Consider the following 72,089-nt stretch of genomic DNA (forward strand, 5'->3'; position numbering starts at 1 on the left):
GTGAGCCCTGGCCCCACACACACCACAGGGGGGCAGAGCCATCATTGTGGAAGGCAGGCACAGTACTATTCAGGTGCAGGTACTCCTTCTACCACTCCAAATGCAGACCAGGCCTATTCAGCCTAGCGCTGACTCATCCAGATTCTCTGCAGCCACTGCACCTCCCCAGCTCCTGTCACTCCAAGGCCAGACAGTCAATACACGACTGGCAGGCACAAGGACACAAAGCACACAGAAATGCCTACTTCTAATAGTGGCATTTCTAAAATAGTGCTAATAAATCCGCGAACACCAATACGCATCATTTATCACCACTATTCCAAACACACCAAACTTGATCACGCTACCCCTATCATATCGAGAATTACCACTGAAGCACATATCAGGGAATCCCCAATGCATCCCTATGAGAGGGCAGCCTCACAGCAGTGAGAAACCAAATTGGCTGTTTGTCACTACCAGGACATGCAACACAATTAAGGTACATGTCCTACCTTTTACCTACACAACACCCTGCCCATAGGACTAGCTAAGGCCTACTTTAGGGCCAACTGATATGTAGTAAAAGGGTAGTTCACCAGTAGCATTTAATTTACTTGCCCTGAGTATACGAGATATCACTGTACAAGGGACCGATAGGTAAATTAAATATGCCAAACAGGTGTAGACCAATCTCACGAAGTTTTTCCATTGAGAGCACATGCACTTTCACACTGAACAGCAGTGATAAAGTGCCCAGAGTCAGAAAATTACCAACAACAGGTCAGAAAAAATACAGGAGGAAGGCAAAAAGTTCGGGGATGACCCTGCAAAAAGGGCCACGACCAACAGACTTGTTGAAAACTTCTCAGATTGAAGTCTGATGATTCTCATGTTGGTATTATCCTTGGTATTGTCCAAAGTTTTGTTTCTTTGAGTCCACTTATACCTCATAATGGGAAGCAGCTTTTACAGTGTGGCATTTACCACACATTTCCTTTACCATGCATTGCCTATACCATATATATTTATCTAGTCTGGCACACTATGTGCTGCCTACAACCAACGCAGACACCCTTTTTTTATCCTGCTAGGGTGCCTGAGTTATAGGCAGGGTATTTTTTATGTCAGAAGGGATACTTTCTAGCACTAAAACAATCCTTAGAGGTTTGTTTTTCTTTCTATCCTAATGAGGAGAAATAAAGATATTTCTCCTTGTTACTCCTTTCTGTTGCAAGTGCAGGATTTTGATGCAATCCCAGGTTTACCGCCTTTAGAAAATGTGGGATTGCACCAAATTCCATGCGTGGATGCACAGGAATGCCTACAAAAAAGAAATGCAAGCAACCCAGTGCAAGTCACTGCGTTGTGTTACATTTCTTTACAAAGCCACTCACGGCCAAGCAAATTGGCCATAGTGTGGCCTTGTAAATTTGGACTAGCATTTTTCGTCATGGCTGCGCCAAAGAGTTGGTCAACCACGAAGCAAAATGCTTGTAAGTCTTAGTCTACATGTGCAGGGCAGCAGATAATTTAATGTAGCCTTACGTGATTAGTTTAAAGAGGAGTTTGGAAAAACGGAGTGTGCATTTACAGACTCGTTAGAATCAATAGTAATGCATTATAATGGAAAAAATAATGAAACGATATACAGTTTCATTATTATATAATTATTTTAGCATTGAGGCCAATCTCTGGTGCCATGGTAAAATGTAAAACTACAATAAAAGAAAGCCATCCTTGGTATTTTATAGATAGTTTCTTAAGTCTGGAGCTGGAAGAATGTTCGTAGCCATTTAGCCAAATCTGTCTTCCTAATGCTACCACTTCTGAGGTCCAAGAAGCAGCTGCCTCTGTAGTTTCCTGGTGTTGGTGCCAATGTTCACGCTCTGTCAATAAGACAAGGGCCTCCATCTGGATCTTCAGGCTCCAAGATGAGGACCCTCCACGGCAATAACGCATACAAGGCAAATATAATGGTAGCTTTGGAGAAAATGCCCATTCAGCTTACCAGAACCGTGGACAGCAATTTTAGATATATGTGGGTTTATAATTTAAAACTTAAAACCAGTGTTTATATAATACAGAAGTATTTAGCATCCGCTGTACGAAAAACAACACTTGAATACCTATAAAGCATTTACTTGGTCTCAGCCCTCTGCAATAAAAAATCATAAATGCTGCTCTGCTGTATGCAGTACTTTAAACAATTAAGGCGCAATTATTATAATATCAAGAATGCTTAAAAATCAAATGCCTTGAAATAATAAGACTAAATCTCAGTGTATGAGATTCGCTTTTGTGGGAACATCTGGCAAGTTAAGAACTCGTAAGAAAAACTGCAATCTTAGAAAGCATTTATGAATAAATATGGTAATGCACCTGTTTGTTCAAACTAAACATGCTGTGTATGCCATCCTGTTTCCCTGAGAGTTTCACTATGCACAAAGTGAACTGAACCCAATAATTCTCATAAGAAGGACAATCATTGGACTGTGTGTATTAATATTTTGATGGTATGTTTATGCAAGAGATAATTTAAGCAAAAACGTGAAAGGCAATGAGTATAACTGAACAATGTGTCTACTACGAAACGCGTCTTTAAATAGTAAAATAAAAGTGTGTCCCAAACATAAAGCATAAACAAATGAAACTATACATAGTTATCCAATGCTAGCTCCACGCTGAGATGGAAGTGGAGTGCTCCAGTAAACGGATACTAAGTTCAAAAAGCATAAACCTTTGCAGACTCCAGCTAATCACATACATTCTTATTAAAAGAATCCCCCACAAACTGAAAGATGTGAGAAGATATTATACAATATTTTCTCCTACTTGTAGCAGTGCTTAATTTGTAAAAAAATATAAGTGCCAGGGCCCTCATCAGGAGGTCCTGAAGCCTGCACAACCCATTGCCCATGCCAGCGCTGCTAACGACAGTAACAATCAATCAATCCGCCAATCAGTACTTGGAGAGTGCAGATTATCACCCGGGAGGATATCCAGGTGTTGGGTAGCTGGGCTTTGTTGAAAAGCCAGGCTTTGAGTCTCTTTCTGAAGTCCGTCAGCAAGGGTGAAGTTCGAAAGTGGCGAGGGAGGGCGTTCCAGTACTTGTCAATGAGGTGGGAGATAGAAATGTACTTCGCTGTGGCTACGACGAATGTACGCATCTGTGCTGGCGCGAGGGAGGCAGAGCAAAGGTTTGTGGATGGTTGCTGGAATTCAGGTGGTGGTTCAGGTGTGCTGGTCCTTTGTCATGGAGGGTTTTGTAGGATTGAGTCAGTAGTTTGAATTGGCATTTTTTCTGGAGGTGAGCCAGTGGCGGTTCCTCAGGTTTTGGGTGATGTAGTTTCATTTGGGCAGGTAGAGGATCAATCTGGCTGCTGAATTCTGCATTGTCTAGAGTCTTCTCATGAGTTATGTTTTGGTTATTGTGTAGAGTGTGTTGCCATAGTCCAGGCGGCTGGAAATTAGGGCTAGTGTGACTGTTATTCTCAAGCTTTTGGGGAGCCATTTGAAGATTCTTCGGAGCATGCAGAGAGTGTGGAAGCAGGCAGAGGAGACTGTGTTGATCTGTATTTCATGATTAGCTTGCTGTCCAGGATGATGTTGAGGTTGCAGGTGTGGTCTTTTGGTGTAGAAGGTTGGTCCTAGTTCATCGGGCCACCCAGTGTTGTGTCAGATAGAGCTCAGTTGCTAAAGATCAGCACTTCAGTCTTGTCCATGTTTAGCTTCAGGGAGTTATCTTTCATCCATGCTGTGTTGTTCTTCATGCGGTTGTGTAAGTTGGTCTTGGGTGGTGGTGGGGTCTGCTGAGAGCAAGAAGATGAGCTGGGTGTCCTCATCATAGGATATTTGCTATCGTGGGTTCTGATGATGTCAGTTAGAGGAGTTATGTGGATGTTGAAGAAGGTGGGACTGAGGGATGAGCCTTGAGGGATGCCACAGATGGTGCTCGTGGGTTTCGAGATAAGGAGGGGGGGAAGATTCTCTGCGTGCTTCCTGTGAGGAATAATGCAATGCATCTGAGTGTGTCCCCCTTGATTCTGATCTGGTGTAGTCTCTTGCTGAATGTGTGGTGGGAAACGGTGTCAAAGGCTGCGGAGAGGTCGAGAAGGATCAGGGCAGCCAATTCTTCTCTGTCGAGTAGGGTGCAGATGCCATCCATGGCAGCAATCAGGGTCACATTGATGCTGTGGTTGGCTCGAAACTGGATTGGGAGGCATCTAGCAGCCAGGTTGTTTCTCTGGTGTTCAGTGAGCTGGAAGTTGATGGCAATCTCCAGGGGCCGTATTACGCATGACTGCGCCGGCGCTAGTTGTTGATGTGTGCCGGAGTATGTTTGTGTTTATGTGCATTTGAGTCTGTGCGATAATACAATATGCGCACAGATGCAAACGCACATAAACACAGAGCTCAAAGTCTGCGCAGCATCACGGCGCAAAACATACCGATCCTCTGTAATGTGATCGGGTGCATACTCTAGCGCAAACCGATAACTAGCGCCAGCACAGTCATGCATAACACGGCCCCAGGACTTCAGTGGTAAACAGGAGCAGAAAGATGGGTTTGTAGTTCTGGAGTTTGCTGGGGTCTGTGGAGGGTTTCTTGAGTAAAGGTGTGACCTCTGCTTGTTTCCATGCATTGGGAAAGGTGACTGTGGTGATGGATGCATTGAGGAAGGGGGTGAGTTGATGGCTGCTCTCATTGCTACCTAGGTTGCTGAGGCGGTGGTGGCAGGGGTTGGTGGGTGCTCCTGAGTAGATGGAGTTCATGATGGCTGTTGTGTCCGGTATGGTTGCTGTTCCCAATGTTGGTTGGGGAAGGCTTCCATTGGAGTGAGGAGGCTGAGGATGTCAGTGGTTTGGGGGCTCAAAGTTCCTGCAGATGGTGGATATCTTCTTGTGGAAGTGATTCGCGAAGGCATCACAGAGATCTTGTGAGGGAGGGATTGTGTTCTCGGTGGCTGTTGGGCATAACAACTCTCTGAAGATGGTGAAGACTTTCTTGGTGTTGTTGGTGCTAGCCTCAATGCGCTGTGCAAGGGTGCCCTTTTTTGCGTCTTTGAGTCTCAGGTGGTAGTTGTTGAGGGCTGACTTGAAGGTGGCTCTGTCTGTATCATCTCTACTGGTGCACCATCTTTTCTCCAATTGTTTGCAGCTGGGTTTGATTGTGCTGAGTTCTGGTGTATACCAGCTTGCTTGTTAAGCGGATCTGGGGGTTTTGGCTGGTTTGATGAGGGCAGCTCTGTCAGTGGTGTTGGTGATCAAGGTGTTGAAGTTCTCGACAGCCTGATCCAGGTTGGTTGAGACATCGTGTGGGTGGGGTTGAGGGCTGTCCCGGACTATGTCAGGAACACAGTAAGGAACTTGAGCAAGGACTGGGGACCGGGTAGAAAACGTACCATGCACAGAAAGAGTAGTACAGCGCTGCCCAGGATCACACAGGGAGTCAGAGGAGGAAAAGGGATCCAAAATGGAAGCCTGTTCAGTGAACAATTTGGCTAAGTCTCAGAGAGGAAGGGCAATAACAAGGCAATTTAGAATTCGGACTAACTACACCCAGGACGGACGTGCAAGACATTTATTTAATACAACATTACACGGTAAGACTGAAGCTCAGTAAGTTCCTCACCCACAATTGCTGTTACTGATACTGACTGAAAATACCCACATATAGGTTATGTATCCAAAGACAGGGTATGTGGAACTTATACCTATGGTGATGTTATAACTGTAACTCAAAGACAATTCTGACAGTGAACAAGAAACACCACCTAGGTAGTCAGCTGTGACCACAGATCCTGGTGATCAAACAGGAACACGCAAGGCAGTAACAGCAAAGGGGTAGAACTAAACACAAGCACAATAGACAAGGAGCTAGCAAGGAGGAGTGCTTAACAGGAAAGGATGGAAATCACAGGGCACACTTGGCAAAAAGCAGGTAACAAACATACAAGCTAATAGAAGCAAGATAGCAGAATAGAAAGACAGCAAACTAGAACGGGAACCAAGGAAATGGGAGGAAAGGCAGGGACTGGAAAGGGATATACAGAAGGGGAGGCTGCAAGGGTATACTAGAATGGTGCAGGTTAAGGAATCAAGAAAACAAAGTGGCATAAAAGGCAGTGCTAGGGCAGGAACAATAATTGAGCTAAGGCTCAGGGGTCAAGGTAGCACTGCAGGCAGTGCTGGTTCAGGAATAGGGAAATACTAAAGCTTCAGGAGTCAAGGTAGCACTGCAGGCAGTGCTAGTTCAGGAACAGGGAAATTACTAAAGCTTCAGGTGTCAGGGTAGCACTGCAGGCAGTACTGGTCAAGGAAACAGAAAATAGCTACAGCTCAGGAAACGAGACAAGAGAGCACTGCAAGCGGTGCAAATCAGGAACAAGAAATAGCTGAAGCCAAGGAACAGAAACAATGAATAACTATAGCTCAGGATCTCAGGAAACAAGGCAGCACTGCAGGCAGTGCTAATTCAGGCATAAGGATTTTCTATAGCTCAGGAACTCAGGAAACAAGGTAGCACTGGAGGCAGTGCTAATTCAGGCACAAGGAATAGCCACAGCTCAGGAATCAAGGAACAAGGATTAACTATAGCTCAGGAATCAAGGAATATCAAGAGCGCAGAAAATAAGGATCGGTCTTACCGGAAAACAGCTACAATGACCAACCTTGGCATGAAGGGAGCTGGGGCTTAAAAGAGCTCACAGTAATTACATGCATCAGGTGTGAGCAGGCTGGCAGAAGCCAGACACAGGTGAGCTGAATTCCTCCACCCATCCTTGTCCTGCAGGGGTGGAGACGAAGCAATGAGCAGAGAATTCTAGGTAATGCAGTTTACTGCATTAGCAAGCTGGCTTCTACAAAACCCGTCATGGATTGGGAATGGATGGCCATTTCCAAGTAGAGTACAAATGGCTGGAAGCCAGTATGGACATGGAAGGGAGGGTCTGGAAGCTTATTAGAACACTGGAAAATCATGCTATGCACCCCTCTGGTGGTGGGCGCGAGTGTGCAGGGAGTGAATCGTGACAAGGGCATCCATCTATTGGGTCTATGTCACTTTGCTCTAGCTATGAAGGTGGGTGCTCCTGAGGTTTGAGGGTGGTGCGAGGTGATTCTGTGATGGTGAAGTGGATGATGGAGTTGTTGGTCAAGGGGAGTTCAGTGGTATGGCTGTATTTGACTCTGTTGCTGGATGTGAAGATAGGGTCAAATGTGTGTCCTGCTATGTGCATGGGGTCTGTAACAAACTGGGTGAGGTTGATGTTTAACCCATTTGTTTCAGGTATCTGGCAGAGTTTGTGTCTGTGGGGTCATCCAGGTGGAAAATTAGGTCTTTGAGGAAGATGCAGTGCCTGGATTCTACTGCGGGTTGGGTGATCGTGTCGCAAAGGCCAGTGCATGGTCCTGGGAGTCTGTAGTGAGGGTGCCTTTGATGGTTATTTTTTCATTGGTGTGGAGTTGGAAACTCAGGTGCCCCATGATCGGTGAGGTGTCTTCTTTGGTGGTGGTGCAGCAAATTGATTCTTTGTGGATGATGGTGATGCAAACTCCATCTTTGTTGGTGTTTTTCCGGTGAGTCAACTTGTGACTGTGGGGTGTTGTAGTGGTGATGCAGAGGACAGAGGAGGGGTAGAGCCAGGTCTCTGTAATGAAGGCTACATTGGGGTTGATGTTGTAGATGGTGTTCCAGACTTCGGTTACACATTTGGAGAGTGATCAGGCTTTGATCAGGAGGTGTCAGAATAGATCTGGGGTGGTGTCGGTTGGTGAGGTTGGAGTGGCACAAGTTTCTGGGAGAGCGGGTGGTCCTATGTTGCAGGTGAATAGACCACAGTGGCTGGTGGACGGTCCTGATGGGGAGCAAGGAGGTGCACTGCAGCAGTTGTTGTGAACTCCATGGTCCTGGTCTCAGGGATTTGCGACGGAGTACCTGTGGGTGCGTGGAGGACTGGGGCTCCTGGAATAGGGCACCACCCAGGCAGGAATGGGTACAGATGGGCTTGCCCTAATTAAGAAGGTCTAGGGAGGGGCGGTGGGGAGGCAAGCGGCAGGAAGTGGGTGACGTGAGTCAGTAGACACCGAGCAGGTTGAAGAATGGTGGCATATAAACTTAAAAAGCCATCAGAATTAAAATAAAACTAGGGACTGGCTACCAAGGCTGGTTGACAGGGACTAACCTTCATAGGGCAGGAGCAGCTCTTGCAGAAGTATGGCAGGAGGGGTACACGGAAGAAGGAGGCACTGACAAGCAGCAAGGGAGCTGGTGAGGACCTGCTCACTGTGATCATGCTGCGGCCTCCATTAAGTAAGTCCTGGGAGGGGAGGGGCACTGGAGAAGCCACTAGGGAGGCAGGTGGGGGAAGTAGATGGAGGGAAGCAAGTGGCGGGAAGCAAGAAATGCTGAGCTGGCTGAAGAATAATGGAAAATAAACTTCATAAGCCAGCAGAACTAAAAATAAAATTAGGGACTGGCTACCAAGGTTGGCTAACCAGGACTAGCCAGCACAGTGTAGGATTAACCCTAGCAGAAGTACAGTGGAAGAGAAACAAAGAGGAAGGAGGCAATGACAAGCAGCATGGGAGCTGGTGAGAACCAACTCAACTACAAGCCATCAGTTTCCTACAAGTGTGACAATGAAGACTATTCTAGGCACTGAACACTCTGGTTTGGGTAGCAATTATTAGTACTTTTTAATATGTATATTGAATTAATAAACAACTGTTATTGTGCTCATTTATAAACTAGACAGACAGTGCCACCTTGTTGCAGACTGTCATAAGTACCGCTGTTGACAATTAGGTACCAGCATCCAGCACTGGAGGCCACTGTCTCAAATTAAGCAATTCCTTGTATATTCTATAACTAAAGCTTTGAGGAGTCAGGAAAGCAGCAGCATTGCATCAATATGGACTGAAGGTCCACACCCCCAATTTTTTCCCAGCAATGAAAATGTCTGTCAGTCTAATCATAGGTCAGTCTGAAAGACAATCTTTTTCTTCAGGTCCAGCAGCCTGAGCTGAACTTTGCCAGCTAAATGAGCATGCTCCTGGCTGCCTGAGCTGTACTTTTCCAGGCTGAGGATTTCACAGCACTGTTGGCTCGACCTCTTCAGCCTGGCAAAAGTCCCTCGAGTTTCTCCCCCTCATGATAAGGGGAGCGTCACTGATTGCCTAAGTCGTGAGTGCTTCAGTTTCAAACCCTGAGGTGCCCAGATCCTATTTTCAGTCAGAGACTCTTACTCAGAGAGGGAGGTGAAGTCTGCAGTCTCTCTGACCGCATCCCACTCTGAGATGAGTGAGGGACTGCTGCCTTCACTCATTGGATGTGGAACCTTAAAGACTTCCCTCTTTATAGTGAAGGTAAGTTTTCTATTTTTTTAATGTTTAGTGCATTTAAGTATGTGTGAATGTATGTGTATTTGATAGTGAGTGTCATGAATGTGTGTGTGTGTGTGTGTGTGTGAATGCATGGGTGTTAGTGAGTGTGTATGTGGGCATGTGTTCACTCAGTAAAATTGCTAGCCATCACTGCTAGAAATTACAAAGTGGTGTGATGAGGAGAATCTCTTGTGTGTCAAGCGAAAAAAAAAAGAAAGTTGTGGAAAAATATGAGATTTCAAAACTCAGTTACCTACAAACAGCCTGGAACAATTTGTCCTGTTGAGATTGTTTGGCATAAATTACATTTCTGGAGGAAATTAGGCTTTTCCTAGATTTAGTGCTGATAATATCTACATTTTTGACAAAGATAATTAGGCGAGTTGAATATGTGAATCAGCTGTTTTAAGTACTTCCAGCAGCCACAATAGTTAGAATGTAGATACGTTCTATCAGGACTACACTATCAGGACTACATTAACAGAATTTTAAATAATATCTGTTCTAAATTTCTCACACTTAAAGGTAAGCAAAAATTGTCATGTCAGCCTCCCCGCAGACATTTTTATATTAATGAATAAATACATAACAAATAAAAAGATTATTAACCAAACAAATAAAAAAATTAAATGATCCACAGGTATGATCTCAGTGTTCAAAATTCAAAGCTGCCCTGAAAATCCCAATGAGGACTCATTTTCAGGTTCGAGCCTAACCGGAACTGTAGCAAATCAGAGGTATTAGCTCAAATTACACCTTCATTAAACCAGATTACATGAATTACAAGAAAGGTTAGAGGTCTTCATCCAGATTAGAAGGAGCGGGTATGCGCAAACTGTTTTTTATCATATTTTTCTCTCTGGATGATGCATGTATCTCAGTCACCTCGTACCAGGAGGTCAGATGCCTCTGGCCAGAAACACTGCTCTGTCATCCAGGGTGCCAAAACACATGAATGCCTAATCTCTTTCACATTTCCGATAGTTATTCTTAGGTTAGAAAGAGACTGCTGCATGACCTAGATGATTGTTTAAGTCAAGATAGCTTTACAAGATTGAATTAGGGCTACATGGGACTGCCATCCACCAACCCGAGGAATGTGTGCATACCATTGATGGAGAATCGCAGGCCCATGGAAGAGAAACCAGCTCCTGCTGGGTTGAAAAGCACTGACAAGTTCGCATCAGAGATGTATCAAACCCCGGGCCTGGCCCCTGGACTATGGACTCTATGCATCAACAGTTGGTGTCCCAAGCTACCCATGATACACATCTTTTAGTCAGGGGAGGTTTCTCCTAATCAGCACCAGCATGGAAACTCTGATCAGGTCCTCCATCCGAGATCGGTAAGTCCCAGGATGTGAGTGACTGGACTGAGCTCCATTTGCAGGTCAGTGACCTCACCACGTGCAAAGGACAGGTTTCTGCAGGTCGGAGTGGGCTGTCCGTCTTTGTTGTGGGGGAGAGCCCTGATTGGGAGACTATTCAGAATTCCAGCAGGCTAGGGGGTACAGGCTCCCAGACCAAGGCTCAATTTGCTCACCCACTGTGCCACAAAACACCAAGAGCGGGGCTTCATAAACTAGGGAAGTCTTTTCATGCTGAGGATGAGCGTAAGGCAGGGACTAGGTTTACGGGAACAGGCATATGAGCAGGGTTAGCCCCACATTTTTCCCCCATTTGGAATATCAGCTGCAGTTTTTTTTTTACTCTGAGAGCGCACTGAGGCCTGATAACCAGACCGCAGTGGCAGTGTTCTGACCCGTTACAAAAGGTACATCACATGTCCTCAATTGACAAGTGCTGACTTACTTATAAGTCCCTAGTATATGGTACCCAGGGTACTAGAGGCATGTCAGGCAGTGTGTCCTCCCAGGGCTGCAGCACTGTTTATGCCCCCTAAGTGTGACAAAGGAAACAATGGCTCCCAACCTGCCACGGCAGACTGGATTGGCAGTGGTTACACTGTGAATTCGAATTTGTCATTTGAACTAATGGCAAACCACCACTCCCTTAATAATATATGTAAATCTCGCCTAAGGAAGGTGTAAAGAGCCCTATGACAGGGAGCTGTATAAAATTAAGCAAAACATATAGTTTTATATATGTCTTAGCAGCAAAACTCTCAAAGTTGTAAGTTTGCTGAGGAAACGCTAGTAGCCCATTGGCTAATACAAGGCTACTGGCTGGTATCCCAGCATGGCTAGCTTCTGAATAGGACAGCCTAACTGGGTGTTGTAAGGTATCAAACTAATTTTTGCATTAAATCTGATTTGCCACCCAAGTCAAAATTAATGTCACTCTTAAAAGTTAAGCAAAGTTACCATTCTGTGCCCCAACTAGTCCAGTGGCCTCACACAGGCTCTACCACACAGACAGCTTTCTGCCTACCTGGGGTGATGTGTGAATGTCTCCCAGGTTTAGGAATAAATTCAGTTGCCACAGGGTGAGGTGTGACCTCCTCTGCAAGGGAGGCCGCTCAAGGTGTTAGCCCAAAAGATGAACTTCAAAGGGGAAGCCACCTTTGAAGGGCTCCTGGAGATAACGCTCCCAAGCCGGATGCCTTTTGTTCATGCAAACAAGTTAGAGACAGGGACAGAGAGGGGAAACTTGTCCCCAAACAGGCTTTCCTGTGGGCATCTACCCCTTAGGTAGACACAACTCTCGGGTGGGCTACCAAGCTCCTCACAGTTGAAGGAAGGTCCCGACATCTTTAGAATGGCAAGAATATTGCAATCTGGGTTTGCCAGATGCAACACATCACCAAAACTTTGTTACCAAAGAGGAGGGGACCTACAAGCCCATTGGCTAGTTACCACGGGGCACTTTCCTGGGATATAATGGGCAACCCTGGCATTGGATTTGGTGAGAGGACTGAAGAAGGACTGCCCTGCTGCCTTTGTAACTGCACAACGGGAGGCTTCACCTTCAAAAGGACTGCACCAGCTGTACTTTGGCTAGTAAAGGTTTGACTGTGCAGGTGAATCCTGGCTCAGGGAAAAGTTGATTCTTGGCCCCAGATCGAAACAGTGACTCCAAGAATCAGTCTGCTGTGCCCTTTGAACCAGCTCCTAGGACAAAAAAGCTGAAAAAGCTCTAACCAGCAAATTGGTAGTCACCACAGACGTTTTCTTGCTACCTGTCCCTGGACGGCCAAAGTGACCAATCCACTATGGCAAATGTTGCACCAAAGTCTGCTGGACCCAGGTGTGCCATCAGAGACTTGATTCATTAACCAAGAGGAAAACTAGCCCCCACTAAGGATGAGACCGCTGTGTTGAGAGATCGGTAGACCACCCGCAACTGGCCTTTTACTGTTGCAAAGAGGACATCGTGGGAACCAAAGTTCCATGTCCACAGTCAACCTTCATCACCCATGGTCTAAATTGCAACTCATCAAGGAAAGAACAAACGGCAGACCAAGGCCAAGCACATCCAGTCCATATGTACTACCAATTAGTGGGTTTGTGCAGTCTCTTCCCACACCCGCCGTCCAGGGGTGTTCAATAAAAGCCAAGTTCAAAAAGAAGGATGGAAGGCGCACTCGTCATGAAGTCAGTACAGGCAGCTTAAAGAATTATTCCAAAATTATTTCTTTTTATTCAATAGGTCTTTTAACCCCTTCAGCGCGGCGTGGATTACCGCGCCGTGCTGAAGGATCCGTGCGCGGGCGGGGCCGTGATTGAGCGGTTCCGTCATGCGCACAGCACAACCGACGCGCATGACGGAACCGCTCCGTCACTCGCATCGAAGGGGTTAAAACTGGCACACAGCCAACGCGTTTCGTTCCCGATTTTTATAACGATAATAAGTTCTATCCTCCTACATCATACGAGTGGTTTCGCATGTACCTATCGTTTGGTTAAAGTACTATTGTACAACATAGATGTGTCCCTGATGGTATTGTTTTAGATATTGGAATGTTTTGTTACTATGCAAACTGTTAGATATAGCAATTTGTTTGGTAATATATATATATTATTAATGTTGTAGTATACACATGTTTTTGTATACTTCTTAAATGTTGAGTATATGTTGTCTATATGTCTCCTTTGAGAAATATGTAGCATGTTCTCCGTGAGAAATATGCAATATTTACGTGAAGGATTGTTATGTGAACTTTTTGCATCTTCTTATATTTATTTATTATTATTTATGTGTAAAGTTTTGTTATGTGAATGATTTGGGTCGTTTAACACTATTTATGTCGTTATATATATATATTTTTTGTCAATGTTGGGTTATGTCATATAAATTGCAACTCACCCCAGTTGACCGCATAGTATCAGGAGCATCATTTAGCATCCTTTTGTCCTGCATCCCCAGCCTCAGGACCACTACATTTCTGTCTATGGGTCCATTTCCTTAAGGGTTGTCACTCGACTGGAAGGCTCTGGTGGCCAGGTAACTGTCCAAAGTAGCTTTTCTGACTGGCCTCATAGAAATCCTCCCTGTCAGATTTGGTTGCCCAACCCAGGCCAGAGCTGCCGAATAGACTCTTTCAAACTTTTAAAAAGTTTACAAACATTTGTTGACCAGTGCTTGTTTGTGGTTGGATTAAAAGTTATTAAATGTTTTAAAAATCTGTATTTCTGAAACCCTCCAGTCGATGTTGATGATCAAGGACTCTGAAAATTTATAAAATATGCTCTATTTTTATACATTGTTTTTGTTGTTTCTTGTTGTGCGGATTTCTTTTTACATTGTTTGGTGCTAAATAGGGTTGAGCAAAGGTGACACAAACGAGCATGACAGGACCCAAGATAGTTTTTGCGTATTTACTTCATGATAAAGCCTCACAGCCATATCATCTATTAAACCCAAATCCTCACACTATGTCCCTTTATTCATCGCTCAGGCAGACCTAGGTTGCAGGCCACTCTAGACTCCTCTTTGGTTCCAGCTGGTGGCCGGGCCCCAAATGCCATGCCGTTACCAGTTCCCTAACACAAAGCGCATTTCCACAGAAGTTGCGAGTGACTGCTCCCTGGGGTGTTCTTGCAGTCCACATCAGTGGTGAGGCTGGACACTGTGTCTCACTCGGGATGCACCTCCGCCTGTCTCTCCCTTCTGCTCTTGTAGAGAAGGTATGGCCACCAGTGCTCATGTGATTACCTGGTCCACCCACACACTACAGGCAATAGAGGCAAAGGCTTTTCCAGGATGGACATTCAGCTCACGTCATCCTTCCAGGAGAATCTGCTTGTCTTAAAGATTAAGGGGCACATTACGACCGCCCGCCATCGCTGTGGAGTTGGGACCGCCCGCCGGTAAGGCAGCGGTCCCGCTGAGTGTATTAGTGTACCGCACCGCTAAGACCTTTCACTATTTTGCTGCAGATACAGAAAGACAGCAAGACACCAGGACTATTGCAATTAGCGCACGATCAGTGTGAACACTGCAAAAAAACAGAACCTCTTGTGGGTTGGAAATATCACCACAATATAAGTAGGTGTTTATTATTACTCGCACATAATCAGATATAGACATTGGAGACTGTGTGGGAAACAGTCACTTATTACAGATTTTTGTTTTGTTTGTTACTATTTTACAGAGAAAAACGTAGGAAGAAACATAGGTATTTACATTATTCATCTGGTGTTTCGCTCTGGTTTACGTGGGTCACTACACCCTTCTCTCTTTTTATTGATCACCACCAATTCACGCCAACACCAAGGAGATAATCAAATGCTAGTTTACACCCTATGGTTACCATGCCCATATTAACCACAAGCACACTATAATCAAAGGAAAATTGTTTCTCTTACACCCCACGTGTGACTCACCTTTTCTCTCCATATATGCTTCGGCATGTGGAATATTGATTTTATATCCTTTCCAATCGGGTAATACTTACATGGTCTCGCACCTTGTGCTCATTCGAGTTTAGGCACTGAATTTTCTTTTCCACAAAATAACTGAAATCAAAGATGCATTTGTACATGTGTGAATGTATCTTAGATACATCACCTGTTTATTTGTTTATGTGCAGCCTTGATAAAGTCGCGGGCCGATTTCCCATGTTAAGCGACGAAACACATGTCGGCTGTTGTGAAAGGATGATCTGAGGACTGAAGAATTAAAAAGGAGAATTAGAACAACTGCGTACTCTATGTGTTCAGATTTTGTGCTGACATGATGCATGTTTAGATAATTCCATTCACGACATATTGTGTGCTGGGGTGTTTTCTTTAATGTTTGGTGGTAGCTTTTGCCACCGGTTTTGGGGAGTGTGGTGGTTCTCCTCTCCCTGCAGCACCAAGAATAAGATTTAATTTTCCACATTAATATCTGTGTCACTCTCCTGTGTAGCTCCATCTGCCTAACATAATACCACTGCCCTTCAACATATCTCATTCCGAACATCAATTGTTCTTTTTAGATTTGTCATCCCGAGTGGGACGGGCATGCCCAGATGGTTGTTCCACGCTTCCCATCCCATTGGATTCAAACTCTCCTGGCTGATGAAGGCTGATGAATGGAGTACCCTGGTCTTAGGATGCTTGTTTTACGGTCCAGGAAGGACCTGGCCTGGCAGTTCAGGCTGGACTGTTCCCATGGGGTGCAGGGTCAAGACTAGTTTGCATATGGCTGCGTCCAAACTGTGGTGGCGTGGTGAGCACAAAAAATATTAATTTATGCCAAAATCTCTTTACTGGGGTGAATGTAGGACATTGTTCAGCATTCTGTCCATCAATTGTTCTTATTGCATTGATTTGACTCAGTTTGTAGAATGATTTGCCTAGATAAATAGAAACAAGGCTTCTCCCTGCTAACTAGTTATGCTACCGCCAATGCTCAGCATTCAATTTTTTAGGGCAGGAGAAGAGCAGCCATTCAGGAATTCAAAAATGCGAGTTCTGTGATACCCTTCTGTCCAATGATGCATGCAAACTACACTCTATATAACAGCATGTGTCTGCCCTTTGCAGACAGGTATGTGTAACTGGTTAAACCCGTTTATGATAGCGAGTTGGAATTGCACTTATTACCCATGAATGAAGATTTCTAGCAAGTTAGGGTAATACGTTCATGTTGATTAAATCCCTACCCTTAGTATTCACTGCTCACCACTACTAACAAATGGATGGTTTAGTGCGGTCCCCAAAAGGGCCCTTCTGGGGTCGGCTTGAGCCATGACAGAACATCGAGAAGGTGAATAAACCTGAATATCTAGAGGAAGTAAAAGTTGTAACAGAGTTTCCATAAATGAACCTGCAAAAGCGTTGTCAATGGCAAAGTGGGACCAATCCGACTCGCTTCACTTTGACAATGGTGGGCTTCCGGCTCTGACTCCCCAAACTGCAGATGAAATTGCTTGATTAGTGTCACTCCTTCCCAAAGTTATGCTTGTCACGTCAAGTGGGACTGCACATTAAGAGCTTTTCCCTCTCGTTGCCGCCTTTTGGTTTTTGTATCAAGGTTATTATGTGTTATTAACTTATTGACCTGCATAGTTTGGGTGGCCAGCCTTTGCTATGTAGTATGCACAGATTGCGGGACATTCAGGTTTAAATACATGTTTACCCTCAGCCCTTAATGCTACTTGACCACAAAGTTGTTTATGCATTAAAATTTGATATATATATATATAAAAAATAAAAAAATAAACACTTACATATAAAAATCTTTTTAACCTTATTGAAAACATTTGATAAAATACTATATATATTTCCCTCAAAGAGTACCATATATTATCCAAGTATCAATACTTCATATTAGTATATCCTTGAAGAAGCAATTTGTTGCTTTAAAGTGCTAATGGATGAAACAGAACTCACAATACTTGTCACAATATGTTGACTCATATTTAAAAGTGTTATTGTGGCAGGCTGGAAAACGTGCAAGTGCCTCATTCGTTTTACATTCAATTTAAATAATTTGCTACTTGTTTGTACGATTGCTCAGACCTCAATTTATGTGCAAATAAATATATGACAACCACATCTAATTTACTTAAAACCCCTTAAAAATCTGTGTAAAATATATGTGAAAATAATTAGAAGTCAGCGACTGCTTAAATTTCTTTTAGTTGGAATCACAATGATTAATGAGTTTGACTTGATTAGATTCAGAAAATATACAATTCTAAGTGGCTCCTAGGTTCAGGTGTCAGCTTGTGCTGTAATTGCTTTACTCTGTTTAGCTATACCCTTTCAGAGGCAGGTGTAGAGTTCCTCAGTTACATTACATTATATATATATATATATATATGTATATGTATACACACACATATACGACCGATACGCGTCAGGAAAACTGAGGAAATAAATAAATTGTATCTACAGTCACTGTTGAGAGTGCGGCTCATTTCCCTTCGAGGAGGGAGTTTGGATGACATTTAAACGGCGTGGTTCAGCAGTGGAGCAATGCACCGCCAGCGAGAGTGCCCCAACTGCCCGAAAACTAACCCTCGTTGATGTACGTGAAAACGCCAAGGGACGGTTTGTGTACCACCGAAGACTGACTTCGGCATGGTCTCCTTGTACTCTTGAAAATGGAGATGCTATGGAGTGAACAGTAAGTGCAAATATACTTTATTTTTTGAAAAAACGAGTGAAATTATGGCATCACCTACCGGAGTGCTGAATCATGAACAACATGTCCCAAGATTCACTGCCAGGACCTATCAGAGGTTGTCCACCAGGGGGCTAACACTTTAATAAATTAAGGACGCAAATGACTTTGTGTTGTTCAGATGCCAAAACGTATCTTTTGACAAAGGTTGAAGACGACTGAAACACGTCAGGAAAACTGAAGAAATAAATACATTGTATGTACAGTCACTGTTGAGGGTGCGGCTCATTTCCCTTCGAGGAGGGAGTTTGGATGATTTATGTATTACCTACTGGCGGTCGCCAGTAGGTAGTTATAGTTAGGACCTATTATCCATAGGAAAATCGTAACAGTCTTTTCCCAATAACTTTGGTGTCGGTTGACGAATCTTCACAACATTTTCAAAACTCGTGGGGCGCTCCGGTCAGCTCCTATCTTAAAAGTTTCGGGGTGATTTGGCAAGCGGGGACCGAGAAAAAAGGGGGTCCCAAAATGTGGTTTCTCCATGTTAATTCCCATAAGAAACTTTAGACACGGCTACAGCTCGAACTGCTGAACGGAATTACACCAAATTTGGCGAAAAGGTAGCCCTTGGTTCAGAAAGATCCCTTTATGTTAAATGGTGTAAATCCGTTCAGTAGTTCATGAGAGATTAGAAAAAGAAAAAGTTTAAATATCTGGGCAGAGCCTAACAACACATCTCATCGTGAGATCTGATTGGCTGTCAGCACTTCATCCTGCAATTGCTGGCCGCCATCTTGGGACCAATATACATGATAGTACCCCATTGAAATGCATTGTAGTGGATCGAAGATTTTGAGGGTTACCAAAAGGAGAACTATAAAGGGTGATAACAGACTTTAGTTACATTAGAATTCATTTGTTGATGGCACCATATTAATTTCAGGAATTGTGGTGTGTTCTAAGGTGATTTTACCCTGTGAAAAACCTTCTGCTGGGATATCATGTTTGAGAAAAAACTGAAGTAAAATGAGAGCATATTTTCTGTAAATTCACATTATCTTTCTCAGCCATTTGAGAATGAAGTATGTCATACTCCGTAAATCATGTACATCCAACAAGGGCAGAGACTGTCAGTTGATTCCTTTGTGTTCTTCTGCAGCTTCCAAGAGTGTTCTAAAGAACAACACGAGCACTAACAGCCTTACTTATGACAAACGTATGGCACACCTGAAGCCATCTTGATTGGAATAAACTGGTAACACTTAAAACATTTAATTTAAAAAGGAACAAAATGATGGGGTTCATTTTGCCATAGAAATTATCGTAAGTGCTGTAGAAAGAAAAATTAGGACATGTTTCAAGTGTGATCTCAAATATCTTCCTGTTATATTTCAACAGGAGCAGCCTGTCAGTTGATGCCTTTGTGTTCTACTGCAGCTTCCCAGAGTGTTCTTAAGAACAACTAGAGCGCTAATAGTCTTACTTATGACAAAATTGTGGCACACCTGAAGCCATCTTGATTGGAATAGACTGGTAACACTTAAAACATTTAATTTAAAAAGGAACAAAATGAGGGGATTCATTTTGCCATAGAAATTATGGTTAGTGCTGCAGAAAGAAAATGTAGGGCATGTTTTAAGTGAGATCTCAAATCCTCTTCTATTTCATTAGAGAATTCTGACATGCAGACTGAAACAATCACTTTCAATACCAGCAGTAGACTTCCAGTTAACTCCCTGGTGAGCAGTAGCTTTACTACAGTGATCTAATGAACAACTAGAGTGCTAACATTCTGAATTTATGGCAAATGTGTGACACATCTGAATGCCTTCTTGATGGAATCAAAGTAAAAAACTGAAAGCATTTCCTACTGAGGAGACTGCAGTAAATGAGCAAATGAGGAAACTTTATAACAAATAAGTCTCCCAAGATGGTCACCAGAGAAAAAAGAGCCCAAATGTAGCACAAATATCACCCAGATGTAGCCCACATATAGCCCAATGACAGAAGTGTGCAAAACACTTTTTATTTTTATTTTTCTGCAGTTTTATATAGTGCAGACTGGTCAGGTATTGGAGCGTCACATCTTACTTGTGCCCCTTATTGCGTATTTTGCACGAAGTACATGAGATTAATCTTGCGAAACATTGAACTTTACGATGTTAACCTAAAGTTGCTCTGAACCTGGCTTTGTAGCACCCGTTTTTACCTACTGGTTTTAATTAATTCTCACTGTATTGTATTAGGAAAGAGGATTTACTGTTTTTATGTACACTTTTATGATCTATGTTTCTAAATCAGATCGAGTAAAGTTTAATGAATTCTATGGCAGGACGGAGGCGAGGATTATGCATATCTTTCCTCACTTTATTTGCATAGCAGTTCAAAGAAAACGTAACACAACAATCATTAAACAAAAGACTACACAACCCATGAACCATTAGAGGGGTAGTCTCCAAGGCAACTATAGTCCAATCATAACACAGTCCATCGTATATAATATCGTGACGTCCCTTCCGCTTCCTATTTCTTCACTGCTCATCAGTTAAGTGCATTCCTTACATTCTTGGCTCAATCTGACGTTGTTGTTTGTATAGCGGTTTCTTGTGCACGGTAATAGTATTATTGCCTTGGTATTGTTTCATATTCCCTGCGCAGCAGACTCTTGCCCGAGAGCGTTCTCCCCCTTGCAGTTTCTCCCCTGTGCGCTCTGCTCATGGTGAGATCCTGTCAGGTGCGTCAGGTCCGAGCGAGGCAGCTCTGTCGAGTGCTCCCGCTGGTCTTTACGAGCGTTTGGGAATCCGGTCACTCCTTTAGTGTCCGCTTGATTCCCGACCAACCCTCTCCTAATTTTGACACCGCTACACGGTGATTTCCCCACACGGCCACGTCAGTGACCAGCACCACCTGGTGGTGGTAATTGGTATTGCGCCTCAGTCTATTCTTATAACAGCTTCGGGGGAAGCCCAGCTGTTGGAGCACCAGCGAGGTGGCTGCCTTAAAGATTTTAAGGGCATTTGTTCTGTGCTCACACCCTCTGCCATCATGTCTTCTCCAGAAGACCATTTTTACTCCTCCTACCAGGAAGTGGAGGAGGAATGGCCCCCCAAATTCTCCCTCCAGCAGTGGACCAAGCTATTTCTAGTGCGCTGGCTCCTCTTAGGGATCAGGTTGATAAGCTGGCGAAAAGCATCCCTGGGATGTTTAGTGACCCAGATCTGGTGGTGGCGGATCCCAGTAGCTCCCATATGGGGAATAAAAGGGCTGTTAAGCATAACACAGGGCCCTTGGAAGGATTTGATAAACTTACGGAGACCTTCCTCAAGAATGTGCGAACGCTAAAACATGAACCCTGCCGGGAGGAGGAGGAGTCCGGAGAAAATTGCGACACTATCACCACTATTGTAGACCCCGACGGCGGATTTCCCTTAGAGGGAGAGGGTGTATCGGAGGACGATTTCTCCTCCAATGAGGATAAGGACTCAGGCATCCCTGGCATCCAGAGTCCCACTCCTCTCAGTCCCGGGTTGGGGACGGGGTCCACTCGGACATGTTCGAGCCTACCCAAATTTACCATCTTAGGTCGGCGGAGTGAACCCCTGACACCAAAGTGGCAGAGTATGTGGTGGGGAAAATCCATCAACCCCTTGAAAGGTAGGGCAGGAATAGAATGAGGGGAGAATACCCCAGGCCCTCACTGAAGGGGAAGGTGTCACACATGCCTGAAATTGATGAGAAACGATGTACCTTTTCCTCCAAGTATATGAGGGATCCCAAGAAAGGAATTGATAGGTCTTGGACGTGGTAGGGCCCTTGACCCAAATTATTCAATTGGCGGAGCGTTCAAAAGAGTCAGGATCCCGTTTGACCACGGATATTGTGACTGGTTGGGCCCGCAACCCTAAACCCTAAAACACTACCCCCTCCACTAAACAAACACCACTGCACTACCCTAAACCCTAAAACACCACCCCCAGCACGACACCCTACACAACCCAAACATAACTGCACTACCCTAAACCCTAAAACACTACCCCCAGCACAACCCCCTTAACTACCCAAACACCACTGCATGACCCTAAACCCTAAAACACAACCACCTATACTACAGAAAGACCACTGCACTACCCTAAACCCTAAAACACTACCCCCAGCACGACATCCTACACTACCCAAACAGAACTGCACTACCCTAAACCCTAAAACACTACCACCATCACGACTCTCTACACTACCCAAACACCACTGCACTACCCTAATCCCTAAATCTACCCCAGCACAACCCCCTACACTACACAAACACCACTGCACTACCCTAAACCCTAAAACACTACCCCCAGCATGAACCCCTTCCCTACACAAACACCACTGCACTACTCTAAACACCAAATCTACCCCCAGCATGACCCCCTACACTACACAAACACCACTGCCCTACCCTAAACCCTAAAACACTACCCCCAGCACGACCCCCTTCACTACTTAAACACAACTGCACTACCCTAAACCCTAAAACACTACCCCCAGCATGACCCCCTTCACTACCCAAACACCACTGCACGACCCTAAACCCTAAAACACAACGACCTACATTACACAAACACCACTGCACATCCCTAAACCCTAAAACACTAGAACCCAACACAACCCCCTACAGTACACAAACACCAGTGCACTAACCTAAACCCTAAAACACTACCCCCTACACTACACAAACACCACTGCACTACCCTAAATCCTAAAACACAACATCCGGCGCTACCCCCTACACTACACAAATACCACTGCACTACCCTAAATCCTAAAACACAACACCCAGCACTACCCCTACACTACACAAATACCACTGCACTACCCGAAACCCTAAAACACTATCCCAGCACTACCCCTATACTACCCAAACACCACTGCACTACCATAAACCCTAAAACACTACCCGCAGCACAACCCCCTACACAAACACCACTGCACTACCCTAAACCCTAAAACACCACCCCAGCATGACTCCCTATACTACCCAAACACCACTGCACTACCCTAAACCCTAAATCTACCCCCAGCACGACCCCCTACACTACCCAAGCACCACTGCACTGCCCTAAACCATAAAACACTACCCCAGCACAGCCCCTACACTACACAAACACCACTGCAATACCCTAAACCCTAAAACACTACCACCAGCATGACCCCCTACACTACTCAAACACCACTGCACTACCCTAAACCCTAAAACACTACCCCGACATGACCCCCTACACTACTCAAACACCACTGCACTACCCTAAACCCTAAAACACTACCCCAGCACGACCCCCTACACTACCCATACACCACTGCACTACCCTAAACCCTAAAACACTACACCCAGCACGACCCCCTACATAACTGCACTACCCTAAACACTAAAACACTACCAAAGCACGACACCCTACACTACCCAAACACCACTGCACTACCCTAAACCCTAAAACAAAACACTACCCCCCAGCATGACCCCCTGAACTACCCAAACACCACTGCACTACCCTAAACCCTAGAGAAAAAAAACAACCCATTCCCAATCCCCCTTACCTCTCACTCCTCATGGTTCCTCTCTCCTCGTGGTTCCTGCTTCATGTTGACTCTGAGGGGCGGTGCACGTCATTGTGAGGAAACAGAACAGCCTCTGTTTCCTTACAACAATGTGGATTGTCTACATTTTTTTAGAACTCATGGTCATATACTATACATACCTTTACAACAAAATTTGTTCTAAAGGCATGCGTGGTAAATGACGATGTATTCTAAAAAAATGCGTAGTCATGACTTCACGATGTACAATGCATGCACTGTAATGCATGCATTGTAATGGTATAGCGAAGTAAAAAGGTCATTGTAACGGCTGTTCACTGATCAAAGCTGGCCCCTGTTCTTCAGTGAGACGTTTATTTGATTATTTAGGAGGAAGGAATGTGTGTTTTTTTTACCGAAAAGTGAATTCCCAGCTGTTGTACTGTGAAAGTGTCCGCGTGGCCTGGTTTCACTTCCGGTGAGAAAGTGGAAGAGTCTGTTTGGATCTAAAGGGGTTCTGCTGTTGGACGGGGCCGGCGCGACACATCATCAGAAAACACAGCTAATGGAAAGCGTTATCCCCGAAGTGTGGAGCAGTGCCATGAGAGGACAACCAGTGTGCATCCCACCGCAGTATGACAGCCCCGCGTGGCCCATGTGCCACCTCCAGTGTACGGAAGGCAGGAGCGGCATCCATCGCAAGGTCCTCTTGAAGACCGTTGTAGCACTAATTCTACATTTTGGAGCTAGGGCATTTTAACCTTGTTGTTCCTGCCAGAGACAAAGAGAAGATCCTGTGTTATTCAGTGCCCTCGTTTCCTTTTCTGTGGGTAGTGGTGCTTGTCTGTTCGCTGCCCCGCCGGTGCACACGACTGGGCTCCCCACCTCGCGTGCCATCTGCAGGGTCTCTGCCCTCAGATCACTGGTTTCAGTTTCTGAAGTGGCAACATAAACAGTTGCTCCAAAAGGACTAGCCTGAACACTTAGGTGAATATCCCCTGCACCAGCATTTGTGGAAATTCTTTCCTAGCTCTCCCACGTCGAAAACGATGTCATAATAGCACGGCTCTGCTCGCGACACCATATGACGTCATAGGAGCCATAAGAGGACCTCGTCGGTGTGCTGACATCAGTTCCACCTATTTTTTCTGTGCAACCGAGGTAAACAGGTGGACCAACACATTTTCACATGTATGCATAGTACACTAAATATATATATATATATTCACTGAAAAAACCATAGGTTTCACACGTTATAGTTAGCTGGAGATCTCACTCGTACAAAACCATTGAAATTCCCCGGTTATAGTTAGTTCAGCTAACTATAACTCGCGCGCCCGCAATGCACTGCTGATGACGTCACATATTACATCACTCATGACATGGTCAGTGGCATCACTCATGACATCACTGATGACATCATCCTTGTGATAGAGTGGCGGTCGCGCGAGTTATAGTTATCTGAACTAACTATAACGGGGGAATTTCATTGGTTTTTTACGAGTGAAATATCTACCTAACTATAACATGTGTGAAACCTATGGTTTTTTTAAGTGAATTTGTACGTTTTTTTAAATGCTAATTTATTTATGTATTATTATTTTTTTATATATTTATTTTACAATAAACTACGTATTAAAAATGTTTTTTTTTTTTTACTTTCACCGTGCGTGCACCCCCGCGATTTAAAAAAAAAAAGAATTTTTTTCTGCCTTTGGGGTCCTTCAGGGACCCCCTGACAAAGGCTAGGGGGTCAGGAACTCTCTACCCTGCCCCCTTTTCACGTTCACCACCTTCCTTTTTCACTCTCGCACTGAAAACAAACAAAATGGCGGCCGACACTTCCTGATTTCGACCGATTCGAACGTTGACTAACATGTAACCACCAATCAGAATTACGCTCATAGGTTTCAGGGGCGTTATAGTTAGCTGGACATTTCCTTCGTAAAAAAACCTTAGAAATTCCCCTGTTATAGTTAGTTCAGCTAACTATAACTTGCGCCCCCGCAATGCACTGCTGATGGCGTCACATATTACATCACTCATGACATGGTCAGTGACATCACTGATGACATCTCAAATGACATCACTGATGACATCACTGATGATGTCATATATGTGATAAATTAGTACACCTTCGAATTTGCAAGGTTTTTTAAATGCCAATTCCTAACTATAACGCCCCTGAAACCTTTGGTTTTTTCAGTGAATTTCAAAGGTTTTTTAAATGCTAATTCCTATCTATAACTTATCTCTAAAGATATCATGTTTAATGATTTTGATTGGATTTCTATATTTTTCAAATTCAGTGTGTCATTTTCATTATTTTTTTTTTAAATACTTTTTTATCACCATTTTTTAAATATATTTCTTCAATTAATTCTTTTAAAAATTAAAAAATATTATTTGAACGTAATGGGTTTTTCAAACATATTTTTTTACATTTCTCTAAATATTTTTTTAACTATAAGTGCAAAACTTTATTTTAGATATATATTTTTTTCAATGTTATTGGATCTGCACACCCTAAGCGCACCGTTCACGATCCGTACGCGATAGCATCTGCGCATGGTATGCGTTGGGTACGTGTTTAGTGCGCGATCGCTATGTGACCGGTACGCGACTCCCAGCCTATACGCGATACGTTCGATGTACGTAACGCGACGTGTACGCGCTTCTGCGATGCATCATATGCGTCCGTGACGCGGTAGGTCCGCGGATCCCGCAAAGTATTTAACATTTAAAAAAACATATTTATGTATTGCATGTGAATATTAATTGAAGACAAACTCTAAACTAGTCTTAAATCTAATATATTTTGACATCTAATCCTATATTTCTTTTTTATTCAATTTCGCGGATGCACGCTAGGTGCGTGCTGCGTAAGCGCACGGTGCGCGGATCTCATGTGATCTGCAAAAAAAGATATTTGATTGGTTCATTACACTTCCTCTTCTAACTATTGAAAGACCCCACCCAGTTCAATCATTCTTCTTAGAGCTTCTTCGGAGAACCATCTCTTTGGAGAGAAGAAGATTTTTAAGTATACACTTAGTTCTATCTTTTTGCAACCAAAAATGGCTTCAGGGCAGCAGGCATCACCTGCATCACCTCAAACCTCAGAGGATGAGTTTTTGCCAGAGGAACCACAGAAAAAACGTTTAGCTTCAGTGGTGTGGAAATTTTTTACTTTTCCCGAAGGACAGTATAAGACCAATGCCACCTTGGTCACATGTAAGATTTGCAAAAGAGTCTTATCGAGAGGGGATCCTACCAAGAAATACTCTTGCAGCACGGCAAGTATGATGAAGCACATGAGGAGCCTTCATCCAAACAATCTTGCACGTGAAGAGTGCCGAGGGATGAGAGACACTCCTGCTCCTGCGCCATCCACCTCATCGCAGCCGAGCACGTCAAGAGTGCATCCCTCAGACCAAACCTTGGACATCTGTCCTCAATTTCAATCTTTAAAAGTGCTCTGCACTAAGTGCAATAAGACTTTGTGCTATGGCGAGCAGTCAATCGACCTCATCTGCCGCCGGCAGGAAACTCATATTTGCTAGTTTTTTTTTACTGTTCCCTGAAGTTCATTGTTTGGTTTCTCCTGTTTTTTTTTTTTTCAGAAAAACCAAAAAAATCACAAAATTGTTCAGAAACCCCCCAAAAAAACATAAAAGAAGAAAGAAGAAAAAAAAAAGTTCTTGTAAGAACTAACTTTCCTGGTTTAAAAAAAGAGCTAAATTTCTTTGTTAGTGTGTGAAAGTTTAGATAAATGTATGTGTAGTACATAATTCACTGAATGAATGCATTAGAAGCGTATGGTGAATGTATAAGCGCTGAACTATAAGGAAGTGCTGCAGCATCACACAGTAACCTCTTTAACTGCAGTGTGCTGTAGTACTTCCGAAGCACAGGGATGCAAACATATGTACATAAATATGTTGCAAATCTATGCTTCTCTCTGCACGGCTGCTTAAACTGCTGCCATGTGGTGACACAGGCACCCTTGCACAATAGTGCAAGGATATCCGTGTCATGTGCTGTTTGTTTTTCTACAGGAAAACACACCCTCCCGTACAAAAACAATGAGAAAATGCATTTTTCTCCTTCAATGTATGCTGAACATTTCAGCATGCACTGAAGATATAAAAATGTGGAGAAATTAAAACAACTCTCTTTGTTGTGCTTTCCTACACCAATTGTAGAATGGTGCACCATTCACACACATATCGAGATTTACGATTTCTAATAAATCTAGACATGTGTCTTGTTCTATGAGTATTAAGTGCAATCAAGCACAACAACACTTATAGAACACCCTTTCAACCGAAAGTGGTCTGCATGATGAGGTTATATTTTCATGGAGTATAAAAAGTGCACAAAGTGCCTTTTCCTCTCTTTGAAAATATGAAAGAGTATCTTACACAATAACTATGTTACAAAAAGTGACATATTTCCGTTTTTAAATTTCCTTGCGAATGATAGAAGGTAAGCACAGAATTTTGACTGCAAAGATGTTGAAAGAAGAATGATTGAAATGATTGCGGTCCTTCAACAGCTAAAAAGAAGAAATATTATGAACCCCTCAAATCTCTGTTTTTTGCAGGTCACTTGATATCTGAATATGGTCAGATTTCAAAACTACATAAACAAAGTGTTTTAAGAAACGTGTTTCAACTTTGTAGATTCTTGCAGGCCTCTTCATTCTGCATATTGAGACTTAGTTAAACTTACCTTCACAGTAATAGGAATAAAAAATGTTATTCATTTTTGCCTATATTTCATTAAAAAATAAAATCTTAAAAATTGCTCATTTTAAAATTTGGATCTGTGAAAGAAAATAAAATAAAAATTATAACATATAATAATACATTTTGTACAACACAACATAATTTCCATAAAGTAATTTTTTTGCCTTTTTTGCTGTTCTCAGAATATATTGAATTTCACTCGAAATAGTGATTTTAATGGTACTCATCACTTAACAGCGGGCAAAAAAAAAAACAATCAGAAAGATAGTTTAAAAAAAAACAACATACTATTCTCAGTAAAATACCAGAAAATACAAATCATACATATATGAAATGCTTACAGATTACAACATTTTATAACTTTAACTTATAAAAACTGTAAATGTTGCCACATTAAAATTATCACCGAATAAATGACCACCAAAAAGTCCATAATTCAAAAATATACCTTTCCTTGAGGCCAAATGGTATTTTTGCACTTCTTCTTTATGTAAACTGTCCAATGGTAGTTCTGTTAAATTATAATAATAAATTCCTCAGAGAGTGAATTAGCTTCCTAAAACTTTGGCTTCAAAAATATTAGGTAGGAATTCTGTAATTCACTAGGCAAACGTTGTTTGAAAACCAACTGGGCATCATTAGAAAGTGTCCAGCCTTTGTCACATTTTAGATGTGATGTCCAGATGTGGTGGAAGGACCATCATGGAAAATTATTGCAATTGCTACAAATGTCCTTCCTGATATTGATATTTGTGCTGCTACAAATTGTTTTATTAAAGTATCCAATTTTCTTCCATCAGCTGTACAACGTTGCATCATTAAAATTATGTATTTTCCATATTTTGTTAAAAATAATGTTGATAACATTTCTGATTTACATTGGCTACACTCCATGTTTTGAATTGCACCTTTCACTAATTTATTGAAAGCCACTGATGTACAGTCTGGTAATGTTAAATACAGAAATCTCTCAGTGTCTACATTGGTGCTACACGTATACGTACAATTTTCACAATGATGTTCCCATTTGTAAGAAAGGCCAAAAATATTTTCTATTTCTACACCTTCATTTTCAAAAGTGGTAAGCATTTACATTAAAAATTCCTGAGCATCTTGTTGGATATTTTGTGTAAATTGTGTAGAACCAGAACACACATCCAAAAGACTACGAACATCTGAAACAGATTGTATTTTAATTCTATCTGTTGTCAATTTTTCATAAACAGAGTGCAACAGAGAACAAAATCTTTTTTGCCAATTCTCCATAATTTGCTCTTGCAAATCTTCAAGATAAAAAACAACATTGACCTCTACATTAGCATAGCAGTTGACACCAGAACTATTTTCAAACTGATAACCAACAATCTCTTCAACAGTGTCCAATTTCTTTTTACCTGCAATCACAACATTATCTTGTTCTTTTCTTTTCTTGATACCTTCAGAACAGATACAGGATATTGACCTAAATTTGGAGCATACACCCTTTTTAACCTATTATTCTCTTTTACACAGTTTGCATCTGCAGTAACCTTTGTCTCATCAAAATCAATCAAAAACAAACCAGATAATGTTCTGACTCGCGACAAAGCAACATATGCCATACCCTCTTTAAATACAGTAGATCCAATGTTCACCAATGCACTGTCTACACTTAATCCTTGAGATTTATGAATAGTCACTGCATATGCCAGAGAAACTGGAAATTGTTTCCTACGGACATATAAATCTTTAACAAGCAAAAAACGAACTGAACAACGACCAATTTCTTTAACTTCATCAATCTGATCAAATTTAATTTTTAAAAATTCAATTTCTTCTTTTTTCTGATAATTCACAAAATCCACCACTTTGCCCATTGCACCATTAACTAAACCTTTCTCTACATCCAAATTACGCCTTAAAATTACCCGACAGTTTACACACACATACAGTGTCTTTTCCAAACCAGCAGTTTTAGATATTTCTTTTCTAAACAATCTAGTTTTGATCTCAACTTACCCGTTAAAATAATAGTGATTCCTTCATGTAGTATTTTATTGATGGCTCCATTTTGACAATTTCTTCATTTTCCAATTTTAATTATTCTTCGTTGAATATTGAACACTCGCGCAGTGTTGGCATTAAGCAAATCACTGACTTATTTTTAGCAATTTCCAAGTACACTTTTGCAGCAACTGCATTTAATTTTGGAAAGACATTGCAAAGTAATCGACTCTCCAAAGCTTCTTTCCCTTTTTTTGAAAGAATTCCAATTCTTATCTCTTGAAGAATACTTCCATATTCAGCATCATTTGCCTGTCGCATATTTGTTGTCAGTTCTTGGTATTCAAAATTACTGTCAAGAGACTTTCTAGTATCTTCATGGGCAAGTGTTTTAAATACCGGTTGTCCTTTTACCGGTGTCAGTTGCAGTAGATCTCCAAAAACTATGACGTGTTTTCCTCCAAATAACACTTCATACTCTGTTTTAAGAATTTGCTGCATTCTTAAATGCACAAAGGCAAGCATCAAGTTTGAAACCATCCTCACCTCATCAATAATGGGAAGTTTCATTTTCTTCAGCACTCTTGAAACTTCACAACAAGCTTCTCCAGATAGCTTGTGGTATTCCAATTTGTTCTCATGCTCTACTGGCAGCATTAGTAAATGATGTAAAGTAATTCCTTTAATGTTATGTTCTGCCAACCCAGTTGGAGCAGTGACAACACAAGACAAATGCGACTCAGTATTTGTCTGCAGTTAACTTGTAATTTTCTTTAATTATGAAACTCTTTCCTGTTCCAGCTTGACCACTCACATACATTCGGATAGGTTGAAATGATGTACATGAGCAGTCTTTCTTTTCATGAAGTAATCCATGGTCAATCTGCTCTTTCACTTGCTGATATATTTGTTTCTGTTCAACATTTAGTTGCTCTTCCAAGTTTCCTAACTTTATTGCATCTTCTTGTGCTTGATACATTGCTGTTTCCATCTCATTAATGGCAATCGCTGCTTCATTTTGAACAATTGGTTGTCCAAGTGGATCTTGACTCAGTGCAGCAGAACTTTGACTGTCTTGAGAACTGTCGCTAGCAATCTCAGCTACAATTGTAGCTTCTTGATCAATTTCATCATTCAACATTTTCACATAATTTGCGAAAGCACTGCATTGTATGCTATCTTTACAAGCATTAAATGAATCTTCATAGCTGGGAAAATCTCCAAGTAATTCCAGTTCAGAACGCCATGGTTTGAACATTTGCAAAAGGGCTAAATAGTAAAATTCCCTTTTGTCAGCAGTGTCGCAACTCAGTTTTCTGTGATTAATTAAATTTCCTTTCCTTTGTTTCACCAGACATCTTTCAGAATCAATCACTCCAAATTTTCCATCGTTGATGTTCTCTGTAATATTCCGTTTAAAAGTGTAGTTTTGCAACACTTCATAGAGACACATGTTCTCAAACTGATGACTTCTCTTTGGATAGTATGTGTCCAACATATTGGTTTTCAAAATATCTGTACTTTCAGGGTCATTTTCTGCTAAGTATTCAATTTCTTGAACAGATTTCAGTACCCGATTTCGCATTCCTGCAAGACCTAGACTCACCCAAATGATTCTTCTACTTTTGGAATATAGACTTGCAGATGATAACCGATCTGAACATTCATATGCTCCAATATCACGATGCAATAACATTTTCAAACTGAAACGTTATAATTTCTTACTTAGACTCTTCTCGTGAGAAATCTCTTCCCACATTTCTTTCAATTCCATCTTTTCTGATTTAGTAATGTAAGACGTTACATATCGAGCAACAGCAAGAGAATTGTCCGCAACATACTGAATATCCATATTAGCGTTCCACATGGATAAAATAACTGGGTTGTAGTCATTTATGTATTTTGATTCTTCACTTCTTCTTAAGTTGTAGGTGTTTTTCGGAGACTTTCTTGTGATGGTATGTCGTACAGCTGACATGAATCTGTTCACTCTTCCTTTGGCTAATACAGGACGTGGAAATCCAAAACGAGATTTGGTATACAACTTATCCTTTGACTTGTACTTTCGTCGACAGTATTTTCCACACCTCTGGCTTTGAAATCGTAAGACTTGTTCTTTTAAGTTTTTGTCTTCTCTGCTATTTGGTACAGCACATGTAGCATAATCTTCAATGAAAGACAAAACACTTTCATCTGAATCTGTTCCAAATTTTGGGGCATCCTTGACTCATAACAACATATGTATCTGAGGAGCACCTCTTGCTTGATACTCCTTTCTCCAAAAGAAATCCACAACTTCTCCAAGAGGAGGATTCTTTTTATTGCAGATGAAAGACATCATAGCTTCAAATCTATGATTGAAATATCTGCATACATTGACAGAATCCAAAGAGCACAATTCTCCAGGTGTCTTGTATTCAATATTATTTATATTGGAATTTGCCTCTCGAAGAAATTCAAGTAAATCATCCCAAGCATACTCAGCACAGCTTAGTGTAACAAACCATGTAGGAGTTCCCAAGTTCCGGAGCATGCATTTCAGTTCTCCATGTCGACGGTACCAATTTTCATTAGTCCCACGCTGAAATGCCTTAAGATTAATCAACTGAGATTCTAAATGATCATCTCTCTGATGCACTTTATCTATAAAATCCTTTGCAGTTACATTTTGCAGATGCATTCCAGTTTTTAAAATGTGATTTACTGCATATGAAAGTCCAGACAAGTCACTTTCAAACAGAAGATGAAACATATACGGGATACATTGTCGAAATCTTGGATCTTCTGCATATAATCTTGTTGTCCGATATTCAGATGCAGGAATCTGCACATGACTTTCATCATATCGTCCACCTTTTCCTGTTGGAAACAACTGCGGGAAACAACGAGCTTCCAAACTCTCTTCCCATACATTCATGGGACTTCCTGTTGCTTTTTTCATTTGAAACAACTCAATTGTATTCCCCATCACCTCTTTGGAATGAAGTGGATGTACACTGTAATGTTCATAGATCTCTTCACATCTGGACATGTCCACTTTTTCAATCTGTCCACTTAATGTTTCACTATCTTCTTCTAAATCTATTTCTTGTTCTCCAACAAACACATTTCTATAGTACTCATTATTTTTTATCAGATACAATGATGCCTTTTGCACTTTTCCAACATCCACTAGCTCTTGCCAGATTTTCTTATTCTTAGTAGGAACACCATTAACTAGAATGACTAGTGGCTCATTTTCTGCATGATCTACACCAATAGTTTTAACATTTTTCCTTAAATCTAATGGTAAATACACAACTCTTCCGTTCAATCCTCTTTGCAACTCTGATGGAGGTAATTTACTTGTTTTGGGCTCCATACAAACAATAGCCTGAAATGGGTGAAAACATTGTATCAGAATAGACTCTAACGTATTTAAATCTATCAGCTCTGGAGGAATAGCAACCAACTCTAGATTATTATGAACAGCTCTAGCAGGCATTTTATTCTCATCTAATTTATTATAACAATATTTGCAAATACGCTGCTCACATCCCAAATCAAAACAATCCTCTACCAACAAATAAGTTGCAAATTCCATCCACTTATCATTATCTTCTATTTCACTTTTTCAATACAGATTGACACCCCTAGTCTGATTTTTATAGTGACTTCGCCGACAACAAATACAAGAAACATTTGGTCTTTCTCCTGAAATTACGTTAAACTTTGTCATTTCATCCTCAACTTTTTCTGTAATTACAGGTTCTACATTGTCTTCAACATTTTGTTCTACTAATGTGTCAGTTTCTTCACTCTCTTGCTGAGGCCCAAAGTAGCAAAACTCAATATCCTCACAGACCTGCTTCACATCTGAAACTGACCCACGCAAAAGAGCACTGTTCAACTCACTTAACTTTAGTGCTGGACTTTTTGCATAATACAGCCTTCTCACTAACTTCCGCATTTGAGTATGATGTACTGCCAGCATTCTGAAATGGTGAAAAACACTTTCACAAACTTTCCTAGAAAGACAAGCCAGAGAATGACCTTGCAAACCAGTATGTTTTCTCACTCTGCAAGGGTCTAGTCCTTGCAACAGCCTAATCTTTTGTTTTACACTTTTTTCAGTATAGACTCGTAAAAAACTACATAATTTTTCAATAGATTCCTGTCGTACACTACAAACACTACTGCAATCCCAAGTGTACACACGGTTTTTAGCACGTCTCCCTAAAACTTCATCAGCTATCACTTCTTCTGCATTTCTTTCAACCATTTTCTCTCTCTCCATTGGACAACCATCACTAACCTCATAACCTCTACCACTGGTGTCAACTGCATACAATAATTTTTCACTTAGTGAATAACTCTCTTCATTAAAAAAGGCTCTGAACTAGAACTGTGTTTCCATTCTCCCAAAAAAACATCACAACATTTTTTTTTTATTAATAACTCTTTTCCTCCTTCTTTTGGCCTTCATTACATATATTGATTTATCTAGTGATCAAATTCTGTTTAACACTAAAATAAACAGTTTCCTTTTTATTTCAAAAGCCTTTCCCACAATGCTGTCAATATTCTTCTTTTTTTTATAAAATAAAGCTCTCTTTTTATATTTCTTTACATCTTTCAGCAAATTATGCATTACTCTCTTGTAAAATATTTTTTTGCGTAATTCCTTATACTGATTTTGTCTTATTTTACCATACTTTATCTCCTTTGACTGAACATTTGCTTTTTTACTTTTCCTCTAATTTTGATTTTTTTTCTTACTTAAAAAAATATTTGAAGTTGCAGCATTCTCTACATTCTGTTTGCTCCTACAAACATTTTTAATAAATTGCTTCGTGAACTTACCAGAAGATTTTTTCCTTTTAGCCACATTATCTTTTTCATTCAATACTTGTGGTTGATGTTCCTTCAAATAATCCTCCTGTTTCTGTTCTTTTCTTTTTCTTTTTTTTTTTGGCATACCTCCTCGATTTTAACGTTGAAAAACAGTATCTGCAAAAAAGAGTCACAAATAAATGTATATTAATAACTTTCAAATTTACAATATTCCATTACTGTACAAACACATTTTATATAAAAACAGACAAAAAAACTATAGCCCTGAACCACAAGTGTGACGATGATTAAAACACTACATACATAATGCATACTACTTTGAAGCAGTTCATGCCCTAAATCCTACCTCACTAAAAGACTTCATGCTAACTAACTGAATGATTACAGTACTAAAAAGAGACACACTGGGTGAGTAACAGTGTGCTTGCCAGAAGTGTATGAATACTAACTGGGGAATTGAAGCTGCGAAAGACAACTGTGTAGCTCATTAGAGAACTGAATGCATACTGCATACGCATTTAAAGCAGTCCATGTGCTAAGGCCCGGCTCCCTGCATGAGTACTTGGGTACTGACTAAGTGATTAGACTACAGCAAGGAGACTGCCTGGATGAATTTATAACTGGTAGACTTTTCGCACAGGGAATTAATTAGTACTTGGTACTAAAAAGGTCAATAAAAGACTGCAAAGGGAGTAACACGATGTTTGCTGGACTATATGGATATTGACTAGGGAATTGAAAGTATAAAACACAAATCTCTCGGTGGTTAAAAGACTGCATGCATAGTGCATAGGGGTTTGAAGCAGTACATGTGCTAAGTCCTGGCTCAGTGAATGAATACTTAGACAGTAACTGAATCATTAGAGTACTGGAAAGAGAGTGTCTTGGTGAATTTATAAATGTTTGGGTTTTGGCACAGTGAATTAATCACTACATGGTGCTGAATGGGTCACTAGAAGACTACAAAGATAGTGATAGGGTGTTTCCTGGAAGTGTATGGAAACTGTCTAGAGAATTGAAGGTGTGAAAAACAACTGTGTAGGTGGTTAGAGAACTACATGCATACTGCATGGACATTTGAAGCAGTCTATTTGGTAATGAATGGTTCACAACATAAGTACTTAGAAACTGACTAAATCATCAGACTACTTCTAGGACAGTGCCTGGGTAAAAATATTAAATTTTCAGTTCTGGGGCAGTAAAGACAATACGACATGGTACTGTACTTTAGTGTCAAAGCATGACTCATTTTATTAACGCATAAGCAAAGACTGGCTTCTAATGCTACTAAAACTTGACAACATGACAGGTTTCAAAACAGTTTTCTGTCAGCAAATGCACAATGTTACCAAACGCTTCTCTGACAGTGGTTCCCAAATGCACACAGACTCACAGTGTGATTCTAGACAAGCACCACTATCCCTGGGAGTTTAACAAAACTCATTCACTACAGTGGAAGTGATAAGGGAACTGCACACAATCTACATATTTCACAACTACAATTTAGTGTCAATGCCTGACTCATTTAATCAACACATAAGCAAAGACTGGCTTCTAATGCTAATAAAACTTGACAACATGACAGGTTTCAAAACAGTTTTCTGTCAGCAAATGCACGATGATACCAAACGTTTCTCTGACAGTGGTTCCCAAATGCACACAGACTCACAGTGTGATTCTAGACAAGCACCACTATCCCTAGGAGTTTACCTAAACTCATTCACTACTGTGGAAGTGGTAAGGGAACTGCACACAATCTACATATTTCAGGACTGCACTTTAGTATCAATGCCTGACTAATTTAATCAACGCATAAGCAAAGACTGGCTTCTAATGCTACTAAAACTTGACAACATGACACGTTTTAACCCCTTCGACGCTCATGACGGAACGGTTCCGTCATGAGCGTCGGTTGAGCTGTGCTCATGACGGAACCGTTCCGTCATGACCACGCCCGCGCAAGCAGCAGTCAGCACCGCGGGGGAATCAGCCCCGCATGGAAGGGGTTAAAACAGTTATCTGTCAGTAAATAAACAATGTTACCAAATGCTTCTTTCACAATCCTTACCCAAATGCAAACAGACTCACAGTGTGATTTTAGACAATCAACACTATCCTAGGACTTTACCAAAACTCATTCACTACTGTGGAAGGGGTAAGGGGATTGCACACAATCTACATATTTAAGTACAGCACATCAGTGTCAAGGCATGACTCATTTAATCAACATATAAGCAAAGACTGGCTTCTAATGCTACTAAAACTTCACAACATGACAGATTTCAAAACAGTTTTCTGTCAGCAAAAGCACGATGTTACCAAACGCTTCTCTGACAGTGGTTCCCAAATGCGCACAGACTCACAGTGTGATTCTAGACAAGCACCACTATCCCTAGGAGTTTACCAAAACTCATTCACTACACTGGAACTGGTAAAGGAACTGCACACAATCTACATATTTCAAGACTACACTTTAGTGTCAATGCCTGACTCATTTAATCAACACATAAGCAAAGACTGGCTTCTAATGCTACTAAGACTTGACAACATGACAAGTTTTAAAACAGTTTTCTGTCAGCAAATACACAATGTTACCAAACGCTTCTTTCACAGTGGTTCCCAAATGCACAAAGACTCACAGTGTGATTCTAGACAAGCACCACTATCCCTAGGAGTTTACCAAAACTCATTCACTACAATGGAAGAGGTAAGGGAACTGCACACAATCTACATATTTCACGACTACACTTTAATGTCAACTCCTGACTAATTTAATCAACACATAAGCAAACACTGGATTCTAATGGTACTAAAACTTGACAACATGACAGATTTTAAAACAGTTTTCTCTCAGCAAATACACGATGTTACCAAACGCTTCTCTCACAGTGGTTCCCAAATGCACACAGACTCACAGTGTGATTCTAGACAAGCACCAGTATTCCTAGGAGTTTACCAAAACTCATTCGCTACACTGGAAGTGATAAGGGAACTGCACACAATCTACATATTTCACGACTGCACTTTAGTGTCAATGCCTGACTCATTTAATCAACACATAAGCAATGACTGGCTTCTAATGCTACTAAAACTTGACAATATGACATGTTTTAAAACAGTTATCTGCCAGCAAATGCACGATGTTACCAAACGCTTCTCTCACAGTGGTTCCCATATGTACACAGACTCACAGTGTGATACTAGACAAGCACCAGTATTCCTAGGAGTTTACCAAAACTCATTCAGTACACTAGAAGTGATAAGGGAACTGCACACAATCTACATATTTTACGACTGCTCTTTAGTGTCAATGCCTGACTCATTTAATCAACACATAAGCAAAGACTGGCTTCTAGTGCTACTAAAACTTGACAACATGACAGGTTTTAAAACAGTTTTCTGTCAGCAAATGCACAATGTTACCAAACGCTTCTCTGACAGTGGTTCCCAAATGCACACAGACTCACATTGTGATTCAAGACAAGCACCACTATCCCTAGGAGTTTACCAAAACTCATTCACTACAGTGGAAGAGGTAAGGGAACTGCACACAACCTACATATTTCACGACTACACTTTAATGTCAACGCCTGACTAATTTAATCAACACATAAGCAAACACTGGATTCTAATGGTACTAAAACTTGACAACATGACAGATTTTAAAACAGTTTTCTCTCAGCAAATACACGATGTTACCAAACGCTTCTCTCACAGTGGTTCCCAAATGCACACAGACTCACAGTGTGATTCTAGACAAGCACCAGTATTCCTAGGAGTTTACCAAAACTCATTCACTACACTGGAAGTGATAAGGGAACTGCACACAATCTACATATTTCACGACTGCACTTTAGTGTCAATGCCTGACTCATTTAATCAACACATAAGCAAAGACTGGCTTCTAATGCTACTAAAACTTGACAATATGACATGTTTTAAAACAGTTATCTGCCAGCAAATGCACGATGTTACCAAACGCTTCTCTCACAGTGGTATCCATATGTACACAGACTCACAGTGTGATACTAGACAAGCACCAGTATTCCTAGGAGTTTACCAAAACTCATTCACTACACTGGAAGTGATAAGGGAACTGCACACAATCTACATATTTTACGACTGCTCTTTAGTGTCAATGCTGACTCATTTAATCAACACATAAGCAAAGACTGGGTTCTAGTGCTACTAAAACTTGACAACATGACAGGTTTTAAAACAGTTTTCTGTCAGCAAATGCACAATGTTACCAAACACTTCTCTGACAGTGGTTCCCAAATGCACACAGACTCACATTGTGATTCAAGACAAGCACCACTATCCCTAGGAGTTTACCAAAACTCATTCACTACAGTGGAAGAGGTAAGGGAACTGCACACAATCTACATATTTCACGACTGCACTTTAGTGTCAATGCCTTACTCATTTAATCAACACTTCAGCAAAGACTGGCTTCTAATGCTACTAGGACCTGACAACATGACAAGTTTTAAAACAGTTTTCTGCCAGCAAATACACAATGTTACCAAACGCTTCTTTCACAGTGGTTCCCAAATGCACAAAGACTCACAGTTTGATTCTAGACAAGCACCAGTATCCCTAGGAGTTTACCAAAACTCATTCACTACACTGGAAGTGGTAAGGGAACTGCACACAATCTACATATTTCACGACTACACTTTACTGTCAATACCTAACTCATTTAATGAAAGCATAAGCCATAACGGTCTTCTAATGCTACTAAAATTTGACAACATGACAGGTTTCAAAACAGTTATCTGTCAGCAAATGCACGCTGTTACCAAACGCTTCTCCACAGTGGTTGCCAAATGCACACAGGCTCTCTGTGTGATTCTAGACAAATAACACTATCCATTGCACTATACCAAAACACATTTCTTCATCTACAAGGAGTACTACATTTTACTGCAGAAACATAACTCATTTCACAAATTCATAAACAAAAGTGGTTTCTAAATCTACCAAAATATAATATACTGCATAGTTATCTGTCTACAAACACATGAAAAAACACAAATCCTTATCACAAAATGGTTTCCACATGCACACACACTGTCAATAAGATTATAGAGAAAAAAAAATACTCCCTACACTTTAGCAGAAAAAATACATTAGTCTGATTAAAATAAAAATAGCCTACATACATCCCCTCACAATTAAATAACTCACCTTTCATGATGTTTTGGAGATTAAGAAGTATATCAGTCACACACCAGATATCAGTCACACACCAGATTTTCTTATACAGAATCTCTGCACTGTGCACCTATCAGCAGAACCAAAGAATGGCAAAGTTTCCCTCTCATTTTCCACAAATATACATGTAAAAATCAAATCACATTCCTTCCCACATAAACTCAAAAGCAAACACACATTTCTATTGGTTAAACATTTCAACCCTTTCCAAATGACATAAACTTCAACCCATCCCCCAATCTGCCTTCTGCCCGTTACCATAGAAACAGGTCGTGGAACACTGTACTGAGCACACAGGTCACAAGTTCAGCACACACAATCTTGCTAATCAAAACAGCACGTGTGCTTGACTTCTCAATATATCAGCTTATCATATATAATGTTCCTTTCACGCCCTTTTTGTTAACCAATAAGAATCATGCGTTTAAAAAACATAAATATGCACCCTACCTTTCAGTGTAGAAGGTTGTCAAACAACCAATGATTTCTTGTTTTTTTTCAAAATTGCATCTTAGCCACCATTTTAGAAACATCTTACTTTCCAAACTGCCATTTCATTTACAGAGACCATCTGAGTGCATCCAGACCTCCTTACAAGATGCTTACAGTGTGGATTGTGGGACACAGCTACATTTTCTGGAGCCAAAGGTATGCAGAAAACAAAGGCATTCACAAAGACCTAGGTTTGCCAAATGTAGACATTAAATGGATTGGACAGAGAGGGTTAAAGTGGCACCAATTGATGCCATCGGTGAAATCCTTCATGCAAATCCAACACCCTGACCTCATAATAGTGCACTGTGGTGGCAATGACCTAGGCACTTTGATTGGGGTAGGTCTGGAAATGCTTATGAAGGACAACTTTGCACAACTGATTTCACTTTTCCCTAAAACTGCCTTTGTGTATTCTAACATATGCCAAAGGCAGAAATGGAACTGGTCCGATCATTTTTGTCCACAGATTGAGAAAGCTAGGACATGTGAATAAATCTATTTCTGCTTTTCTCCGAGACTACAGAATGGGGTCCATTTACAATAACAATCTGCGCTTTCATATGCAAGAGATGTATAGGAGAGATGGAGTACACTTTACTGATGAAGGGAACAGAGTCTTCCTCAACAACTTTAGACTCTGTATAGGTACTTACTTATAAGTACCAAAAACTCTCAATGAACACAACGGCAATTTCATTTTTTTTTCCCTTGGATCCGCGAACCCACCGCGAGAGAATCCGTGCATCCAATGCGATAGAATGTGCGCATCGTGCACGCATTTCACTGCTTTTATAAAAAAAAATGGGGGGCCACATGGGGTCCTTCTGGGACCCCCTAAGCAGATCTAGAGGGTCAGAGTATTTCCACTCTGCCCCCTTTATATCTTTTACACACTTATTCCCTTTCCATATTCAGCCTCGCTTCTACCGAGGCAGAAAATGGCCACCAACAGTTCCTGGTTTCGAATGTAGAGAGACGCTCGACAGCCAATTAGCATTCAGCGCGCGATCGGGAGGGTGCGCGCTCCTAATGGGGAGGGTGCACTTACGGAGCGGGTAGGGTCCGCGGATCCTCCGCGGCGATAGATATCACTAACTTTTTTACCCTAATTTTCTCAGGAACTACTGAACAGATTCACACCAAATATGCAAAAGGCACGAGTCCGACCTGAGGACTACCTCTTTGCCAAATTTGGTGTCATTCCGTTCAGCGGTTCGGGCTGTAGCTGCGACAACAGATCCTATGAGAAATTGCATGGGGAAAACGCGTCTTGGGACCCCCCTTTTTTCTCAGCCCCCGCTTCACGGATCACCGGAAAACTTTCAGGGTAGGAGCTGGCCAAAAGTTTGGAAAATTTCACGAAGATTCGTCAATCGTTGCCAAAGATATTCCCAATAGAATGTTGCGGATTTCCTATGGAAAATAGGTCCTAACTATAACTATCTACTGGCGACCGAAGGTAGATAATATATATATATCACATACTTTAACTTTTTAGAAACACTCAGTCACTGGATGATGTCATCAGTGATGTCATTCGAGATGCCTTCAGTGATGTCATCAGTGATCTCACTGACCATGTCAAGAGTGATGTAATATGTGACATCATCAACAGTGCAATACGGGGCGTGAATTATAGTTAGTTCTACTAACTATAATGAACACATTTGTCTGATTTATTATGAGTGAAATGTCCAACTAACTATAACATCTCTGAAACCTGTGAATTTTTCAGTGAATTTCTAAGGTTTTTTAAATGCTAATCCCTAACTATAGTTTCCCCGAAACCTGTGTTTTTTTCAGTGAATGTCTAAGGTTTTTTAAATGTAAATGTCTAACTATGCCTACATAGGTAGGACATGTGCAGAAAGAGGAAGAAAGGCACAGAAAGAAGCAAGAGAAGTGCAGAAAGAGAAAGAGGTGCAGAAAGAGGTAGAAAAGTGCAGAAAGAAGCAAGAGAAATGCAGAAAGAGGCAACAGAAGTTCAGAAAGAGGAAGAAAGGTGCAAAAAGAGGCCAACTTTGACTGTACCTTACAACAGACTCATACAAAGTGCCCTAATCACTAATCCTTCTCTGAAGATGTCTTAAACCTCACTTTTCTCTTGAAGGTTCACCAAGGTCGACTGCTCAGAACGTTAGGCCTACCAAATATAAAACAGCAACCCTAAGCATATCACGGTTGTAAGTCTGACCAAATTTGTGAAGATATGCATGTGTGTCTATGCTTTTACCTAGTGACATGTTAAATGGAAATAAACCTACAAACACTTGAATACCTGTGTTTCAAACAGCATACTCTGTAAATTTGTGTACAAAAAAGTGTTTGCATTTCTTTCACCTCACAATACAGGGCATATGGGTATTCAATAGTATATTTGAGGGGCTCTATAACACATACATACATAAGACATGTCTGCCTGTGCTACCGAATTACAGAGCAGATTTGAGAAAATTTGACCACCTATAGGAGAAGTTACCTGCCTTTTAAGCTACCATCTTCAGATGCATAAAACATGTAAAAATACATATGCAAGTAGAGATATACCTAAGTCACAAGAGCATGCAGACTTTTAAACTTGACAGCTTGCACTTCTCATTACAGAGTACAGAAAGAGGCGAGAGAAGTTCAGAAAAAGAAAGAGAGTTGCAGAAACAGGGAACAGGGGTGCAGACAGAGGCAAGAGAGGTACAGAAAGAGGGAAGAGGGGTGCAGAACATTTCAAGAGAGGTGTAGAAAGAAGCAAGAGCAGTACAGAAAGAAGCAACAGAGGTGCAAAAGGAGATAAGAGGGGTACAGAAGGAGGTAAGAGGAGGGCAGAAAGAGGGAAGAGGGGTGCAGAAAGAGGCAAGAGGGATGTAGAAAAAAGCAAGTGATGTGCAGAAAGAGACAAGTGAGGTATAGAAAGAGGCAAGAGAAGAGCAGAAAGAGGCAAGGGAATCACTGAAAGAAGCAACAGAGGTGTAGAAAGAAGCAAGAGAAGTACAGAAAGAGGTAGGTGAGGTACAGAAAGAGGCAAGAGAGGTACAGAAAGAGGGAAGACGAGTGCAGTAAGAGACAACAGGGGTGCAGAAAGAAGCAAGCCAGGTGCAGAAACAAGCATAAGAAATACAGAATGAAGCAACAGGGGTGCAGAAAGAGGTAAGAGAAGTGCAGAAAGAAGCAACAGAGGTGCAGAAGGAGGCAAGAGAACTGCAGAAACAGGCAGGAGATTTGCAGAAACAGGCAAAAGAGGTACATAACAGGGAACAGAGGTGCAGAAAGAGGCAAGAGGTGTGCATAAATTTGCAAGTGAGGTGCAGAAAGAAGCAAGAGGAGTGCAACAGAACGAGGCACGTGAGGTGCAGAAGGAGGCAAGAGAGGTACATAAAGAGGCAAGAGAGTTACAGAAACAGGCAAAAGGGGTGCAGAAAGAGGGAACAGGTGGGCATACTGAGGCAAGAGTGGTACAGAAAGAGCAAAGAGGGGTGCAGAAGTTCAGAATAGAGGTTCAGAAAGAAGCAAGAGCAGTGCAGAAAGAACCAACAGACGAGCAGAAAGAGGCAAGAAGGGTACAGAAAGAAGCAGGCTAATGCAGAATGAAGCAAAAGAGGTGCAGAAAAAGGCAAGAGGGATGCAGAAAGAAGCAAGAGACGTGCCTAAAGAATCAATAGATGTGCTGAAAGTGACAAGAGGGGTGCAGAAAGAGGCAAGAGAAGTGCAGAAAGAAGCAACAGAGGTGCAGAAAGAGGCAAGACAAGTGCAGAAGCAGGCAAGAAAGGAGCAGAAAGAGGGAACAGGGGTACAGAAAGAGGCAAGAGGGATACACAAATAATTTGCAAGAGAGATGTAGAAAGAAGCAAGAGCAGTGCACAAAGAAATGAGAAGTGTATAAAGAAGCAAAAGAGGTGGACAAAGAGGGAAGAGGGGTGCAGAAATAGGCAAGTGGGATGCAGACATTTGCAAAAGAGGTGCAGAAAGAACCAAGGGCAGTGCAGAAATAGCCAACAGAGGTGCAAAAAGAGGCAAGAGGGGTGCAGAAAGGGGTAGGAGAGGTGCACAAATAGGCAAGAGGGATACAGAAAGAGGCAAGAGGGGTACACAAAGAAGGAAGAGAACTGAAGAAAGGAGCAATAGATGTGCTGAAAGAGGCACGGAGGGTGCAGAAAGTGGCAAGAGAAGTGCAGAAAGAAGAAACAGAGGTACAGAAAGAGGCAAGAGTGGAGCAGAAAGAGGGAAAAGGGGTGTAGAAAGAGGCAAGAGAGTTGCACAAAGAGGGAAAAGGGGTTCAGAAAGAGGCAAGAGGGGTGCAGAAAAAATCAAGATAGGTGCAGAAAGTGGCAAGAGAGGTACAGAAACAGGCAAGAGAAGTGTAGAAAGAGGCAAGAGAGGCACAGAAGTAGAGAAGAGAACTGCAGATAGAAAGAGGCAAGAGAGTGAAGAAAAAGGCAACAGAAGTGTAGAAAGAGGCAGGAGAGGTACAGAAAGAGGGCACAGGGGTGCAGAAAGAGGCAAGAGATGTGCAGAAAGAGTGAAGCAGGGTGCAGAAAGAGGCAGAAGGGGAACAGGGAGAAGCAAGTGAGGTGCAGAAAGAGGCAGCAGAGGTGCAGAAACAGGTAAGAGATGTGCAGAAAGTAGAAGAGATGAGCAGAAAGATTCAAAAGAAGTGCAGAAAAAAGAAAGATGCAGAAAGAAGCAACAGAAATGCAGAAGGACGCAAGAGAGGTGCAGAAAGAAGCAAGAGTGGTTTGCACACCATTAGTACCAATTTAATGCCCGCAATAAGTAACAGGTGACCATTCTAGGTTTGCAAAGGGTCTTCCACCATGCCGTAACACTTGTCGCTGCATTTTTGGTAGGGTTTGAGCAGTATGAGCTAGAAACAAGGTGTTTTTGTTCAAATCTTCAGATCATGCAGCAGATGATGGATTATGTAGCAAATGCAGAAAGTGTTTAATTGTGCGAAACTCGGTGCCACCCAAACAGTCGCATAAATCCCATGGCCCTGCTCATACCTCTGACTAGGTCCAGAAGTGCTCCTCAGTGGTTCCTTCTTTCTTTGTCTCATTGAGTTTATAGCTTAGCTTCTATGGGAACCAGGAAGGCTAAGCCTGAGGTTACCACTCCACAACACATACTACCATACCACATAATTACTCTCCATAACGCATAATCCCATACTTCCTATGCACTGTGGACCTCATTTATGAAAATGACGCATCGCTGCGAGAAAACAGCGATGCATCACTTTTCAATGCACCCTCCTTGCAACACCAATGATGCATCATATTTACAGTATGACGCATCATGTCGCAAGGAGTTACAGATACGTCAGTATTTCTGACGTAACTGTAAGTGCAAAAATGACGCAACAAGGCTAATTTTTTACGCCGCTGGTGCGTCACAAAAAGTGGCGCACCGGTGGCGCAATAATGACGCAAGGGCTCATAAATAAGCCCCTAAATACCACATAACTTCTATCCACATCAAAGTCAAAGTCTATCTACATAATTCCACTACACACCGCCTACATCCACTCCACTCCAAGAAACATTAGTAAAACACTTTTACATTCACAACGCCTATAGCGCTAACTCTTGAAAATGTGAAACCAATTATTTTGCGAATGCTTCTTTAACTAGTAGTCACATTTGCAGAGAGGTAGAGAAAGGGGGCTGGGCCTCCGACCAATGCTTAGGAATCCTGCTGCATAGGACTTACAGGAGGTACCTGGAGGGATTCTTGGCCCCCAAAATCCCTCAGGAGTAAGGTGGACTTCAACCAGTACTGTGGCAGGAGGCATGTTTGCAGAGTGTTGGAGAAAGATGAGCATGGCTTCCAAAGACCTCCTATCAATCCCACTGTGTGGGACTTAGTGGAGGTAACAGGAGGGGTAGTTGGCCCCCAATGACAACCTTGGAGGCCAACTACCCCTCCCATTACCTCCAGTGAGTCCTACTCAGCAGGATTGCTAAATTCTCATAGCAGGCCACGCCCCTTTCCCCACCACTCTGCAAACGTGCTCCCTGGCACAATCTTGGCTTGGGATTAAAGCCCACTTCACTGCTGGGGGTCCTTAGAGGCCAACTAGCCTACCTGATACCTCCAGTATGCCCCAGATAGTGGAACTGCTGACAGGTGGACACAGGCCATGCCCCCTTTGTCTACCACTCTGCAAATGCACATCCTGGCATGCTCTTGGTTGGGGAATGAAGACCACTTGCCTCTCGAGGGTCCCTGGGGCCAACTAGCCCACCAGGTACCTCCAGTTAGATTCAACACAAAAAGTACTGGCACACTGTAGAAAACATTTATTTTTGTTCTGGAATGGGTGGAGGGAGTGTGCTTTATCACAAACCACCAACGCTCATTATATTAGATGGAGTCACCCCATCCAGAATGCTACAAAATTAAAAATTGTGTAAGTCAGAAAAGTCAGAATGAAAGAAATGTGAAGTCAGTCCACAGATAGATAAACTCCACACAAACCCTCGATGATGAAGAGGTGAAAAAATGTGTAAAGAGAGAGAGAGTACCTCACGTGCGCACCACCAGAGGAGCTACTGGTTGGTTCTCACCAGCTTGCCCACGTCTATTTCATCATTGGTAACTCTCTCTCAAGAAAAAAGTGTGCAGTGTCCAGTGAAAAAAACACATAACACAAGACGGTGTAGTGTGAAAACAAAGAGACACACAAACTGTGCGAACAAAGACAATAAAAAATGGGGAGGGGTTTTAGACTCTCAAATAATTGTTTATTCTGGTTAGGAGTCTATCCCACTGTTTAAAAACACAGCATGTTGCATACCTTAGTAATGACGGCCAACATGTTTCATTGCCAGTTGATTTGTGGCAAATTCATCAGGGCAAGAAGGGGTCAAGGATCACCTTCTCTGGACACACACCTTTAAAACTGACTAGTTGGGGCTATGGGCCCACATACCAGCCACCAACCAGTCGCAGGGGCGTTCTAACCTCTTTACTTTCGCCTTCCTGCTCTGCAAAGCACGACCGTAGTTAGTGCCTGCACCCTGTAACTTTACACCCAGGCGGTAACTCAGCACTGGAACCGTTAGATACATACAGCTGGATTGCTGAGAATGGTCTGAGGCCACGCCCCCTTTTTACACCACTCTGCAAACAAGCCTCCTGGCACACTGCTGCTCGGATATGAAGTCCACTTCAGTCCTGAGGTCCTCAGGACACCAGAGGACCTCATCACCACACCAGCAGTGTGCCAAGAGGTGCATTTTCAGAGTTGTGTATAAAGGGGCGTGACCTCAGACCACCTCTCAGCAATCCCACTATGTGGGGCTTACTGGAGGTACCTGGTGGGCTAGTTGGCTTCTAAGGACCCTTAAGATTCTAGGAGACAATCCCCCAACCCAGAACGTGAAAGGAGGTGCGTTGGCAGAATGGTGCAGGGAGGGTGAGAGGGCTCCGGCGAGATGACGGCTTCTCGTTTATTATGTTTTTTTAAAGGGGTCTGTGTGGCTCCTCTTCTCTTAGTAATTGTGGGCCCCAGGGACCCCATCTCCCAGGGCATGGCCTCGTTTTTTTTTTTTATTTTATTAACTATACAGGAGGGGTGCTGCGTGACCCCCTTTCCGTGGGCCACTGGGTCCTTGCCTCATTTTAATTTTTTTGTAATTATGTATACGGGGGGCCATGTGGTCCCCCTTGGACTCCATCCCCCGGCGCCTGGCCAGACTTTATGTTTTTAATTTTATTTTGGAAGGGGGCCATGAGGCCTCACCTCCTGAGGCCAATTTTGGTCCCGGGGACCCCATCCCTCGGGGCTTTGCCTCTGTTTTCCTGTTTTTAGTTAATAGTGTAGGGTTGTGTGCTTCCCAGGGCCACTTTTGGCCCCGGGGACCCCATCCCCTGAGGCCTGGCCTCAATGTTGGGGACTGCAGGAGAGCCCCAATGCCCCCGCGGTCCCTGCCAGCTCCCTGCCTCCTGCAGGAGCCAGCATTGCTTTTGGACAAGGGGAGCTGCTGACATGCAGCTCCCCTTGTCTGAAAGCAATTCTGCTTCGCTTCATGGAAGCGAGAGCAGGTTTCCTGCTCTCGCTTCCATGAAGCGAAGCAGTGTTTGCAATGACAGGGTGGTGACCATGCTTCCACCCTGTCATTGCAAACAGTAATGTCCCTGGAGTGGGCACCCCAGGACATTGCTGGAGCTGACCCTGGGTGGTGGCAGTTCCCAGGGCCATCTAGGGCTCCACGAGGGGAGGCACGTGGCCCCCCTCCAACAAGTTTAAAGCCCTGGGGAGGTGGTGGTCCCCGTACTTCAATAATTAGTGCACCGTGCAGGTGGTGGTCCCCGGGTCAGTGTAAAGAGGCTCGAGCCACTCTCGCACAGGTTTGTATAGTAGCCCCAGGGATGTGGCGGTCCCCCGGGCTTGGGGGGTCCGCGAGGCCCCCACCCATTAATGAAGAAATCTGCAGGGAGGTGGTGCTCCCTAGGGCTTGGGGGCCCGCGAAGCCCCCGCCCATAATTAATGAAAGCCTCTAGGAGGTGGCAGTCCCTGGGACTTGGGGGGGCCTGGGAGGCCCCTCACCCACTATTGACGAAAGCCCCAGGGAGGTGGGTTCCCAGGGCTTGGGGGGGCCTGTGAGGTCTCATGCCTCCCGCACATAATAAATAAAGCCCCTGGGGGGAGGTGGTCCTCTTAGCTGCATTGCACATATGGCATATTGCCCCTGGGAAATATTTAAAAAATGCTTTTTTTGGCCCTGGAAGTCCTTGTGGGATGCCCCGAGCAGGCCTAGGGGGTCAGGGTGTTTCTACACTGCCCCCTTTTCTTGTTTTTTTATCCTTTTTTCAACTTTTTTTATTCTGACTCAGTAACGACTCCCAAGATGGCTGTCAACTGTTATCGATATTTTTTTTATTTTTACATTTCTCAGGAACTTCTGAATGGATTTACACCATTTAAAAAAAATAAGACCTACCTTTTTGCCGAATTTGGTGTACTTCCGTTCAGCAGTTCTGCCCGTAGCTTTGTCTAAAGTTTCTCATGGAAATTGACATGGAAAAAACATGTTTAGGGACCCCCCTTTTTCTCAGCCCCCATTTGACAAATCACCCAGAAACTAATTAGGCAACTACATAGTGGAGCCATGGGCAGATGTTTGGTCCCCAGTGATGCCAATTTAGTGATGGGCTGGTGGGTGGAGGCTGCATCCAAGGACACTGAAATGGAGAGATTCATAAAATGTGCTATTGTTTTATTGCACGATATAGATGACCTCTTCCTCATCTAGGATGTAATGGAGAAGAATCCACACTGCATCTGAATAGGAATGAGTTGAACTTGACCTTTACCATTTCCTAGAGTAAGAATAGGATTAACTTTTTAGACATTCTTGCTGAGGCCTCACTGGTCAGAAAGGAGATGGCAGGAAATACAGGCTTGATTGCTTTAAACAGTCATGTTATGTGGGGACCTTGTAAGAATAAATAGGAATTCCAGCACAGAGGCTAAGTTCCTAGAAGCGCAGAATGAACTGATTGAACGATGCAGAGCCATAGGGTTCTAAAAACAGCAATCACAAATGTTGAATCTAAGGATAGAGGGTGCCTGCTATATGAAGCCACTAGAATGCAGGAAGAGTCCCTGGGCACTATCCAAAAGACAGTGAGGGTCATTTTGACCTATAATCAAGATACTAGGAGAATCAGTGACATTCTCACTAAAGATTGGGATATCTTGACAATTAACCTACAATCAGGTATGTGGGGCAATCACCTAAGGTTACATTCAGAAGGAGTAAGAATCTGAGGGATATGCTAGTGCATAGCTATTACCAAACATTGAGTGCAGTGACTTGGTTGGGTCCAGTGCCCATTCTTTTTTTTCCAGTCAATAGCCTGTAAGGCATACACATAAAGCCCACAAAAACACCTATGAGGTGCCCTTTCAGGAGCTTCACTTCATAAACTACAAAACTGAGTACGTAGTGTACTGTATTAAATGTCCTGGTTCCTTAAGGTACATAGGGAGCACAATCTTTTCCATTAATAATCGTGTATTAGAACACGCTAGGGCGATCTAATCAAGATAAAAAATATTCTGTGGCATGACATTTTCAAACTGCCCACAGTAGTGACTGGTCTCAGATGAAATATGTAGGCAGTTAGAGTTAAGATACATTTTTCCCATAAACACAGCTAGGTCATCAGTAGGTAATTATAGTTAGAACTTAGTGCCCATAAGAAAAGCGTTTTTTGACATGCTACTTGATGAATCTTCATGAAATTTCCAAAAGTGTCAAGTTCGGTCTAATTGTGCATGGACAATTTCAGGGTGATCCACCAAGCGGGGCTGAGAAAAATGGGGGGGGGGGTTAAAAAAACTACGTTTCTCATGATAATTCCCTTAGAGATTTTAGACACGACTACAGACGGAATGTTTTATTATTTGGTGTAAATCCATTCAGTAGTTTTGGATATATTAAAGAAACTTCAAATTTGTATATCTAGGTGCACAATTAATTTCCAAATATTGCAGATCTCATGCAGAAATCTGATCAGCTGCAAACACTTCAATCAGAAAGTTTTGACAGCCATCTTGGGACTCGACCTCAGTAGAATCCCAAAGAAACAGCAAAATAAAGAAAAGCGGGTAGGGTAGGAATACCCTGACCCTAGCCCTGGTGCTGGGGTCCCTCAAAATATATATTTTTTAAATGTTTGGACAATCTCCCATGCTTCTTTAATGCTTAGCCCCCTGGATGGACCAGGTCCTGGGAGCTTCTTGATATATATAGAAAAAGGGGCTTTATAAAAAAATTTGGAGGGGATCTGCACAGAAATCCCTTCTTGTCCCCGAAAGAGCCCCAGGGACCACCATCACCACATGACTTTCAAAACATTTTAGAAGGAGGGGGGACACACAACGCACGTTCTGGGCTGTTCTCGGCCCTGGGGACTACCCCTCCCCGGGGCAGCCAATTGAAAATGAAAAGAGGGGGCCCATTTATGGCCCTTGGATAAGTCACCCCCCAGGACCGGCTCCCTATGTCTCAGGTGCCCAACCCAGGACACAGCTGTTTGCTCTCACTTGGTGGAATTTCAGAAGCTCCCGCCAAGCAAGAGCAAACAGTAAGTCTACTTCCAGGAAAACTGCCCCACCCACTGGGAACAGACTTTTCATCTGTTTTTGCTGCTCCCTGGGTGCAGGGAGCAATACCAGCTCCCGCTGGAGGCAAGGAGCTGAAAGGGACTACAGGGCATTGGCGCTACCCCGTGATCAGAAAAACCAGTTTAAGAAAGGGTCTGAGGGATCACACAACCAACCTGGACAAGTCCCCCTACTGACAATGTCTCAACACGAAAGTCCAGAGGTAGAAAACTACACAAACACAAAACAAAACCAAATGGGCTCGGAGTGCCTGAATGTGACTAAACTAAAGCCAAGCTAACAAAGTCCATACAAAGAGGACATAATCCCATCACCCACCGTGGTGGCATGCTTCATCATATGGGATCTCCTCTCAACCAAACCTGGTTTGGCTGAGGAGCTACTACTCCCAGTGTAAAACTACGGGAGGAGCTCGCGGATGTTTTAATCTACGCTGATGGAATGTGATCTCCTAAAGATCAATGAAGCTGTCCTAAGTGAGGTGAATATAAGCAGTGCAGTGTAAAGAAAGTGAGTTAAAATTGACTACAGGAACACAAATAACTTTAATAAGGAGTATCCCTGTGCCAACGTTAAAAGCAAGGTAATAGCGCGGACTAGCCCAATGACCAAACGCACTAACAATATATAGGCTACATGTTTCAGCCTATACCGATCAAAAATTTTGGATCTAGGCTTTCATCAGGACCATTATAACAAAAACTACTGCACTTACACCGAAGTGCAAGAAGCAACAACTTGTACTACTGTTTAAATGGAAACAGGCCGATACACCAACCTTGTACCGCAGGATCAAATTCAATAGTTTAAAGTATCCTGTCAGTCACAGAGGTAAGTACCCGTAGTTAAATCGGGACTACGCCTGCCGCTCCTGGTAACAACTCAGGGCGTGAGACAACGCTCTTTCCGGCGCTGCCCCGGGCCTCCTTCCTGAATGCTAGTGACAAATGCAATGGGTGTTATATGGGAACACCCACCTCAACGCCCATGGCATGCCTCCCCATTGCAGTTTGAGGCAAAGCAGTGACTTGTACTGCATTGCCTCACACCACATCTACAAGGCCAAGAAAAGCCATGCAGGGTGGCTTTACGTGGCCTTCTAGATATAGCAATGCACTGTGTGCCACTGGAACATCAATAAAAGTGATTTTCCGGCGGTGCACATGGGCTTGTGAATGAGGTCCTAGAGGTAACACTTAGTAATTAACCAGTAGAAAGTACTCCACTTGGGTGGATATTTTCTGCAAAACTCTGGACTCTTGTTGGATAAAGGCACAGGTACAGATCCATTGTGGCCCAGTCACTCACTCAGCTACTGACACACCTACACAGACACTTAGACACCCACTCACACACACAGGCACTAGTACACCTACTGACAGACCCACTCAGCCACTAATATTACCACTCACAGACCAACTCACACACCAACTCACAGACCTACTCAGACACTCTCACATGCACACATAGACCCACTCATACACCCACTCACACATGCACTCAGTCACCCTCACGCCAACTCACAAACCCACTCAGGCACTCATGCACCCACCCACAAAACAACTCATACTCTCTCAAACCCACTCACTGACCTACTCAGAGAATCACACACAGACTCACAGACCCACAAAGAGTGTTGCAGGGATTCTGCTCATATACAGAACTATGCGCAGGAAACCAGGACCTCGGTGTATTATGGTGTGCCAAAAAACCCACCGCAGTACCTAGAACCCCAATCCGAATAGCAATAGTGTCTCATTCGTTCTCCGCACTACTACCAATGATTAGACAACCTAGAACATGTGACTTAGTTCCTCTCAGAAATAGTGGGAAACAAGAACATTCTTTAGCTCATATAATGATACTTGTCCACAATGTGAGTAAACAGAGACACGGTATAGTTTAAAATGTTTATTTTAACTAACGTGCTCTATAATGCAGTACACAAGCCAAGACTAGCATCAAAATGCATAGGAACAATATAATCAGCCTTGTTACAATTCTATAAAGCACAAAAGGGGAAAGCATATTATAATGACAGTGGAAACAGGACTATAACGCCTTTACCACCCTCCCCGTGCTATGAGCTAGTTTAACATAATTATAGAAGACCTCTGGGCTTTGTCAGGGGGACCCCATACCTCCAAGATTAGATGCAATGAATTACATCTCAGGACAAGCACAGCTCTTCTTCATTGGAAAGGTTTTCTCCAAGTGCCTTCTCATGCATGTAATGTCATATTAAAAAGCACCCACGTTTCAGTTGTGTAGCTGTGTTTCATGTTATGTCTATGGGCGTGGGACTGACCAAAGTGAATCAACAGCCTACATTGTTTTTCGACCTTGAACACACTGTACAGACGAAGAGCACGGTGTACAGCTATATATGTGAAAGGCAAAAAGTTCTAATGTGAAGAAGCAAAAGCAGAATATCTACAAGAACAGAGCCATGTAGTGTGCAAAAAGCGGCAGAATGGCGGCCAAGCATATACTAACTTATGCTAACTTTACCAATGTCCACAGTTAATCCCATGTCTTCACTACAAGAGACTCCCACAACCACTCCCAGACCCACTCAGAAACTCACGGACCCACTCCCAGACCCACTAAGACACTCACACACCCATTGGAAGACACACACACTCACTCACCCTCTCACTGGGACACTCATACACTCACTCACACACTCACACTCAAAGGTTACCTACAGGTTACTCCTGTGAGCAGTTCACATTTCACCACAATGGCACCATGCAGCTGTCAGTAAAATACCAGAGACATGAAAGAACGTCCATAAGAAAATCTCATTTTAAATAAAATGTTTTATAACAAAACTCAAAATAATACATATTAATTGTATTTACCCTAACCAATATAAAGATTCATATTTTTGAGCAGATAAAAATAAACAATGTTTATATCTTTTTTTTAATATATTTATTTTAGTAAGCCATAACCATTCAATTAACATTTACAGAAGCTTTGTTTACACACAAAAAAAACAATTCAGGAGGGATCACGATATGCATATCATTACAGTGCATTACACAATACAAAAGAGAGAAGAAGAAAAAAAACAAGAAGGTCATTGCATATTCAATCTGCCTCACAGCAAATCCAGCTTGGTCAAAGGAAGAAGCCATTATAATACACATATCTGGTCACAAAACCTTAGAGCCAACCAAATCTTGAACCCAATACATACAAAGCGCAGGAATATATCATGATTATTTTAGATATTCTGTAAGCGTCCCCCATATCGTTATGCCTAACCTGCGCTTATGAAGCCCTTTTAAGGCATACAAGCTATATTCTAAATTATATATTGCATAAAATGTGTCCCTCTACATTTCAAAGGATGGTGGCTCTTTCTCCCTCCATAATGATGCAATACATAATCTGGCTACTGCTACAGAGATAAAAATAAGATATCTATATTGATATACCCCCTGTTCCACCAATGAATCATCCAATAGCCCCAACATCATCACCTTTGGGGTAATCACAATCTGTTCCACTGTTACCTCTGCCAAGAAGGCTTCCATTTTATGTATCAATTGCTTAAGCTCTGGACATTCACAAAACATGTGAATGCTATCAGATTGCGCTGTTCTACATCGCATGCATCTGCTCTCATTTAACCCCCCCACCGAGCTATTTTGGCGGGCGTATAATACAAATTAAATATGGTTTGCAGTATTGTGATTTATGGCTGAAGGATATCAGAAGTTTATCAGCCACCCCAATTGATTCCTGCAGGGTATCCCCTTCCTGCTCCAGTTTTGTCATTGCATTTAGAATTCTGTACTTTGAGGTCATCCCTTTGTAATTCAATAAGGCTTTGATATTAATTGCCGATCCTACCGTGCTTTCTCAATATCTCCACTCGGGGTGACAAATGCAAAAACAACAATTGATGGACAGAATGTAGAACAATGTCATACATTCACCCCAGTACAGAGATCTGGGCCTAAATCCATCGTTTTTTTGCTCACCATGCCGTTCCAGTTTGAACCCAGCCATATGCAAATCAGTCTTGACCCTGTGCCTCATGGGAACAGTCCAGACCGAACTGCCAAGCCAGGTCCTCCCTGGACTGGAAACAAGCATCCTAGGACCGGTTTCGGGCATTTCAGCCGTCTTCAGCCAGGCTTGCTTGATTTTCAGTGGCATGGAGAGCAAGGGACCCGCGTCTGGGCATACCCTTTCCACTCGGGGTGACAAATGCAAAAACAACAATTGATGGACAGAATGTAGAACAATGTCATACATTCACCCCAGTACAGAGATCTGGGCCTAAATCCATCGTTTTTTCGCTCACCATGCCGTTCCAGTTTGAACCCAGCCATATGCAAATCAGTCTTGACCCTGTGCCTCATGGGAACAGTCCAGACCGAACTGCCAAGCCAGGTCCTCCCTGGACTGGAAACAAGCATCCTAGGACCGGTTTCTGGCATTTCAGCCGTCTTCAGCCAGGCTTGCTTGATTTTCAGTGGCATGGAGAGCAAGGGACCCACGTCTGGGTATACCCTTTCCACTCAGGCTGACAAATGAAAAAACAACAATTGATGGACAGAATGTAGAACAATGTCATACATTCACTCCAGTACAGAGATCTGGGCCTAAATCCATCGTTTTTTTGCTCACCATGCCGTTCCAGTTTGAACCCAGCCATATGCAAATCAGTCTTGACCCTGTGCCTCATGGGAACAGTCCAGACCGAACTGCCAAGCCAGGTCCTCCCTGGACTGGAAACAAGCATCCTAGGACCGGTTTCTGGCATTTCAGCTGTCTTCAGCCAGGCTTGCTTGATTTTCAGTGGCATGGAGAGCAAGGGACCCACGTCTGGGCATACCCTTTCCACTCGGGGTGACAAATGCAAAAACAACAATTGATGGACAGAATGTAGAACAATGTCATACATTCACCCCAGTACAGAGATCTGGGCCTAAATCCATCGTTTTTTTGCTCACCATGCCGTTCCAGTTTGAACCCAGCCATATGCAAATCAGTCTTGACCCTGTGCCTCATGGGAACAGTCCAGACCGAACTGCCAAGTAGTGGGCAGAAGAACGATGGATTTAACCCAGATCTCTTGACTGGGGGAGAATGTATGCATTGTCAGCATTCCGTCCATCATTTGTTTGTTGTAACGCTTTTCGCCCTAAGTGGGATGGGTATTCCCAGACGTGGGACCCGTGCTCACTACGCCACTGGAGTCAAGCTATCCTGGCTGATGACGGCTGATAGCCAGAAACCGGTCCTAGGATGCTTGATTCCGGTCCAGGGAAGACATGGCTTGGCAGTTCGGGCGGGACTGTTCCCATGAGGCACAGGGTCAAAACTGATTTGCATATGGCCATGTCTAAACTGGGGTGGTGTAGTGGGCAAAAGAACGATGGATTTAACCCAGATCTCTTGACTGGGGGAGAATGTATGCATTGTCAGCATTCCGTCCATCATTTGTTTGTTGTAACGCTTTTCGCCCTAAGTGGGATGGGTATTCCCAGACGTGGGACCCGTGCTCACTACGCCACTGGAGTCAAGCTATCCTGGCTGATGACGGCTGATAGCCAGAAACCGGTCCTAGGATGCTTGATTCCGGTCCAGGGAAGACATGGCTTGGCAGTTCGGGCTGGACTGTTCCCATGAGGCACAGGGTCAAGACTGATTTTCATATGGCCATGTCTAAACTGGGGTGGTGTAGTGGGCAAAAAAACGATGGATTTAACCCAGATCTCTTGACTGGGGGAGAATGTATGCATTGTCAGCATTCCGTCCATCATTTGTTTGTTGTAATGCTTTTCGCCCTAAGTGCGATGGGTATTCCCAGACGTGGGACCCGTGCTCACTACGCCACTGGAGTCAAGCTATCCTGGCTGATGACGGCTGATAGCCAGCAACCGGTCCTAGGATGCTTGATTCCGGTCCAGGGAAGACATGGCTTGGCAGTTCGGGCTGGACTGTTCCCATGAGGCACAGGGTCAAGACTGATTTGCATATGGCCATGTCTAAACTGGGGTGGTGTAGTGGGCAAAAGAACGATGGATTTAACCCAGATCTCTTGACTGGGGGAGAATGTATGCATTGTCAGCATTCCGTCCATCATTTGTTTGTTGTATCGCTTTTCGCCCTAAGTGGGATGGGTATTCCCAGACGTGGGACCCGTGCTCACTACGCCACTGGAGTCAAGCTATCCTGGCTGATGACGGCTGATAGCCAGAAACCGGTCCTAGGATGCTTGATTCCGGTCCAGGGAAGACATGGCTTGGCAGTTCGGGCTGGACTGTTCCCATGAGGCACAGGGTCAAGACTGATTTGCATATGGCCATGTCTAAACTGGGGTGGTGTAGTGGGCAAAAGAACGATGGATTTAACCCAGATCTCTTGACTGGGGGAGAATGTATGCATTGTCAGCATTCCGTCCATCATTTGTTTGTTGTAACGCTTTTCGCCCTAAGTGGGATGGGTATTCCCAGACGTGGGACCCGTGCTCACTACGCCACTGGAGTCAAGCTATCCTGGCTGATGACGGCTGATAGCCAGAAACCGGTCCTAGGATGCTTGATTCCGGTCCAGGGAAGACATGGCTTGGCAGTTCGGGCTGGACTGTTCCCATGAGGCACAGGGTCAAGACTGATTTGCATATGGCCATGTCTAAACTGGGGTGGTGTAGTGGGCAAAAGAACGATGGATTTAACCCAGATCTCTTGACTGGGGGAGAATGTATGCATTGTCAGCATTTCGTCCATCATTTGTTTGTTGTAACGCTTTTCGCCCTAAGTGGGATGGGTATTCCCAGACGTGGGACCCGTGCTCACTACGCCACTGGAGTCAAGCTATCCTGGCTGATGACGGCTGATAGCCAGAAACCGGTCCTAGGATGCTTGATTCCGGTCCAGGGAAGACATGGCTTGGCAGTTCGGGCAGGACTGTTCCCATGAGGCACAGGGTCAAGACTGATTTGCATATGGCCATGTCTAAACTGGGGTGGTGTACTGGGCAAAAGAACGATGGATTTAACCCAGATCTCTTGACTGGGGGAGAATGTATGCATTGTCAGCATTCCGTCCATCATTTGTTTGTTGTAACGCTTTTCGCCCTAAGTGGGATGGGTATTCCCAGACGTGGGAACCGTGCTCACTACGCCACTAGAGTCAAGCTATTCTGGCTGATGACGGCTGATAGCCAGAAACCGGTTCACGGATGCTTGATTCCGGTCCAGGGAAGACATTGCTTGGCAGTTCGGGCTGGACTGTTCCCATGAGGCACAGGGTCAAGACTGATTTGCATATGGCCATGTCTAAACTGGGGTGGTGTAGTGGGCAAAAGAACGATGGATTTAACCCAGATCTCTTGACTGGGGGAGAATGTATGCATTGTCAGCATTCCGTCCATCATTTGTTTGTTGTAACGCTTCTCAATATCTCCAGCAAATTGCTTTTCCTAGCCAAATTCAATACGTCTACTCTTCTTGTTAAATGATCCCGTATTTGTAAATATTTTAAAAAATCAGCTTGAGGAGATTATATTCGGAAACCATCGAGGAGTAAGCCTTGATAGCACCATTATTGATTATATCCCCCAAGGTCATAAGACCCTTTCTCTGCCATCTGCCCATGACAGCGTCAGAAAAGATTAATTGTGTTAGAGCTAGAGAGGAAGTAGGTGTATAAAAACTAAGTTTACCAACCTTTAATATCTTACGAATCTGTAACCATGCTTTATAAGAAGCTTGAAGCACTTTAAATCGAGTTTTTTTGTAGTAACTGGGCTCTAAATTCTGAAAAAAGTTCCTCTCTGTTTTCGAGCCCAACAAAATCTTATAAATAATCGGGGACTCTTCTACCCTTTCCTCATCTTCTCTAATCAGCAATGTATCCATTTGTTGTAATAAACACACCCAGTAGTAAACCAAGAAATTTGGAACAGCCCACCCCCCTCGAGGTTGTGGTAAAATCATGTACCTCATTGCACGGCGGGGTTTCCTTGTTCCCACAGGAAGCTACTGCAAATAGATTGTAGTTTCTGCAGTTGCTTCCATGTAAGTTCCAGGGGGACACATCTAAAATGATACAATACTTTGGGCAGAACATACATTTTTAACACATTGCATCTGCCTACTAAGGATAAATGCAGGCCTTCTATTCTATCCAAATCCGTCCTTTTTGTGGCTAGCAATGGTTCCAAATTAGATATTACCATCTTTTCTAAGCAGACATTGATACAAATCCCCAAATATAAGGCCTCTTTTGTAACCCTGGCATCATTAATACATACTTGCTCTGTGCAGAATATTTGTGTTTTTGCGATATTTAACTTAAAACCAGATTTTTCCCCAAATACAGCTGCTAGTTGTTCAATCTCTCTCATCGTTTTAGCTGGATCTGGTGAGATCACAGCAATGTCATCCGCATATGCTAATATAGTAACTTCCCTCCCCGGCCGAGCTCCTAACGCACTTAGCCTAGTTTCCAATAAATTCAAAAAGGGGTTAATGTATAGGGCAAATAATAGAGGAGAACAGGGACACCCTTGCTGGGTGCCTCTTGATATTACAACTGAATCGGACTCAAGACCCATTGCACATATTTTGGCCTTAGGTGCTTTATACATAGTTCGCAGAGCTTGAATATACCCAGGTCCAAAGCCTTGCCACCTCATAGTAGCCCAGAGGAACTCCCAAGAGACACAGTCAAACGCTTTCTCAGCATCAAGTAGCACTACACTGCAAGGTGTTTTCTGTACATTAGCAATATCCAACGATGGGCCATATTATCAAGGAATGGCGATAACATTATCGCCGCTTTAGCGGCAGAAAACTGCTGCTAAAGCGGCGATAATGGGCTTGATAATATGCCCTTATGAATTCCCATAGAAGCCCAGGTTCACACCAGAACTATGGGAGTTCACAAGGGCATATTATCAAGCCTATTATCGCCGCTTTAGCTGCAGTTTCCTGCTGCTAAAGCGGCGATGTTATAGGCGTTCCTTGATAATATGGCCAATAGTTACTACTCTGCTGACGTGATTGGCCGTGCCTCTTCCTGGGATGAACCCATGTTGGCGAACAGATACTAAAGGGGTTATTACACGTGAGAGGCGTGTTGCCAAAGTTTTTGCATAAATCTTTCATTCTCAATTTAAAAGCGAAATAGGCCGATAAGATCCAGGTAGCATAGATGGCTTATCTTTTATTTTAAAAATAGCTAAACCCGCCTCATCCCATGATGCTGGTGCATCCCCTTTCTGAGCCTCCCGAAAAACTGTCAACATATCTAACAGTATTTCAGTTAAAAAAGTCTTATAGACTTCAAGCGGAAGCTTATCCAGCCCTGCAGCTTTCCCTGTTGCTAAAGATCCAACTGCCTCCACTAATTCTTCCAGAGTTATGGGTTCTTCCAAGTATGCAGAGTCTTCTGCACTTAGTGTTTTTCTATATGGGTCTTTATAAAATGCTCTTGATCTATCCTGACTTTCATGCTCCTCTGTATATAATCCCTCATAAAAAACTCTAAACACTTCCAAGATCTCCACCGGTGTTTCTACAACTTTCCCATTGGCATCTTTAATTGCAGTAATTGTGACTTTTACCTGCCTATTCCTGATTTTCTTGGCCAAACACCTACCTGTGGTCTCCCCAAACTCATAACATTCCCTTCGGTATGTTTGATATTTTTTGGCGTCTTTTGCCCATTCCTCATTTATCTTGGTCTTGTAATATGCTACCTCAGCTTGTGCTTGAGAGCGATCCATCTTTTCTCTCACAGAGTTAGCGCATATTCAGCTTGTTCAGGACTGTCAAATAATTCCTGAGTTAGCTGTCTCTGCTGCTTTTGAACATGTAGTCCGATACTCAGTTTCTCCTCTAAGTGCTGCCTTTAGAGTAGCCCACAAAATGGCATTTTTAGTGGTGTTCCGGTGTATATCGAGAAATTGGTTCAACCACTGTTTTATATGGCTGACATACTGATCATTTAGCAATAACTTCCGATCTAAAGAAATCACACCCGAGGTCGAACCACTCCTTGCATTTTAATTTTTAATAATATTGGGTTATGATTTGAGGTTATTCTTGGGAAAGTCTGTATTTTCACTTCGGCTAAAAGTGTTTTAGTAAACAGAAAATAATCGAGCCTTGCTAATTTCTAATGTGGACAGGAGTAATGCGTATATCCTGGGTTTAATTGCTTCAATCGAAGCCAGGCATCATCCAACCCATGTTCATATATAAACTGCCGTAGGGCCTTATAGACCTTAGGTTTCCGACCATATTATTTATCTCCAGTAGAGCCCTGTGTAATTTCTTCCAACTGAATGTTAAGATCCCCACATCAAATCAGAGGAGATACACAGGAAGTTAGCTCGGTGTTTAAATAGTGTATTATCTGGGCTTCATCATGATTTGATCCATACACCGAGCAAATTGTAAACTTTTTATTAGCCATACTACACTCAACAATGACCCAGCGCCCATATTTATCCGCAACACTTTTCCCTACTATTATAATGCGTATTTTAACCAATATAGCTACACCGCTAGTTGTAGTCCCTTGTGAGGTGCAAGTCGGTACTTTATACCCTAGTTCAGCTAATACCTCCCGCTTAGACCAAGGCATATGTGTTTCTTAGATACATATAACATCGGGGCCATATTTTTAATTTCTTGCGCTACCCTTTGCCGATTAGCTCTCTCATTCAAACCCTGAACATTAAATGAACAAACTGAAAACATGCTCATCATTGACCTTCTTCATGCTGTGAAAGACAGCAGATTCCCTTCTCCCAACAAAAGAACTTACTTCCTTTACTTCGCAAAACAAACACATATTGGCTTTTTTACCCCATTTTTCAAACCCTGTGCCCCCAAACCAGTCACCCCCCTTGCATCCCATCCTTCCCTCCCCTTCCCACCCCTTTGTCTCTTCTGCTAGCAGAGACACCCCTGTCCACCCAACCATAGAGGCTGCAAGACCCATGGGTCTTGGATGATGGAGAGCCCTGCCCCAGCACAGATCGCCTCCTCTTACCCCCAGAATTTTCCACTCCTGTGCACTACTAAGCGCAAGTACTCAAACTTGCTCCAATATACTTTAATACATTAATACAGATATACCAATTCATTCAACCCCATTCCCCTTTCTCTTCCTATCTGGCCTAGCCAGATCATACAAGGCTTGCCTGGATAAAAAATTAGATAAACATATAAGGATTGCTCTTGGTTGCACCGGTTTACTAGCCCCCTGATTAGAGTTCTGTTGAAAGGGGAACCAATGGGCTATTTGTACTTCGTTGTCTCATACCCACTGTGTCAGTTCAGGGAAGGCTTCGGTGAACAGTTCTACCACAAACTTTTTTGGGTCACTCCCTTCAATGCCTTCCGGAACTCCCAGGATTCTTAAGTTGTTACAACAAAGCCGATGTTTCATGTCTTCAAGCTTCCATGCCATATCACCGCGTTGCCTCGCCAGGTCATCTGTCACAGTCTTTTGAGCAGTTATTGCATCCTCTAGATAAGAAATGCGATTCTCGGCCTCCGTTATCTGCTCAGTAAATTCGGAACAGGATTTGGCAACTCGCCGAAGTAAATTTTTTAATTTGTGACACGCTCCCTGCGTTTTCTGGCTCTCCTCCGAGTCTCCTCTCTATGTGACATTATTGTCTCATATATAACTGCCAGAGAGATTTCTTCTGTGCGATCCATTGAATTTGAATGCCCTCATCGCATCTCCTCAAGAGGGTTGGCTGGGCCTAGAGAATGGTGATGTTTGATTGTTTAAGGTCACTATGTTAGACTCTTCTCTAGGTATCATTGTTGCTGGGTTTTTTTTCCGTACAGTGTCCGGGCCAGTCATCCTAGACCAATTCCCTGGAGTCTCATTTAAATGTACACTACTGGTCTCATTCCCCTGACCATTCGGCAATCAAGTTGGGCCATCAGATAATTGTACAGACTCGTCTCCTGATGAATTAGAGAAATCAGACATCAAAAAGAAATGTTCATCCACATCGCCTTCCATCAACTCCTGTGCCTTACTTACTATGGTCAACTTGTTCTCTCACTACAGATGCTTGACTTTTATCACTAGTGCCGGCACTGGTACTTTTATCTTTCTCCGTGTCCCCAGAATAAAATTCTGCTGTATTTATACCAGGTTCTGGCCCCTCCCATCGAGTAGGTTGTAACACGCTGCTTACTTAACCCTCTACTGGCCCCCTTAAGTAGATAAAACAGAGTCACTATCCATCTGACCTACATAATTCCCCTCATTTGTTACTATTTTCAGACCAGTATCAATGGCCCCTGCATTCTTGCCGCTCACCTCGTCACATTGCGGTGACACACCAGCCTCCTCCAATACAGCGGTACAAAAGGGGGTGGTGATGGACGGAGCATCAGAACCAATCAAACACTCTCACCCAGTCAACAGATCTGGGTTTGATCCATCACCGTTCTTTAGCCCACTCTGCCACCCCAGTTCAGACATGGCCATATGCAAATCAGTCTGACCCTGTGCCTCATGGGAACAGTCCAGCCCGAACTGCCAAGCCATGCCTTCCCTGGACCGGAAACAAACTTCCTGGGACCGGTTTCTGGCATTTCAGCCGTCTTCAGCCAGGCTTGCTTGAATCCAGTGGCAAAGTGAGCAAGGGACTCACGTCTGAGCATACCCTGCCAACTTATGGCGAATAAAGCGGTACAAAAGGGGGTGGTGATGGACGGAGCATCAGAACCAATCAAACACTCACACCCAGTCAACAGATCTGGGTTTGATCCATCACCGTTCTTTAGCCCACTCTGCCACCCCAGTTCAGACATGGCCATATGCAAATCAGTCTGACCCTGTGCCTCATTGGAACAGTCCAGCCCGAACTGCCAAGCCATGCCTTCCCTGGACCGGAAACAAACTTCCTGGGACCGGTTTCTGGCATATCAGCCGTCTTCAGCCAGGCTTGCTTGAATCCAGTGGCAAAGTGAGCAAGGGACTCACGTCTGAGCATACCCTGCCAACTTATGGCGAATAAAGCGGTACAAAAGTGGGTGGTGATGGACGGAGCATCAGAACCAATCAAACACTCACACCCAGTCAACAGATCTGGGTTTGATCCATCACCGTTCTTTAGCCCACTCTGCCACCCCAGTTCAGACATGGCCATATGCAAATCAGTCTGACCCTGTGCCTCATGGGAACAGGCCAGCCCGAACTGCCAAGCCATGCCTTCCCTGGACCGGAAACAAACTTCCTGGGACCGGTTTCTGGCATTTCAGCTATCTTCAGCCAGGCTTGCTTGAATCCAGTGGCAAAGTGAGCAAGGGACTCACGTCTGAGCATACCCTGCCAACTTATGGCGAATAAAGCGGTACAAAAGGGGGTGGTGATGGACGGAGCATCAGAACCAATCAAACACTCACACCCAGTCAACAGATCTGGGTTTGATCCATCACCGTTCTTTAGCCCACTCTGCCACCCCAGTTCAGACATGGCCATATGCAAATCAGTCTGACCCTGTGCCTCATGGGAACAGTCCAGCCCGAACTGCCAAGCCATGCCTTCCCTGGACCGGAAACAAACTTCCTGGGACCGGTTTCTGGCATTTCAGCCGTCTTCAGCCAGGCTTGCTTGAATCCAGTGAGAAGGCAATCAATCAGCAACTCACCGAACACCTGGAACTCAACAACCTCCTGGACCCTTTTCAATCTGGATTCTGAGCCAACCACAGCACTGAGACAGCCCTGATTGCCAGGGCCAGACTGGGAACCAAAACTGACCCTGGCAAAGTGCTCGGTCGCCCCTCCCCCTCCCCCCCCCCAGAGGTTGGGGATGCAGCTGAGCTCTTTGCTCTTTGCCAGGGCCGGTTTTCGGCTGATTTTGTTTCAGGGCCGATTTTGCAGCTATGCTGCAAAAACGGCCCTGTAACAAAAACGGCCCCCAAGGGCCCAAAACCGGCCCCCACTCGTGTGGTGCGCCGGGGGATTGCCCGGTGCCCGCTACGGCCAGTCCGGCCCTGCTGATCGCAGCCACTGGCGACACAAATGACATCCGGCCCCTCTTGGACTGTGGTGAAATGGCAGCCTTTTTCCTCCTTGACCTGTCAGCCACCTTTGACACCATCTCCTATCACATATTGATCAACAGACTCCACCACTTTGGAATCCAGGGAAATGCCCTAAAATGGATTGCTTCATACCTCACTGGAAGAACCCAGAGAATCCGTCTCCCACTGTTCAACTCCGGACCAAAGATGATCATCTGCGGCATCCCCCAAGAATCATCCCTCAGCCTCATTTTCTTCAATATGTACATGACCGTTCGCCAACAGCTTCAGATGACAGGCACTTAACATCATCTCCTGTGCCGATGACTAACAGTTCATCCTCTCACTGACAGAAGGCCCCTCCACCACAAAGGCAATTTCCACAGATGTATGATGAGCGTCTCCGACTGGATGAAGGATGAAATACAACTGTCTCAAGCTCAACACAGAAGTCCTCATCTTTGGGAACACCACCTCACCATGGAACGAGGCATGGTCACCTGCCAACCTCAGCCCGTCCCCTGACACAACAGGCCACGCTCGCAACCTCAGCATCATCTTGGACAGCCAGCTATCCAAGAAGAAACAGGTAAATGCAGATCTATCTGCCTGCTTTCACACCCCATGTATGCACCTCAAGAACTTCAGGTGGCAGCCACTCAACACCAGAAGGACCATCACACAGCTCCTCTTCACCAGTCGGCTGGACCAAGGGAACACACTCTACGTAGGAATCACTGTACTCCTCCTGATGAGACTACAGACAATACAAAGCTCAGTGGCAAGACTTATCCTCAACCTCCCCAGACAGACTCACTTGACACCCCACCTCAAGAAGCTACACTGACTCCCAATCCAAAAGAGATGCAAGTTCAAGATGTTGACCGATGTATACAAAGCCCGGCACAACGAAGGACCGGCATACATCAACAAGCACATGACCTTCCACCACCAACCAGACACCTTCGTTATACCTCCCTCTTCCAAGCAAAAACCTCCCGGATCCACTGAAGCAACAACGGAGGACACTCCTTCACACACCTGTTGGCCAAAGCCTTGAACGACCCCCCCATCACTTCAGAACCACCTCATCTCTCTGGCTGTTCAAATTAACACATCATCATAAAGCAGCTAGCATCTCCAGCATCTTGAGATCCTCACAGGTGATTTACCGTGCTTCATAAATCCATGATTGATTGATTATTGTGACAGGCATAAAACATCAATGTCACTGAAGATAGAAATCAAATGATTAGAAACATAAAGTGACTTTGTTTGACACTTACCTTGAGTAGGGTATTGTCTCCAGCTCAGCAGTGTCTGTATCCTTGACTCTGGAACCCTCCTCTGTTGAAATGAATAATGCCAATTACTCCTTCATTGGGGATATGTCCTCCTGGAATTTTTGTCCTCCTCCTTGATCATCCCACCCTTCAAGTTCCACTACAGTCCTTCATGTCCGTTATACAGGATTCCTTTGTCCACAATTGCTGGCAATAAAAGGCTCCTTCTATGATAAGAGTAATTTAGTGGTAACAAAGAGATATTTTACTTTCTTTGTCACCTTTGAAATCAAAATCTAGTTTTCCTCTTCTTCGATGTTGAATTTCCTATTTCTGCAAACCTTCAAGACAGCACCTCCATTGTTACTAGGACCTTCCTGGCAAGCAATGTTAGTGTTGTGGTCCAAGTTGATAGTTTTGTTGCTCTGCTTCACGGTTTGCAAGAAGGAGTTGTATTATGGCACAGTGCTCTACAACAGCAACTTTGCATTGTTGCTGCATCATGCTTTTGTGGTGGTATGCCATACAGTAAATATGACACATTCATGAGGCAAGAAAGAAGCATAAAGCAACACAATGTTGTACAATGCAACGCAGTGATACATCAGTCTTAGTAAGTCTTACTAAGTCTGGGCCATTGTTTGCAATCTACAAATTGTAATTGATGCTGGCAAAGATGAACACATTTAGCAGAAATAAAATGACACATTGCCCAATGTGTCAAGCAAGTTGACTTAATGCTCTTCAAGTGATCAATGTGTATCTTCACTACGGACATTTTGAGTTCGCATATGTTGGACTTGGCCCTTTTTGCCTAAAGTTCCTTAAACATTTTGCTTTCCCCCTAGACCTTTTTTCTGACATGGTGTTGCCAACTTAGATGCTTTGGGCACTTTGCCACTGCTGATCAGTGTCAAAGTGAAAGTGCTCCCTGTGTAAATGGTAATTGGTTGTCCATGATTGGTACGTTTGCCTTACTAGTAAAGTCCCTAGTAAAGTGCAGTATGTGTGCCAGGGTTGGTGATGCAAATGCACTAGTTGGCCTGCAGCACTAATTTTGCCACCCACACAAGTAGCCTTAAAAAGAGAACTCAGGCCTGCCACTGCAGTGCCTGTGCAAAGTTTGCTAAACTGCCATGTTATCCTGAGAAGTGCACCCACTTGCCAGGCCTTACCCTTCCCTTTCTATGCACATCAGACACCCCTATGGTAGGCACAAGGTACCCTCTGGGCAGGGTGCAGTATATGTGAAAGGTAGGACAGGTACTGAGGTGTGTACCATGTCCTGACAGTGAAATACTTTTGATGTTGACAGTTGAAAGGCCATCTTGCCCATAGGACAGAATGGGGAGGCTGTATAATATGTTTTCAGCCTATCTTCCCAAAGGCTTAAGATGGAGAGGTGAAGTTTAGTATGTCTGAACTCACAATTCAATAACACATCTTTTTGTGAAGGTGGTTTTTGCATTGTGTGTTTAGAAACCACTCTTTTAAAAGTGGCTGGGGTTTTGTGCTCTGACATTTCTGTGTGTCTCTGCCTGGTTGTGGATTGACCGTCTGGATCTGAAAGTGATAGGATCTGGGGAATGTCTTGACCCAGGGGAGAAGGTGAGACAGCAACAGGCTGACCTGCATCTGGAATGTAGGGGGGAGGAGTAGCCCCTGGAGTTGAAGAGGCCTGGGCTGCTGACATAAAACAATGGCTCCATCCCCTGCTGAGTGATTAGGGATCCAGACCCCTACCATCAAAGGAATAAGGTGTCACTGGCAGGGAGACACCCAGAACTAGTTTAGACAGGGGTCAGTGCCCCCCTGAACACAAAGACTTCAAAGACATTTAGGGGTATAGCTATGAGAGCTGAAACCCTGGACTTTGGAATGGACAGGAGTGGACATGTTCAAGACTGTAAAGGACTGAAATTACTTCGTGGTCAAGAGGAATCTCTGCCAAGGAAGAAACAGCTGAATAGACTGAAGGAAAGCTCTGACCCTTGTTGTGTGTTCTGGGGCTGGCCTGCAGTTTGCTGATTTAACCAAGGAGAGGCTAAAGGGACTTTGCTGTGTGCTGTGTCCTCCTGCTTGAAAATACTTTGCTGTGCTGTGTCCTGAAGTAAGTTAACCCCAGGGCCCGAGGTGAGCTGGCTCTCTGTTGTGGAAACTCAGGAACACAAAAGTTTCCAGAAGTGTCTCAGCTACGCAGTGTGCGTATGCTTTGTGCAGCCTGAGACCATCGTAAGCCGTGCCCTGTGATCGTGGGCACCTGGAGACCAAGCGAGTCTCAGCGACACTGTGTGCATGTGCTTTTTGCAGTCTGAGCCCTTCATGAGGATTGTCCTGTGATCGTGTGCACCCGGAGTCCAAGTGAGTCTCAGCGACGCTGTTTGTGTGTGCTTCGTGCAGCCTGAGATCTTCGTGAGGATTGCCCTGTGATCGTGTGCACCCGAAACTCAAGTGAGTCTCACCGATGCTGTGTGTGTGTGCTTTGTGCAGCCTGAGACCTTCGTGAGGATTGTCTTATGACCGTGCACACCGGAGGCTCAAGGGAGTCTCAGCGACGCTGTGTGCGTGTGCCCTGTTTCAGCCTGAGATCTTCGTTATCGTCATCGGCCCAGAATCAACCAAGTCGCATCGGAGGCCCAAGTCGCGAGAGGCGAAGAGGAGAGTGAGGTCGCACCCCCCAGGTAACATGTGTCAGCACCTGGGGCGGGGGGCGGGCTCGGAGAGAGACGCTCTCGGCCTCTCCCTTCTTGCAGTGCGAACCTCTGTTCCAGCTCATATTGCGGGCTGTACGTGCCAGGGAGTGGCAGTACCACGGCCGGTGCGTGGAGCTGCACTGTGGGTTACACCAGACCAGTGTTGGGGACATATGTTGATAGAAACTGACCACGAGTCAGTACGAGGGGCGGGGAGACCGTCTGAAGCACCGGGATTGGTGCTGGAGAGTATTAACCATTGCATTATTTCTGCATAGCAAACTGCTTGATTGTTGTATTACGCATTGCATTAGTTTGCAGAACGAACTACCTGATTGTTGCATAACAAACTGCCTGTTTGGTGTATAACGTATTGCATTGGTTTGCATAACGAATTGCATTATTTTTACATTGCAAAGTGCCTGATTCTTGCATTACAAACTGCATAGCATTGCATAAGGACTGCATAGGATCACCTATAATTGCTCATTAATATTGCCAGAGCGGATGTATGTCGTTACAACGCACACTTTTACAACGCATGCACTTACAACGCATTTTTTACAACGCAAAATCCATTACAACGCACTACACTTACAACGCATGACACTACAACGCATTTTCAAAAACTACCTTTACAACGCATTCCATTACTATGCCTACTACCTTTACAACGCATACCATTACAACGCATAATATTAAATTGCATTTAAGGTAAGTATTAGATAGTATAGGGGTAAAAATTACTTTTCTAACTCCAGGGGGTGCAACAGTAGGGTAAGTGTTGGATAGTATAGGGGTAAAAATTATTATTCTAACTCCAGGGGGTGCAACAGTAGGGTAAGTGTTGGATAGTATAGGGGTAAAAATTACTATTCTAACTCCAGGGGGTGCAACAGTAGGGTAAGTGTTGGATAGTATAGGGGTAAAAATTACTATTCTAACTCCAGGGGGTGCAACAGTAGGGTAAGTGTTTGATAGTATAGGGGTAAAAATTGCTATTCTAACTCCAGGGGGTGCAACAGTAGGGTAAGTGTTGGATAGTATAGGGGTAACAATTACTATTCTAACTCCAGGGGGTGCAACAGTAGGGTAAGTGTTGGATAGTATAGGGGTAAAAATTACTAATCTAACTCCAGGGGGTGCAACAGTAGGGTAAGTGTTGGATAGTATAGGGGTAAAAATTACTATTCTAACTCCAGGGGGTGCAACAGTAGGGTAAGTGTTGGATAGTATAGGGGTAAAAATTACTATTCTAACTCCAGGGGGTGCAACAGTAGGGTAAGTGTTGGATAGTGTAGTGTAATATTATGCGTTGTAATGGTATGCGTTGTAAAGGTAGTATGCGTTTTAATGGAATGCGTTGCAAAGGTAGTTTTTAAAAATGCGTTGTAGTGTCATGCGTTGTAAGGGACTGAAATTACTTCGTGGTCAAGAGGAATCTCTGCCAAGGAAGAAACAGCTGAATAGACTGAAGGAAAGCTCTGACCCTTGTTGTGTGTTCTGGGGCTGGCCTGCAGTTTGCTGATTTAACCAAGGAGAGGCTAAAGGGACTTTGCTGTGTGCTGTGTCCTCCTGCTTGAAAATACTTTGCTGTGCTGTGTCCTGAAGTAAGTTAACCCCAGGGCCCGAGGTGAGCTGGCTCTCTGTTGTGGAAACTCAGGAACACAAAAGTTTCCAGAAGTGTCTCAAATACGCAGTGTGCGTATGCTTTGTGCAGCCTGAGACCATCGTAAGCCGTGCCCTGTGATCGTGGGCACCTGGAGACCAAGCGAGTCTCAGCAACACTGTGTGCATGTGCTTTTTGCAGTCTGAGCCCTTCATGAGGATTGTCCTGTGATCGTGTGCACCCGGAGTCCAAGTGAGTCTCAGCGACGCTGTTTGTGTGTGCTTCGTGCAGCCTGAGATCTTCGTGAGGATTGCCCTGTGATCGTGTGCACCCGAAACTCAAGTGAGTCTCACCGATGCTGTGTGTGTGTGCTTTGTGCAGCCTGAGACCTTCGTGAGGATTGTCTTATGACCGTGCACACCGGAGGCTCAAGGGAGTCTCAGCGACGCTGTGTGCGTGTGCCCTGTTTCAGCCTGAGATCTTCGTTATCGTCATCGGCCCAGAATCAACCAAGTCGCATCGGAGGCCCAAGTCGCGAGAGGCGAAGAGGAGAGTGAGGTCGCACCCCCCAGGTAACATGTGTCAGCACCTGGGGCGGGGGGCGGGCTCGGAGAGAGACGCTC

The sequence above is a fragment of the Triturus cristatus genome, chromosome 2_2, assembly GCF_964204655.1.
Source record: "Triturus cristatus chromosome 2_2, aTriCri1.1, whole genome shotgun sequence".
NCBI lineage: Eukaryota > Metazoa > Chordata > Amphibia > Caudata > Salamandridae > Triturus > Triturus cristatus.